The sequence below is a fragment of the Vicia villosa genome, unplaced genomic scaffold (genome assembly GCF_029867415.1).
Source record: "Vicia villosa cultivar HV-30 ecotype Madison, WI unplaced genomic scaffold, Vvil1.0 ctg.000058F_1_1, whole genome shotgun sequence".
Classification (NCBI taxonomy): Eukaryota; Viridiplantae; Streptophyta; class Magnoliopsida; order Fabales; family Fabaceae; genus Vicia; species Vicia villosa.
In genome coordinates, this window is record NW_026704987.1 from 452,394 (window position 1) to 524,482 (window position 72,089).

At 34.4% G+C, this 72,089-nt stretch overlaps 3 protein-coding genes across 4 annotated transcripts; 1 reads left to right on the plus strand and 2 right to left on the minus strand.

The window, feature by feature from the left end:
* Positions 1–10,239: 10,239 nt before the first annotated feature.
* Positions 10,240–12,582, plus strand: LOC131623222 (uncharacterized). The gene is made up of 2 exons (XM_058894219.1): positions 10,240–10,489; positions 11,480–12,582. Exons 1-2 carry the CDS (start codon positions 10,433–10,435, stop codon positions 12,194–12,196), a joined length of 774 nt encoding a protein of 257 aa, XP_058750202.1. The 5' UTR covers positions 10,240–10,432; the 3' UTR covers positions 12,197–12,582.
* A 9,183-nt stretch (positions 12,583–21,765) lies between these two features.
* Positions 21,766–29,066, minus strand: LOC131623223 (DNA ligase 1-like). 2 transcript variants are annotated; one of them, XR_009290170.1, is made up of 18 exons: positions 28,166–29,066; positions 27,968–28,084; positions 26,708–26,809; positions 26,516–26,632; positions 26,099–26,329; positions 25,920–26,014; positions 24,883–24,970; positions 24,536–24,667; positions 24,140–24,252; positions 23,785–23,886; positions 23,341–23,402; positions 23,084–23,155; positions 22,933–23,006; positions 22,790–22,846; positions 22,453–22,530; positions 22,233–22,310; positions 21,967–22,115; positions 21,766–21,882 (listed from the first exon to the last, which is right to left on the minus strand). XR_009290170.1 is itself a non-coding variant. In XM_058894220.1 (17 exons), exons 1-17 carry the CDS (start codon positions 28,946–28,948, stop codon positions 22,035–22,037), a joined length of 2,382 nt encoding a protein of 793 aa, XP_058750203.1. In that variant the 5' UTR covers positions 28,949–29,066; the 3' UTR covers positions 21,766–22,034. The 2 variants fall into 2 exon arrangements, 1 of the variants encoding a protein (XP_058750203.1); XM_058894220.1 differs by having other exon boundaries at positions 21,766–22,115.
* A 12,740-nt stretch (positions 29,067–41,806) lies between these two features.
* Positions 41,807–44,300, minus strand: LOC131623224 (elongation factor 1-alpha-like). Its single transcript, XM_058894221.1, has 3 exons — positions 44,160–44,300; positions 43,049–43,543; positions 41,807–42,957 (listed from the first exon to the last, which is right to left on the minus strand). Exons 2-3 carry the CDS (start codon positions 43,508–43,510, stop codon positions 42,085–42,087), a joined length of 1,335 nt encoding a protein of 444 aa, XP_058750204.1. The 5' UTR covers positions 43,511–43,543; positions 44,160–44,300; the 3' UTR covers positions 41,807–42,084.
* Between the last annotated feature and the right edge of the window lie 27,789 nt (positions 44,301–72,089).

Here is a 72,089-nt window from a genome sequence, read left to right on the forward strand (position 1 = left end):
CTTAGATTTGATATTAATAGAAATAAATAAATAGTCTTGAGGAGACGTCAATAGCAATGAGAACAGATGCATTAAATATTTTTCTCTTAAGCAATGATGTTTCGCAGGGAAGTCATGACGCATGTCCCTATGTCTGATGGTAACAATGTGCTTTCCGTCCAAGGATACCCAAGTACTATGAACAGCTTTATATGAGATCTTGATTGTTGGTGGTGACATTTGCACTTCCCAATGTGGTAGATCGCACGGTTCTATTGTGAAAATACATATAAGAAGTTCTTGGACTACTAATCTTCTTTTTTTTGTTACTTGTGGGTTTGAAAAATTCTTCTTCTTCGTTTACGATTTCATCCATTGTAGTCAACTTTCTTGTATAAGTCTTTACCTCTGACTAGTTTATGCCCCTTCATTCAACATGCAAGCTCCCAAATTTTTCTCTTTTAAGGTAATGCATGTCATTACCGCGAAAAAAAACAACAGAGTTGCCACTAAACTTTATTTATCTCAATAAAGGAAAGGAAATATCCAGCAAACCTCAAACATGGAAAGAACAAGGTCTCGCAACCAAGTTCGGGTTAAGGAGTCGATTACGCAAGGAGAAGGTATTACTACCCCTCACGTTCGTAGTACTCTATGGGATCCACTCTGGTTGTTCTAATAAAAAGAGTGTGTATATCTAAATACTTACTTGCTAAGGGGAATGCATGAACGAATTGATTGGTAAAGAGAAAAAGGTTTTCATTATTGAGCTTGCCAGGGTTTACAGAACCATGTGCTTACGTATCCTTAATATGCAATAGAGAAATTAGAGCTACATAGTTCCTCTTACAAAGGTTTGCTTGTTATTTGCTTTTTAATGGGCAATGTTAATATTCGCACTCTAGCATTAGGCACGGCCATCGATGCAGTAGAATGGAAATAACCGGCCCTTTAAGAAAAAGTTAAAGAGAAAAGCCAAGAGGCAAAATGATTTGAATGGGTTGAACTGTTTTTGTTGGGGAATACATCAAATGATCCATCAAAGATTGGGGATATTTGAGTATTTATCCCTTAATAATGAATTTATTTGAAATACGTACTATACTAAAGTCTATGACATGAGAGTGAGTATTTCATACGATTGAGACAAACGTCTCATGTACAAAACACTATAAGAAGAGGTAAGGAATAACTCATTCTCATCTTTTCTCATGTACTTAAGGTTCAAGATGTATTTGTACGCATTGTATTTATTACGTATTTTTGGATTTGATTAAGAAAATGATTTTTGTTTTAATAAGAAAAAGAAAAATGCTATGTAAAAGAAAATAACAAAGGGAAAGATCTATCCTAGTGTCATCATGCATCATGGACCTAAGGTTGGGATCAAGGGGACTAACCCTAATTGTTATCATGCTTGGATTCAGATCCTAGGGTCTAGTTAATTTAAAATAATCAAGACATTAGTATTGAATTAACAATCCTAAGGGAGAATATGAGAAAGCAAGCAATCAAATATATATCAATGCAATCAATCAAGCAAGGCATCACGAATAAATCATGAAGAATCAATCCACAAGTCAACACAAAAATCTACATAAGCACAAAGGGCGTTTTAGTCATTTTGAATTAAGGAAAATTAATCAAAAAATAAAATCTAAAACTCTAAAAATATTAAAGAAATATGACATGGAATTTCGATTTTTGATCATTAAGAAATTAATATCAAAATTAAACCTAAAATTAAAATCAACAAAATACTATTTATTTTTACCATTTTTTGAATTTTTAAAGGTTAAAACAATTAAAAATTAAAACCTACAATTAAAATGAAAACCTAAAATGTAAAAAATAAAACTCTAAAATATTATTGGCATTTAAAAATAATTTTTAACATTTTTTATGTATTTAAAATAATAAAAGAAAATCAAAACAAAACAAAAGCAATTAAAAAAAAAAAAGAACATAGAATTGATTTGGGCCAGGGGTGTAAATTGAAAATACATCTGTGAAAAGGAACTCCTGTGCAGCCCGTCCCATTCCCCATATTCGGATTTTAAAATAAATTAAAGAAAAGAAAAATAAAAGAAAACTTGAGATGGACCAATGAGGTACTGACACCTCAATTTTTAATTCAAACTCAATAAAATGGCGCCCTCTCCCTCCTTCTTTTTTAAGAACTCCGGCCACCGTCCTCCACCATGGACGGTGAAGATGTTTTCTAGAAATGCCAAACTCCACCATCATCCTCTTCATTTCTCCATGCTGATCATGAATTTGGAACTAATTTCTCCATATTCATCTTTAATTCTCCAAATCGAAGCAGACAAACTAAGAACCCTAACTCTTAAAACTAAAATTAAATGACTAATAATAAGAATCAATGCAAACAAAATTAAGTCTTTTACTCAGTGATCAATTCTACACAGGATAGAATCGAGTTTTGTGAGAAATAATGATGAATTCATGGAGTTCAAAGTATTAGAGAACTTACTAACTGAAGTACGTATGATGCGCCTTCTCAAGGTGATTCAAGTTATGGAAATGATCCATATAGCTTCAGAGATGTCTAATGATGAAGATTATGCAATTAATTTAGCCTGAACATGCTTTAATAGCTCCAACCTAGTTCAGTTGCATGATAAGAATTTGAAGATCGATTTGCTTGGTTTAGGAGTTCTAGAAGGAAATTGATGCTTGAAGTAACTTAGATGAGATGTATAGATTATTTTTGAAGCCTTAGATCATGGAAAACCTTGCTGAATTGGATAATTCACTTTTTCACCATTAATGAAGAACTTGAAGTTGCAGGTCACGAATTGATGGAGAATTTGCATGAACCGGTGTTACAGAAACTTGTTTAGATCACATTAATGATGATGAAGTGAATAGGAATGAAAGAAAGTTAAATAGAAGTGAGAATCAAAGAGAGAGAATTCTGGTGATTATGAGATTTTGGAGGGAAATACTGTTATATAGAGGATGAGAAACTTGTTGAGGAAGATTGGATTAGGTTTAGATCCATATCTTGAGGTTTCAGTTAGTTATGGAGTTAGTTAGATTCAAATTTGAATTTGGAAGGAGGTTGGTTGCTAGCTTTGGATCCAAGGAATTTAGGCATGGAATGAGGTTTGGGAGAGGTTGAGAAAGTTTGTTATGAAGTGTGGAAGTGATTTGACATGTGGAGAAGGATCTAGAACTTGTTTTGAGCATTTTGAATTTTCAAGTGGCAAAGTTGAATCAATGGCTTTGTTGTTTTTCAAGAATTTTCAAAGATGTTTTTGTTGTGGAAGGAATGAATTTTTGGGGTTGCAACATGAATGAATGTTGTAGAAGGAGTGAAAATGAAGAGAAATGTTTTTGATTACTTTTGCAAATTGGTAGGTTTCGTGGTCCAAAAGCTGGTCTGAACATAGGTTGGGTATAGACTTGTACATGATCAATTTCAACTAGCCAACTTCCAATCATCATAACTTCTCACTCAAAACGCCAAATGACCCAAACTTTACATCAAATTAAATCTCTTCTATCATACTACAATGTTGATGTTGAAAGTTTCTTGAAATAATGCCTTGGTAAAAAGTTGTCCTCTTTGGAAAATCACAAACATCAACTGCCTAACACTTAGAAAAATTTCTAAGTGTTTGGCCAATTTTAGCAACTTGAACCTCTAACTTTGACATGACTTTATAGCAAATTAAGAACTTCTTTTGAATTCAAATATTACACAAACTTTTAGTATTATACATCATCTTCAATTTTATCCCTTTGTTGCAATTTTTGGACTCTTGAGGAGAGAGGCATGATCATGGAAAGTCACTTGAATGGACATGTAAAATTTGTACTTAAAAAATTTGGAAAACCCTAATTTTACAACTTTCATAATTTTCTTGATTTCTCTTGATTTAACTTGATCAAACCTCATATTATCATGTATAATGACTTGAAATGTGCATATTTGACCAAAAACCTCAAAAGTCAACCCTTAAATTTGAGCCACTGTTGACTTTTTGCCAATTGAACCAATTTCTCTCCTTCTATCACTTGAAACCTCTTGAAAACCTTTGATAAGCTCAATGATGTACACATAGATGCTTTTAATCACATATTGATCAATGAAATCAAGTTTTGTTCAAAAAGTCAACCATAGGTTGACTTTGACCAAAACCCTAATCTTGTGCCAGTTGAAAAGAAACTTGTGATCACCCTTGAAGCAATGAAACCTTGAATTCTTGATGAGCCCTTTATCAGTCTTATGAACCCTTGTACTTTAAGTGAGTTTTAGAAATGAAGATGCTTGAACACCTTATTTCTTGATGACCTTGAATCAAAAGAAAACCCTAGTTTTATGGCCCTCGATCCCAATGCTAAGGTATGGAATAATGATGCATGACTTATTGTATGACCTGATGGAGGATATGAGGATAATGAAATATAAAATCCATGTGATTTGATAAAGGGTAGGACAAATTTGGGGTATAAAACGCCCAAATATCTCTTGCTTTCAATCTTGCCTTCTTTATTGTGGTTTCTAGAGATGAAGGCCACGAGGTTTGATAAAGGAAACAGTTGTTGATTAGGGAATATTAGGTTTTTGTACATATTTTAGCAGTAGCACCAAAATTATCTTTAAACATGCCTAATGTAACTATTTATGTTCATTTCTTTCATGTGTTAGTAGAATCCATTACAATGGAGGACATCCACCCTAAAGTTCATAAGATAACAAAAAAGACTACTCTTTAGTATGGGTTGAGAAAGAAAGACTAGATGATGCATTGGTCTTTGTTAATGAAGGAGGTTTAGACCATGCTTTCACAGTGGTAGGACCTCCTTAATATTGAGGATGATTTCCACTAAAGAAGACAAGGTGATATGTAACAAATACGATGAGTGTATTGTTTCTATTCATGAATATTTATTATCCTAGGAGGTAGGTGTGTTTAATAATTTATTAATTGCCCTTTCATAATTGCATCCAATGAGATGGGCCTACAACAAGGTCTTAAATTATTTGTGGAATTATTATGGCTAAATCACACACACACAAATAACTCTTGAGAAGTCTCTCGTACTTTATTTAAAACACCACAATTTTTTCAGCCTAAGGAGATTCATTTCCTTGTATAAGGAGATTCGCAGGAAAATAATTCTAAAAGTTCTCAAATTTAATGGATACTCTCAAGAATAATTCTTGAGGACAATAGTAGGTCAATCTTAGGTTGAACTTGTATAATTCTATGATGTTCTTCTTTTTCCCTTATCTCTTTTATTTTCCAATTATTTACTTTACTTTGATTTTCTATTGTTTTTTTACTCGATTTTTTGGAAATGTTTTTAAACTATGATTTTTCAAATGATTTTGTTTTCAACCAAAAATTTTCAAACCTCCACAATTTACTTGAAAAACGCAATTGGTATCTTTTTTTGAGGGTTTGGGCTATATTGATAATGTTGTCCCTTTTGATGAGGCATCGAGGAAACAAAGGAAACAGTACATAGAGACATGATTACTGGAAACAATACATAAAGACATTATCACAGTACATAGAGGGTAGGCAGAACATTATTGGTAAGTAACATGGAAGATCCTCTTTTTCTTGAATAGCCTTTTAGTGTTTTAATTTCTAACCTATTTATTATTGGCTCGCAAATAGAATGAAATGTTACAAGACAGTTCAAAAAATGGAAAAAAAAAACTCATTGGGTCATAGCTCTCATGGTGGGTGATACCAATGCTTCAACTACTAGGGATTCAGATAGTAGGACTCCCTGTTAAGTTGGTTACTCTTTCCTAACCTACCCCAATGCAAATGGAGATTACAGATTCTTCCAAATGGGTCGTAGTAGAAGATGTTTTGTGTTCATTGTCGTTTGTGGTCGGGGAAGTCCGACCATTAATCTCGAGTTCGAGACTCCTCATAAGGAAAGGTCACTCGTATGCCAATGCTGCAAGCTTGAACAAGGTTTGGGGAACCTGGCTTTATGAGAGGTACTTCTTTGACTCTAGGGGCCCTAACCCGCCTTGCTCCTTTCTAGATTTGGTCCATGAACGACTAGGGAGTTTCAAGATTTTATTTTTAAAGATGATTAGACATAATTCTCAAGTAAGGCTGAATTATTTTAGTAGAAGGAGTTAGAAGATTCGGCGTATCATACTCGTCTTGCGTTAACCAGCTCGATTTTTTATGCTTCCGGGAGAGGATAAGTTTTCCTGCTTGTTTGCCTTCAAAAGGAGAAGGAAGTTCCCCAAGAACGCATCAATGCTCTCACAATAGAGCGAGACTGGTTTCTAAAAAAGCTCCAAGGGGTGTTTGTCTTCCTTTTCATGGATATGGTCTGTTGTAGAACCTTTAATCTATCTAGGTACATTGGTCGAGAAAGTGTAGTTGATCGCATAAGCGGTTAAGAAGAAGGACGAAGTTTTGACTCTTGCACACGCAACATTGACCAAGGTTGAGGTTGCTCTCTCTAAGGACAATAAGGCGTTAAGCTATTCTCATAAGAGAATTGAGGAGTTTGAGGCCTCTCTAAAAGAAGCCCGAGAAGGTTGGAAGAAAATCGAGGATAATCTTCAAAAGATGTATCTTGAAATCTTTCCTTAGATAAGGAGTATGCGAAGGCGGTGAAAGACAGTTTCTCCGCCTTGCATATATCTTTTCACAATTGCATTTCCCCAGGTGGAACATTCTTATCCTTGAGTGTATATTTTACGAGATAAAGTTCGTCCTTATCCAGAAATGGTGGATGGGAAGTCGGTTCCTGTTAGTGATGAGACGTATGTGTATTCCCTTGTTGGATTTTTTTTATTATAGTGTATGGGGTGTTCGTACCCAGTGTAACTTCAATGAATAAGTAAACTTTATGGTTTCTGCTTGGAAACGTATATTTTAATTTATCGTTGTTTTTTATTTTTTATGGAATTGCTTTAAATCCCAAATTTGTTTCTTTAGAAGATAGTTCATTATTCGAGGTCATGCTCAAAGATTTGTTAGATGTCTTGGGGGATTATCCCCTTATAAGGGTTAATTCCCCTTCCCCACCCCCAGGTGAAAACCTGATTCAATATCGATTTGATGAGGACTCATCTCTCTCTAGAGTGATTAGTTACTAAGCGGAGTTTAACCATTAATCGCCAATTTTTGACCTGTTGTCTTTACCTCTACGCTTATATTGTAGAATTTTGATTGCTTTAGTTGTACGTTGGTGGAATTTATGACAATACATATCCTATGTGGTTATCCTTTATCCATATATTATTTCACTACTATCATGCTCCATTGGATTATCTTTGATTTAGATCTTCATGAAAATTCCATAACTTCCTTTAGAGGAGAAAAATAACTCGCATTAGCTTTAGAACTTTAATTCTTAATTGAATTTCTTGGCAAAACACTACAAATGAAATCTCGGTTGAATCCCTCTAACTTGAATAAAACTTACAAAGAAATCTTTGTAAAGTTTCTTAGAAGGTTTTAAGTGATAGAGAGTTGAGAGAAAAATGGACGTATATTTCAATTATTGAAAATAATGATATAGTACGTTTTATTCATACAAGTGTGATTATAGCACATAAAGTTATTGAAAATACATCAAAACCTTGTTAAATATTTGATTCAATAAAATCGTGATTTGATTCATTCTCACTAAATAAATTTTGGATTTTTAATAGTTTGAGTCGATTTGCATAAAATATTATTCGAATCACATAATGAATTATTCAATTCACATGAAGAAGTTCACAACTCATATGATTTTGATGAATATCATTTCATTTAAAATTTCCCATATCTGATTCACATGAATCAATGGAAGATTCAATTCGTTTAAACAATTTCATTTTCAACTTGGCCAACTTCAAACCTAGTCGGGAGTAAGAATTAATCATCTACACAGATGTTCAAGGAGAACAGTTTCTCCGCCCCGCCTCGCACTTGCTTACAGAAACTGTAATTTAAAAACAAAACATGTTTTTTCATAACAAAAAAATCAATGGTTAATTTGATGGGAAATTAACACACAATAACAAATCAATACGCAACAGATATAAAATTATCATACTTGTAAGAACCTTGAGGATCAACAACAAATATATGACAAGAAATTGAACAAATAAAGGCACAAGAGAACACCGATACTTTAACGTGGAAATCCCTCAATATGAGAGTAAAAACCACGAATCGCTTAGACCAAAGAAATAGCTCCACCAAATTTGCAACTTCAGTGCGAAGTAGATATGTCTCAACTTAAATTTTGTTTTATATATATTTATGTTTACTGGTTAGTTAGTTAGTTAATTAATAGCATTAATGGTTAGTATTAGCAAGACGGAATTGTACTAATATGTAGCTTATGTATAGTGGTGGGTGGAGGAAGAAAAAAACTTGATTTTGGGTTTAGCAAAGAAATATTAATGTCTTGATTGAGTGAATGTGAGGAGTGTAGCAATGCAAAGAAATATTAATGACCCTACTGAGTGAACGCGGGGAGTGTAACAGATTTTAATTAGTCACATTTTGATCAAATAATTATTGATATGCTGACTACGTGAATGTGAAAAAATATTAATGTCATGATTAAGTGAACGCAAGTAATATAATAGATTTCAATTAGTTAATAATATGTTGCGTGAGTGCGAGAAGTGTCACACAAGCGATTCAAAATCTATATGAGAAAGATTGATCTACTATAAGATCACATCAACAATTAAGAAGAATAGTTGGTTGGAAGAAGGTATGGCTAACAACCAAGGGGTGAAGTGAAGGCCTTGAGCTATATCCATGTTATTGGGTCCACAAATCAGAATCAGAATCTAGTGTTGGTGTGATGTATCATTATATATTAAGCTTTTCTTAGACAAGTTATCATTATTCAATTTCTAATTATTTTTTTAAACACCTTTCTTTTTCTTCTCTCTTGGCTTATAGCTAATGGCATATATGATATACCTCTAATTCATGTGTCATTTTTGTTGTTAGTAAAGATATTTAACAAAAGTCCTTTTGTTGGTACCAAACTATAACTACTTTTGTCTCAACTTGGCATCTTAGAAGATCTAAGACAATGGTGTCAACAAGCAAAAGATCACAGTTACATGCTAAAAATGTTTGTAGCCATGTTCTATAACAGTTATGCTTGTGGCTCAAAGGGGTAGAGTCAAGGACAGGCAAAGAGAGGTCACATGGATAGTCTTCTCCATAGGAGACAGCTAGGTGAGAAGAGTCCATGGCTTTCGTCAACAATAGTAGTGTATACCATGTATAGATATTTTCTAAATAATTTTGATCAAATTCAACTAATAATTGTTGTACAGTGAACGCACCGACGCATCTGAAAAAATGTGTATTTGTTTCAATGTCTGTGTTTAAAACAGACAGTGGTATTTTATATTAGTGGTGTCGATGTGTCAGTGTGTGTCGCTATTTTACGTTTGTGGAGAAAATTGGTTTGAATGTGGTTAATAGAAACAAAAAAGGGTTAGTATCATCCAGCTAGTTTAGGGTGTTAGTAATGTAAGATTAGATGAAATGAATTTAGTTTCAAATGACGGTAACAAGAAGTTCAAGAAAACACGCTAACGCACTTGTGAACGTTGAACACGGGCTGCGCAAATAACGCGTTTTATGCCTCACACTAGTAATATAACAAGACAAGATTATTTGGAATTTTAGTCAAATTCTAGGATAAAAAACAACACAATCTACACGACTTAATTAATCACACTAATTAATGCTCGATTAAACTAACTAAAACGCTTACAGGGTTGCTTAATATATCTTTATATTTCTCAAAATAATCGTATTAAAATTCAAAAATAATCCTTCGCCATAATATTTCACAAATATTTTAAATATTTAACATTTTTTTAGATATGTGTGCGATATTTTTTATAAATAAGGAGTTCAAAGTAGTTCGTGTATTCTGAAAATAAATCTAATACACCATAATTTTATGAAGAATTTTCTGTCAATTTTTTTGCAGATTTAACTTTGAAAATTTTTATAAATTTTTATTTCGTAACAATTTCTTACAAAAATCTCTGAAATTTACCATTTTATGCAAATATATTGTTTTTCCTACTCTTATATCATTAGTGTCTGTAAGATCTTATGTCTGAGAAAAGAAGTTTATAAAAATAAGAAAAAAAACATCTATAGTTCTACTTTTTCGCTACTCATATATCATTTTTATATTAAATTAAAATCATAACATGTAAATAGCATACATATATACTTTACAACCTTATAAATCAACTTCAATTCAACCATCCCCAAATCCTCCCAACTCTTTCTCTCTCTCTCTCTCTCACCCCTCTTCATCTTTCCCTCTCCACCTTTTCTCTACCCTCATTTTTCTTTCTCTCTCACACACAACCATTATAAAATCAAAAACAAAACAAAACAAAAAAAAAATTACATAATTTCCACAAATTGTTATCTTGAGACACAAGAACATGGATAATCAACAACATAGCCCTCTGCTAACTTGGGCTTACTTCTGCCAAGGAAAGGTACCTAATCCACCTTCTTTTCATTACAAATATTTATGGATCATTGTTACATACATTTCACAGTCATATAATTTTGTCACGTTAAGCTCAGTTGATAGCTGTGGTCAGGGCCGGCCCAATATATATTGAGGTCTGAGGCGGATCTTAAAATGAAGTCTTTAAATTAAATGTATTTTTTTTTAAAATTTTATTATTCTTCTTTAATTTTGTTATTCTTTTTGTCCTTGTTATTTACCAATGAGAGATGAAAGAGACAAACAAGACTAGTATATAATATGGATGGAAGTAGAGAAAGGAAAAGAACAATATGATTTTGAGAGAGAGAACTTCTTTTTATCTATTATTTATCGTACTATATATTGATTTTGAGAGAGAATTATAAATTAAGTTCAATGTTTCTTAAAAAAAAAAAAAAAAAGATACAATGGCATTGGTATTAATGAAAAAAATGATTACGCTAAAAAAGTTGGCGGTGCACATGTAAATTGCCATCAACTTCTTGCAATGTTACAGGTCATAAGAGTAGCAACCGTGCTTCTGCCCAACAACGTCCATACACTTGAATTGGGTAGAAATAAATACTAGTATTATATAATTAAATTTGAGATATGTTGTAGTGTTTAATGAGACCCATTTTAAAGTTTTTGATAAATTGTAGGGATATTAAAGAATTGTAAATGAGTTATTTAAATAATCAAAAAGTGTGAAATAACATAAAAAAATTAAACGGGTCCTATTTAAAGAACCTAAATGGGTATAATGGATATGGGTGCTCATTGTAGTATAGGTAAAAAATTATTTTTTGAGGCCCTAGGTAAAGACGTCACTTGCCTAGCCTAGCCTATGGGTCGGGCCTAGCTGTGGCAGAACATGTAAAAAAACGAGTTCAAATCCGCGACATTTTGTTTATTTACCTTTAATTTTAGCCAAAATACTTGTAATTTTACGAGTAGTACTAATTTCATAACTTGTTCCATTTTTGTGACACAGTCAATGGAGGAGCTAAAACAATCCTTAATATACACAACAATGGAGCTTGAACAAACAAGAGCAACAGTCCAAGAAGAATTAAGAAAAAGAGATGAACAGTTACTTAACCTAAAAGACATTCTTAACAAAGTCGTAAGAGAAAGAGACGAAGCACATGAAAAATGCCAAAGACTTTTCTTAGACAAATTACTTTTCCAGCAACAACAACAACAAGAACAGCAAAAACAAAAACAAGAACCTCTGTCTGGAATCTCAAGCGTCGAAGATGAACAACAGAAACGAGGAATCGAATCTTCTAACCACAATGGCTTGTCATCATCAGATTGCGAAGAAAGCATAGTATCCTCACCAGCAGCGACAGCAACAGAACAACAACCAATGATGATGATTGAGTTAATAGCGAAAGATAAACCTTTGCCGGAAAAAGGTAAACTTTTACAGGCAGTGATGAAAGCCGGTCCTTTGCTTCAGACCCTTTTGCTTGCAGGACCATTACCTCAATGGAGACACCCTCCACCACCATTAGAGACCTTTGAGATTCCACCTGTCACAATTCCATCACCAACACAGCAACAACAACAACAACAAATTCTTCACCAAGATTCTTCCTTTGTGAACACTAACTGTGGAAGATTCAGTAGTAGAAAAAGGGTTTTCGGTGAAGGTTCTGATTCTCCTTCTGCAGATAACAAGTACCAGAGGATTGTACTCCATTGACTTCTACCTAGTACCTACCACTACTGTTACTATTGACTCAGTTCGACAAGTACTATGATTTTATTGTTGTGAAATCTCAACCGTCTGATCTATATTTTTTTATCAACTAAGCTTTTTAATTTATATATATTTATGTTTACTGGTTAGTTAGTTAATTAATAGCATGGTTAGTATTAGCAGGATGAAATTGTACTAATATATAGCTTATATATAGTGGTGGGTGTGGGAAGAAAAAAAACTTGATTTTGGGTTTCTGGTAATGTTTAGGAGTGAAAGATTTGTGCTTGACTTTTTCCTCTTTTCACATTCTAGTTTTGTTTTTTTGTGAAAGGAAAAGGGTCATTGTAATATATTTGTAATGTAACTAAAATACTAAAGTTCAACAAGTGATTTGAGTGTGTGTATTGGATTTAGATCCTTATAAGTATGTATTTGTGTATTAAGATGATTATTAATATGTTGAACGAGTGATTTCATGGAGTGCGATAGATTTCAATCAAATAATTATTGATCGGTTGACTGTGTGAATGCAAAGAAATATTAATGTTTTGATTGAGTGAATGCGAGGAGTGTAGCAATGCAAAGAAATATTAATGACCCTATTCAGTGAACGCGGGGAGTGTAACAGATTTTGATTAGTCACATTTCGATCAAATAGTTATTGATATTTGATATGCTGACTACATGAATGTGAAAAAATATTAATGTCATGACTAAGTGAGCGCAAGCAATATAATAAATTTGTAAGGGAATAAATTTGGTCTATTTTATTGTGAATGACTAATTTGAGTTGTGCAATTTTTGTGAGGGGTCAAAATAGTCTTTACTTTTAATTTAAAATTAAAATAAATTATAAAAAATAAAAATGAGTTAATAATAAAATAATAAGGATAAAAAAATGATAAACTATAAACTTTAAAGTTAAACGCTATTTGAAATAGCGTCTAAAAAGTAAGCTATAAGTTAATGATAAAAAAACCATTGCCAAACAGGTTAAAATAATTATATAAACTTATTAGCTATAAGACATAAACTCAAAATTATGTCTTACCAAACATAACCTTAAAAAGTTGTTTAAAATACATGTATATTTGTCAAAAAAAATATTATGAAAATTTGAAACAATTTATTTGCCACAATATTTGACAGCAAATTTCGCACATATTACTAATATTTAACTTTTTTTGGATATATTTTACAGTATTTTATTTTACTTTTTTGTAAATAATAGTATAAGGAGTTCAAAAGGGTATATGTACGCCTAAAAATTAATTTCTGAACATCATAATTTCTGCAAAATTTACTGCTGATCTTTAAAAAAACATTACATTTTGCAGTAATTTTCACAACAACAAATAATTCAAAGTTTAACAATTTATAGATATACGCGTGGTTTTTTCTGCAAATAATAATATTTAGATTTTAACTTTCAAACAAAATCCCTTTAGTCATTTTCTGAATAAATCATATGAACAAGATGGTACAAAGTACGTTCAAAAGATAATTCTCAAACAAAATTATTTTCATATATTTTTTAAAAAATTCCAAGCGTATTTAGCAATTCCCAACTGTTATATACGGTACAAAATATGAAGTAGGATAATTTTATCCGACTTTATTATTTAACCGTTTTTTATTTATCTTTTTATTTCACATTTTCTTTACGGTCTATTTAACAATTTTTTTGTTTTTGTTGTAACATGAAAGGCCGATGCTAAAAATAGTGAACCACGCGTGGAAGATTTTTGATCTGTTTAAATCAGAGGCGCAGTAGTTTAATGATGTGGTGACTGCTTCCGGGCTTGGTGGGTTGTGCATGATCGGGTATACCACTATCAGCCACGGCATGCAGGGGCTTTCGTGGAGCGGTGGCATCGGGAGACATCTTCTTTCCACTTACCGGTTGGGGAGTTGACGATCACATTACACGATGTTCATTGTCTGCTCCACCTGCCGATCAGAGGGAGACTACTGCACCAATCCCGGATCCAGAGGGTCGAGGCGATCGAGTGGATGGTTGAATATATGGGTATGGACCCACACATAGCTGAGTTTGAGTGCAGGACGACGAGTGGGGCCCATATCCGGTTCTCTAGCTTGAGAGAGTTGTATGAGAACCACCTGGTGACGGCGACCGAGTCCGAGCAGGCGGAGAACGAGCTTTTTACGGAGAACGAGCCAGCAAATGAAGAGATCTTGGAGAACCAGCAGGCTGAGGATGACCATGCCACCGATTCCTTCCGATATGCCAACGGATAGAGATGCTTGGGCTGGACGGATTGGACCAGGTATCATCGCGCAGGGCGGTCCAGAGGCGGGACGCATTGGACTTTTTGTATTCGGTTTGTATTTCTTGACATTTACGTACATTTTCGCACACTATTAGTATTTTATTCGGCTTGTATATATAATATTAGTATTTTATTCTGATATGTCGCTTATTTTATTCGGGTTATATTTTATTTATATCAATCATTGTTTACTACAAGCGTTTTCGTTTAATTAAAAATATAGGATTAAATGTTGTTTTGAAAAACACAAAAAAAATAATTTGTGCATATTTCGGAGATGTATTTCCGAAACGATCCAAAAATGTGAAAAAGGTTTTTTTGGAAATGCATCTCCGAAAACACCCCCCATTTGATATTTTTGGAATTGCATTTTCGAATTCTAAAAAAATTGTAAAAAAAAATATTTCGGCAATATATTTTCGAAGTAGGAATATTTTTAATTTTTCGCGGGAAGTTCTCCGCGTAGGGGGTCTCCAAAGAAATTCTTGTCTCCAAAGAAATTCTTGTTATACTTATATTCTACAAAACGGAGGCTTAAAGATGATCACTATCTTGACTAGACTTAGATAGAAGTGGTTACTATACACACCCCAATAGTTCAAAAACATTAGGCAGATTTTTACCAAAGTGTCTCCTTCACGGCAATCATTGAATTGAACCTTTTTTTTTTCTCTATCAAGTTTCCAGAAGACTCGTTCACTACTCCATGATGGAAATAATATTCAATTAATCTTCCTAGTCAGGTTCATTGAAGCATTACTAATAGCTATTTCAAATAGTGACATCTACATAATGAAAACAAGCCCAATATAGCAATTTACTATTGAGACTTGAGAGACCAAAGATAATGACTACATGTTGTGTATGACTTAGGAAATTTTTTATTCTATAGATAACTTTGTTAATACAGCCGACTAAGCCATACATATATTTTTTTTTTTTTACCAAAGCCATACATATTTTAAATAGTGAAAGTTGGAAATCAAAGAGCATAAAATTAAAATAGTTAGAGATACAAAAAGGGGGAAAAGAAAACTATAAACTTATACCATTAGAAATTGTAAAGAGAAAAAATAGTCATGTAATAGACAAAAGAAAGTGTTAGCAAGATCCTAAAGTTTCGTATTGGTTGAAGAAAGAATATTAAAAAAAATTATATAACGTGACATTCATCATCTTATAAATCGGTTTTGTAAGGATTAATTAGATCAAACTCTAATAAAAAAATGTAATTATGACAGCTAACTTCAAAGAGCATGAACATGACTCTATTGTTTGTATTTTTGGATTGATTAAAGAAGGCTTTCCAAGTTGTCATGGTCTCTTTTTGAAAGTAATTTTTTGGATGCGTTTCTTTTAGAAGTAATCTTTTAGAGTATGTTTAAATAACAGATCAGAGTGTGTTTAAATCACACTGATTCCCGACTTTACCTTTCACATTTTCATTGTCTATTAGCAAAAAAAACTAAAATGCCCAAATTCCAAAAATCACATAATTTGTTTTTCTTTTTCAAATCAAGTGTTACGACATACAATGTTTTACAAATTATTAAAGTATAGGTATGTTAAGTTTTACAATATATTTGATATTTGAGTGGTTTCGTAGGAGATTGACCATGTTAGATCGTTGAATTGTGTTGATTGTTAACATTCGAAAGATAACTTATGGAAACACTTTTAAGATAATTACTTGTGGAACCATGACATAATTTTTTTTTATTCTAGTTTTGCATATATGTTTGGAACTTAATCAAGTGTATAGTTATGAGAAATATATGAACTCCCATGTTTCATTATCAATGTCAAGTGTTTAATTTCAATAAGGAATTTTCTTCACCCACCTCCTAACCTTCTTGCCAACCCCTGGTGAATTTACCACAATACCCCTTGTTTCGGAAGTTCATTTCCGAAACTGTACTTTTTTTCTTAAAAAAGGTGTTTTCGGAAATGAACTTCCGAATACGTGGTTTTTTTAATATAAAATATTGGTTTCGGAGATGCATCTCCGAAATAAAGTCACTTTTCAGAAAATGTGGTGTTTCGGAAGTTCATCTCCGAGCGCACCCCCCATGGAGGAATTCGGAAATGCACTTCCGAAAAAAGGTCTGGACAGAAGAAAATGAACAACAACAACAATTCGCTTTATTTAATCGGGTGAAGTTTACAACGACAATATTACATAAAATTAAAGAGTGGTGGGGAGAAAAAAAGGCTTCCAAATTTCAAAAGGTGTACTACTGTGAGTAACAAATGACGGATGAGGTGTAACCGGGGCCGGAACATATGACGGAGGAGGTGGATGTCCGGAGGAAGAAGAACCGGAGGTACGTCCACCGCGAGACAAAAGAGCCAATCAATGTAAGCTATAATTTATCATTATCATCAGGGGACGTCATTACAAAAAATCAAGAAAAAAATCTTATTATTTTTAATCTTGATCTTTAAGAAATGACGTCCCCAGATGATAATGATAAACTATAGCTTACAATGATTGGCTCCTTTGTCTCGCGGTGGACGTACCTCCGGTTCTTCTTCCTCCGAACATCCACCTCCTCCGTCATATGTTCCGGCTCCGGTTACACCTCCTCCGTCATTTGTTACTTACAGTAGTACGTATTTTTATTAACATGATAAATCCAATACAAAAACAGTGTGCGATACAATCCGAAATCCGAACAAAACAAAACAAAACACGTCAAACAAAACAAAAACATGTTATTCCGTCCAACGAGCGTTACAAAATACACATCAAACAAAATAAAAACACGTTATTCTTCTCGACGAGCGAACTCCTCCGAATGAAGATAATTATACCAATCTTCATCCCACTCAGTATCAGAACCATCAGCGTTGATCACGCCTGAAGGCTGAGCCTGCGCGTCTGAGCCATGGACTCCCAGGGGACAAGAAGCAGAACCAGTCAAAAGCTTCTTCTTCTCCTTCACCTCCTTCACCTCTTTCACCTCCTTCTTTGAAGAACCTTTTCTTCCCTTAGCGCCCTCTTTAGAAGACGCAGTCCTGCGTGCTTGTTGGTTGTCTGACATGTTCCTGTAAACAGTTGAAATCGATTAATATGCGAGACAAAATAAAAAATAAAAAAAATTGAACTTCTGATACAATTCGGAAGTTCATTTCCGAAAACTGGGAGGGAGGTGTTTTCGGAAATGAACTTCCGAAACACCCCTGCGATGGACTTTTCTGCAACTTCCATGGCAGACCCCTAAACCAAACTTCAAACCAAATCAAAATGCTTCTAAACAACCTAAATACTACTAACAACCTAACCATATATCATTTATGCAATTAAAACCCTAAATAACATGCATTTGAATAATAGATCTAAAAATTTCAAAACTTACAAAGTGTTAGGATTGAGGGCTTTTGAATGTTGTTTAGCAGTGTGATTGGAGCCTTGATGCAGCTTTGGAATTCTGTTTGCACAAATTTTCGCCTCTGCCACTTTTTGTTTTGATTTAGGGTAAATGATTGGGGGAGGGGGAGTGTTTTGATAAATCTGCAGAAATCGCAGTGTTTCGGAAGTTCACTTCCGAAATACTTGTTTCAGAAATGAACTTCCGAAGTAAGTCAATTTTTTTAAAAAAACACGCGTTCGAAAATGAACTTCCGAAGCAGGGGTAGTTTTGGTTTTTCGCAGGAGGTGACCACCCATAGGGAGGTGGGTAAAGAAATTTTCTTTCAATAATTATCTAACTAGTTGTTTATGAACCCATCGATTTTAACTTCAATTTAAGTTAGGCTAAGGTCACATAGTAATAAAATGTTGGCAAAATTACACCATAGGTAGGGGTGTGCAAAATAACCGGTACCCAAAAACCAAATTAGTATCCAAAATAAACCATATTTAAAAGTCCAATCCAAATTTATGTATACAAACCGGTGGCCCGTTAAGAAAAAACCGGTACCCATTAAAAAAAACCGGTAACCATTATTATAAACCGGTTCAAGTATGGTATACTCCAAAATAAACTCCAATTAATTATTACTAATTATTCCAGATTTTCAATTAATTCCTCATTAATCACAATTACTCAAATTAAAGCTCAAAATTAGGAGAAAAAGGGATTAAGTTTAGAAAATGTGACCATTGGATTTGAAAGTTCTTCTTCCTCTCCTTCACGATGGCGCCGCTCACCTTCCATCAACCAATCAACACCGCCGTACGCGGCCTCACCTTCCGCCTCACCTCTCTATCAATCCTCCCTTCATCTCTCTCATCCCTCCGATCTCTCTAATCTCTCCATTCGTTTCGTTTATGAATCGTTGTTGCATCGTGAAATAGACCGGCTTTCTGAGAGTTGCAGAATGTTGCGAGTTCGTCGCGAGGCATTGATGATGAAGGAGGAAACCATGTGATTGTTGAAGTACTGAAACCGTAACACAATATTCCATGGTTTTAAACTGGTTTAAAACTGGTTTTTTAGAAAACTGGTTTTTATAAAACTATTTTTTAAAAGAAAGTAAAAACTGGTTTTGAGAGAACCGGTTTAAAACCGGTTTTTTGTTAAAATTGGTTTTTGTGAAAAACCGGTTTAGAACCGAACCAAACCATATATTAACCGGTTTTAAAAAAATAAACCGGTTTTGACAAAATAGTTTTAAGAACCAAACCAAACCATATATATGGTTCAATTTGGTTTGGTTATTGATCCATGCACACCCCTAACTATAGGTCACTTAAGTTTTTTTTTTTTAACATGTAAGTCCTTTAAGTTTTTTTTTTAACAATTTGGTCCATTAGGGTGATTTCTACATTATTTTTCTCATATTTTGAATATTTAAAAATATTTGTCTGTTGTATTTTTGGTTGTACTTCATCATTTTTATATATTCAAAATAATTACACCATAATTAACACTTTCACTCTATTAACTACACCACAATTAACACTTTCACTCTATTTCGAAAGAAGCATGTGCGGCACCTACACAATGATTTAAAGTTATATTATTTGTTTCCGTTATTTTCTAAGTATTTTTTGCTGTCAATCGGATTTAATGGGCTTATTATAATAACTATTGTATTGACTTAATTATTACTACTACTTGCTAAAATGACTATTTTAAAAACAAAATCTACATTTATCATCTATTTTATTATTTCTATTGAAGCAAAATATTATATTTGTATAATTAACTATTTATTTATTAATATTTTGGTTCACCGCAGTTCAACTGATTAAATCGGTTAAACCTTGACTTCAAGTGATTTTTCCATTGATTACCGATTTAATTTGTAAAAATTTGCTTTGAAGATATGGCTACTTCCTATCAAAATTATAAACTTGCTATGGTAGAAAGAAAAGGCCAATAGAAGGCCACACAAAGGATTTTAAATATGCATGGTGATAACACGCATTTTTACCGTTTTATTTAACTCGATTTGTATTTGTTTTGATGTTTCCTAGTTATTTTTGCTTCGATAAGTTGGCTTTTTACTCTACAATACAAGCACAAAATGATCAACACCAAATACAAAAAAGAACAGAGAAAAAACAAGAAAAATGCAAAAAAAGATGTTGTGACGGGGACCATGAGGACCGTCATGCTCCAGGAGGGGCTGGTCGTCATTGTGCTTAATGGAAAGGAAGGAAAAAGCAAGTAAAGTCCATAATAGACACACTATTAGCCACGATGACGCACATCAAAGAACTAGGACACACTATTAGCCACGATGACGCACATCAAAGAACTAGGTCTCAGAGTCCCACCTTCAGAACGTCATGACGGGCAGGCCGTCATGCACCATAACCCTTGTCATAACACTCAGACCAAAAATTTCTACGTTTCAGTTCCATTTTCTCCATGTTCTGCCCACAATTTCTCATACTTTCTGAGTGTGAATTTGCATATAAATAGCCTTGTAATGATTGTAAAAGGGGGCAAGCTTACTAGCACTAGAATTACTCATTTTAAAGCATAAAAGTTCTGCATTGGAATTTTGTGCAAGTTTTATTTTCTGCATTCTTGGTGTTATTTTTCTGCATTGTTAGTTATTTTGATACTGCTTTTACAACCCGCTTTTCTGTACTTGGAATAAAGTATCCCTTCGGAGCAATTTATTACCAGATTCAGCTTTCATTTTATTTCTATGTTCTTTTTCTATACTGCTTTAATTTTGTATTAATTTTGTATTCACCAAATTTATGCCCTGTATGCTTAGTTATTATGTCAAAATAGCCCAAAATATGATCAGTATTTTACAGATTTATTTTATACAAGTTGTTTTGAAAGAAAAAAGATTTATTAAGAAAGTAGGGGTATAAGATACCATTTACATGCTGAAATGGCAAAAACAGTATCCAACCTCATTATTCAAACTTTTAATCTAAAGATAACAAGCATTTTAAACTATTTTAAACTTGTAAAAGAACTTTTAAACTTAATAAACTAGAGAAGCCACTATTTTGTAGGTTCAAAATCCAGTAACACGAAAACAGACATGACCACTAGTTAGTATTCTCTGGTGAATAACAAAAATTTCGTTATAATTAAATGCTACATTTTATATGAATAAAATTAATAAATACGAGTCTCGTTTCAGTCTCTTCTTTTATTATTGAAGTAAATAGTATTTCTATTTTTTTCGCACAAACAAGTTTCTCAAGTGGCCTTAGATAAACATAACAGTAGATAACGATACTTGATAATTGGTCTATGTAAACACGATATCTTTTATACTACATTGATACGGCCATTTACTTGCTGCCTATCACATGGTTAAGTTTTTCATTATATTTTTTCCTTCCTCAAGTTTTATGTTTATTTGACAAAATCCTTCAACATAGATAGAACCCAAATTTAGTACCAATACTAGCATTCTATTCACTTTTTAATAAACTGTAATCCGAAAATCCAGAATTTTGATATGGCAAGGAAATGGATGACATGATTAAGATTTTTGACCTGACTGAGACCAAATTTTACTCTGAAAAATACAAAGAAACAACTGCTAAATATTGTTAGAGTGCCGATAAGAGTATTAATTGTTTTTTTCTGGCCACGGTAAATCATTTTAAAAAATGAACTACAATATTGAGAAGCCATGAGCATGCGCTAAATGCAAGCTGTTTTCATGTCTAGCAGCTTTCGTGTAGTATATCATGAGAAAGGAACGAAACTCAGTTTGTTTAGAAAAGTGAGGAAACGTGGGACACTAACTCCAGGATTTGTAGCTTCAGTAACTCTTCGTTGAAACACTATTGGGATGCAAGAAAATAAAATGTGCATCCAAACACTATAATACCTACAGAAGCAGTAGTGCGCAAATTGGGTCCCTTCTGAAAAAATATCCTAATTCCAGTTATCATGCTTTGCATTGCAAATACCTACTGTTTGGACCTTCCATGAGCTTGCACCATACGGTTATGCCAAATTCCTAATCATGCGGAATAAGCAGTAATGTTCTCTGACCTATATATACGCTTGAAGGTAAAGAAATTGCATCTAAACATTTACTCACATGTGATTACCACAATAACGACGAGATTTCAAAGTTTAACAGCATGAGAAGCAAAGAAACTTTCTCTCTTAAACATCTTCATCATCATTCTGTCTGGCATCCTGAATATCGTTGTGATTGTGCTTCTGAGCTTTATACATTTCAGCAATCTGAAAGAAAGTGGTTAAAGAATGAAAAAGTAAATCAAATTCATTTCCCCATTACTCTTTCTCGATCTTCTATCATATACTGTTTAGTTGGATGATGAAAGATCGTATGTACTTTACCTGCTCAGAAGAGGAGGCCTGTTCCGGAGCTTTGTCAGGCCGAACTCGAAGTAGACGCGGAAATCGCAGAGACATTCCCTTTATTTAGAAGGAAAAAAAATGTAAAAGTACCACAAATAGAAGTTAAAAGCTATCATTACCATCTACACAACATTAACAGGTAAAACTCCAAAATTAATTGTGACACTTGAATCAATAATTCAATGTTTTCTTCAAATACCTTATTGGGATCTACTGTGCCCGCTGCAGCTCGGTAAATAGGGCTAATGGTCAGGTCTGCGGCTTTTACCTCCCACACCTAAATGAAATACGATAATATATAACTAATGCAGAAAAGTTTGCCTGTGAGCACAATACAATTTTATTGGATAAAAAATAAACTAAAGATAACAAGGCATTCGAAAAACTTCATGCAAACCCCAAATCTTGCACTTGTTTATAAATCACATTGCCGCAATTACTCAGTAGGGGGAAAATCACGTTGCAACAATAAGTTAGTAGGAGGAAAATCACATTGCCACAACATGATGAAACTGTTCAATCAAGAATGTTGTTACCTCACTAGCTTCAAACCAGACATCAGGTTTGACTGATTCTCCATATTGATAATATGCCTGAAATGAAAGGATTATGTATGAATTAGCTCATAAAATACTAAGCTCACTTAGAGAAGATTCAGAGAGAAACAGGAGCCAAGGACCTTTGGTTTGGGAATCACTTTAGAGCGAAGGCTAGTAGAACGTTCTTCAAGCACGTTTTCTGTGAATCCAGTTCCTGCCCACCATAACATGAATAAGTGAGAAAATTAAGTTTAATAAATAAAAGAACTCTATACATCATAAAGTGCTCACCTATCTTACAAAGACTTTGAAATTCTTCCCTATCAGGGTCATAGCATGCAAGGAGAAAAGCACCATACACTCCTACAAAACATCATGTAACTAATTCATTACAGACCACTTTGAGCTAAAGGTAGACGTTAAAAGCACATAAAATCTCCCAAGGCCTAGCTTTACTCAGATATAAGAGGTGAAATATCAGCTAAAATGATTAAAAAAAGTAACTAAAATAGGCGTCAGCATATTAAAGAGTTGTGTTTCATAATCACCTGTGCGTTTCCCTCGACCAGCAAAAGCACCAATAGGTACCAAATCTAATGAGTCCCCAATACTGCAAAGTTGAGTCAATATATAGTTGGAGCCACAATCCACATTGATACAAAAGTGAAATATGAACAAAAATGAGCAAATCGGCGTTCTAGTATGTAATTTTAAGGATCAGTCGAGTTAGCTCCTCAAATTTACGGGTAGCAATTTAGTCCCTTATAATGAACAACATCAATTAATTAAGTCCTGTTTCCAAATTTAGTACCATAATTTTAAAGGTTTTAAGTTTGTCTTGATGCACCAAGAAATATTTTGATACAAGGACTAAATTGATTGAGGTTCTTTAATTTAAAGGACCAGCCATCTCATAAAATTGAAGGACCAAATTGATTGACCCTTACAATTTTGATGATTTAATCTGAGAAAAATTGATATCATGCCCTTACTTATCCATATAATCTTTCTTCAGTTTCAGCCAGTTGAGTGACCGCTTGGAGGGCTCATATGTGGCGTCTTCATGTAATGTTTTAATAATTAATCCCTCACAACTAAAATCAAGAGATAAAGTAAATGATAAATGATCAAAATTCTAGCTGAATTATTTGCAATAGAAACCAAATTCGGAAGAACTGGAGTAAGATATACAATGCCAATGAAATGTTTCTGATAATAGTGCAATCACATGAAGAATACTGGGGTGTAAAAAATTAGGGAGAAATATTGCCATATAATTTCAACTGAAATCGTGAAATTTCTATCCATTCCACGTGAATTTAAATTAACTAGAAGAATTTTAAAAACCTTGCATCAATAGCTTCGTCAAGAAATTTTTGTATCTCCTCGACATCATTTGATGTAGTTGATGTCGCAAACTGAAAGAATCCAGTCTCTTCCTCAAAAGAGCCGTAGAGATGCTGAAGAGAGAGAAATTTAGGCCCTCATCAACATATAGTTCTTATATTAAAATATGAGAATCAACTCATTTCAGACACATGATATACAATCAAGAATTATTTTGTAACACTATTCAATCATGATATAGTTCTTATATTAAATCTGTATGGTCCCAATCTCATGTTTCCCAACTAGAAATTATTGCATTTCCACTTTTCAGCCAACTCTACCATAAATTCAACTGCTTAATAAAGAAAAATAGTATAATAAAACTATTGGCAATGTAAAAATAAAAGATGTTACCTCTCTACGGATTTTCAAGTTTTCTTGAAGAAGTGCTTGGCCATTGAGGTACAACAAATCAAAAGCAAATATGCAAACTTCAACCTTTATGTCACTCACGCTGACATTTTTGCGGGCCCGAGTACTAAGCACCTGGCAAAATATAAAAGGTTAATATAACATTATCTATTCACAACTCGCACAATATCATAAAATGGAAAGCTGTATCTCCAATATAGGTAAAAGTTAAACAACCCATACATCAATTATAAAAGGATTTTATTTTGATCACATGACAATATAGAAGTTTTCAGGCTAATTAAATGATGCATTACACCCATAAAAAAAAGGATTGGCAATGAGATTACCTGGAAAGGAAGGATTCTCTGTTTTGCACGATCATATGCAACAAGTTCACAATCAAGGATAAAGGACGACACTGTTGTTTTCTTTAACCTGTTTGCAGACAGCAAATATCAGAAACCATGATGTTGAAAAAATTGCATTGGAAAGCAACTGGTACATTTGTTTCAATATAATCAACAGTTACTAAGTTTGCTTCTGTAAGAATATTTTAAAAATACCTCAACATATCCTAATTTGTTCTTGAACTTCCTTATATATCATGGTCTGTTACCTTATTATTAGGATTCAAAGTCAAATATGTCAACATGACAGCTAACATAAAATTCACATCATATCAATTTTAACTTTATTGTCCCGAGTGTTTATTTCCTCCCTTTAAATCTAAATGATTAAACCCTATCGTATCATTATTGTACCATTCTATATCATCTGCCCTTGCAACAACACCACTGTTTAGTTTCTCCAAACTCTGAAAATCTAATAACACAATGACTTTATCTATATGTTTATTTTCTTTTACCAGATTGTCCAGACAGGCATGAATTCCAGTCACCCTTAATATAAATTTATACCAAATACAATTTTGTGGAGTCCAAATACATTTTTCTTTAGCCCGAATTGACTTTCAATCATGTATTGTGGAGTCCAATACATTTTTTTATAGCTTAGTGAGCTGCTTTACTTTAAGGAGGACTCTGAGAACTAATTTAAAAATATCTCAGCGCGACAATATTCTATCATAGTAAAATTAAAACATGTTAGAGTATCTTAAATTACATCTTACGATGGGTTTCTATATTTCCTTATATATCATAATTTGTCAAAACATCCGATGTATCATACTATCATTCACACACCATATTAATATACTTTTATTAGTACTCTGAATATCATTTTATCTCCTTTTATGATTAAACCCTAAAACTTCAACATTTTAATTAAATGCAGCTTCAACCTGTTCGGAAAATGCTCATAATTAACACAAAGATGCTACCAGAACTTGAACATAATATTCACAACTCAGTTTGATAACTTTTACCTTGAAACTGCTGCAACAACATCAGGAAACTTCCCAGTGTTCCGTTCAGCATTTCTACTGTAAATCTCTACTGAGCCATTCTCCAAGTAATGTATCTGTCTTAATACAACTAATGTTATTGCATATAATAAGCATCATAAGCAGTGTATCTGATGGAATATTTGACCACGAAGCATCACCTGAGCACGCTCTCCATCGTATTTGTATTCACATGTAAACTCTACATCCTGAAACTTATTTAGAATTTCAGCTACACCTTTGGTTGCTTTTGACAGCATAGGCCCAACAGGAACACCAGGAGTAAAATCACATTTCGTTGGAAGCTCCCATACACCATGCGAAAGCAGTGCAGACACAATTTTGTCATAGTCGGGAAGAACGGAATAGACTTTTTTAACAATTTTAGCAGCCTGATGAAAGAGTAAATCAGAAGTCAAAAACATATAGGTAAAAGGAAAGTTGATATCATCATCATAATGCATTGACACCTCTTAGCAGCAGCTACTAATCTCAAACTTTTTGCGTTGATGCACCCGTCAAGGTTTTAAACCAAAGCACATATCGCCATTCACACTACTTCATTAAAATGAACTCACCTCTTCAAAAGGAGACTGAACTTCAGAAGGCGGTTTAGAATGTTCTTCAGAGTACACTGCAGCATGGCCTAATGCAGCTAAGAGAGTTTGCTCGGCATATCCAATTCGCAATTTTGACTGGAAAACAAACCCAAGTAATTGACATAGTGAAGTAAACCCACCAGATTATTTGAATAACAAAAGAATAGCAACCTGTAGCAAACGGATAATATATAGAGGTTCACAGTCAATTGCAGCAACAAGAAGTGACTTTATGTGATTCTTTTTCTTCTCTTGACTGTCTTTTCCAGATTCCTGTAAACATTTATAACTAAGAAAATCAGCAGCAAAACCTAAGTTTCAACTTAAAATGGTTCCAAATTCCAATAAACTCACCTTTCTTTATCGTATAGGATACAGACCATGCATTTAAACTTTAACATAAACACAAACAGAGAACAATTTAAACAACAAAAAACTAACAAGCAGTGAAAAAATTGTTTAGCCTTAGCCTTTAGCAAAAGACACATGTCAGCAAGACAGAAAAACTATAACAAATAAAACTCTCTCAAACACACTATTTTGGTGCATGCAATATAAAAACCAAATAAACTTCTAATTATGATTGATTATCAACGAAGCGAGCTGAAAATGGTTGTTGTGTTTTAATGACAAATATCAAAAGCAGAACAGACAAACAGTTTGAGTCTTCCATGTCAGACTATCTGAAATTCATATTTGTGAATTGTGTTTTGACCATATTAGAGAGTACAACTAAGTACCAAAAAATGGTCCATTCTCCAATTGGTTTCTTCCAATAATTGTCAAAATTGCAGTGTCACCCAGTGATTAAAATATATCCTACACAATGAAACACCAACTTCCATTGCTTACTGTACAATACTAAAACGAATTATATATAACAAACCCAAACATTTTATGAAGATTAAACTCTAATAGAACCAGAATACAAGAATTAGGAAGAAATAGCTAATATGAATGATGTAAACCACAGAAGAGAAACCTTCTGGAACTATATTAATTGATGCAGTACAACGGATGGAGAAGACTCTCCTTGCAATTGTGGAAAAGTAGATGCTAACTGAATGATACTTTCACTGAGAATATCCCCTACTGAGTTGAGAATGGCTCTCACTCCTCAGTCCCTATTTCCACTTCAAAACCAACCCCCCTTCCCTTATGACTAAATTCTGTTCTCCCCAACTCTTTCAATCCCAACCACTCCTAGGCTTCCACCTTTCAAGTTGGTTGCATTCCCTCTTAAAACATCATTCTTTTCTTCATTTCCTGCCACATGATCCCCTTGCACGTCTACACCTTTCTTACTTTTCCTTTTTTACCCTTCTTTCTATAAACATATTTTGGAGGCCTATCAAACTCCTATCAGCACTAAACATTGATATCTCAAACAACAAACTCATAACTTACACTCAAAAACTAGCAGTAAAATACCTTTGCAATAAGATGAAATGTGTTGAACACCTTTGTAATAGTCAAAGGTTCGGGCTTCCGCATCATAGACTGAGACGATCGGCTAGCTTTCGCAACTAAGCCCAAGTCACCTTTTTCCTGTCAATAACCAAAATAAACAATTAACATCTTAAATAACATAGCAAACACACTAATCTAAAAACTATAACAACAAAAGACCTTATACTGATTCTTGATCTGCTTCTCCGTCCTTCCATACGCCTCAGCAAGCGCCTTAATAATAGAGGCATCACCAATTCCCAATTCCAACCCTACATGAGCCGGCGCGATTCTGTTTGCAGATAAATAAACAACCGAAACAAGATCATCGGGAGAAGCATGTATAACAGTCCTCAACAGATTACACACAATGTCAGTCATCACAATCCTCCCACTCTCAGCGGCAATCATGTCAAACGCCAAACAGAGTAACAAAAACGGCACAGGCTTATCTTTCTCCCAGCAAGCAACCTCACTCGGATCGAAACTCGACGGCTTCTTCTTCAGCTGCGGAACTCGTTCCTTCAATTCAGCGATTACGTCTTTATGAGAAGGTAAAGTGTTACGGATCTTGTTCGGTGGTTCTTCGGGAACTGTTTCATTAGGTTGTTGAACAGTTTCTTGAGGTTGTTGAACTGATTCAACTGTTTCTAGGGTTTTGACGTTGGTATTAGGGTTTTGAGCGGAGAGTGTGGATTGAGGAGGCTTAGGGGAAGGCGGAGGAGATTTTCGTTTCTTGGGAGACGAGGATGAGGAAGGGGGAGGGGGTTTCTTCTTGGCGGCGGCGGCGCGTGCGCCGGACATGAGGGCGTCGAAGGCGGAGGGTCGGGGTTTTGACATGGCGCGGCGAGGGGTTGAAGAGAGAGGGAATGGGAAATTGAAAGGGATTATAGAAGAAGAGTTAACGGAAATGCGGGTAGAAAACGGAAGAGAGAAACACGGTTTGAAAAGCGATGATAGCATGAAATGAAAAAGAGGGAATGGTGTTGACGGAAAAGGTTAGATAAATGGCGGGAAAATAGATTTGGGATTCTGAACTCTGAAGAACCAGACCTCTGTGTGTGCGCTACTCCATTTTATTTTATTTTATGGATTTTATGGATAATTTTATTTTATTTTATGGATAAAGCTAACCTATGTCATCTTTTTAATATATTAAAACTGGATACATGTTTAGGCGCCAATTTTAGACCAAAATCCCGCCTAAACACGTGCATCGCACGGGGGTAACGTACTAGTTGTCCAACGGTACATGTTAAGAAACCTAAATATAGTAAATTTGTATTGGAAAACGTAATAAACACATTAATTATAAACTTTTTACGAAAACAATGTACTATTTATAAATAAAAATTTCTACATTTAGCTCTTAACATGTGCCCTTAGGGCACATGTTAGCATGACTCTTATTTTATTTAGGAAAGAAATTAGTAGAAAGACCCGTGCGCAAACGCGCAAATAATTTCATTCATATCTTAAATCATTTGATATGTTTTATTTGTTGTTGATATATAATTGTTATTATAAAATCACTGATATTAATAAGTGTGAATATTAAAAAACAAATATGTAGCAAATTATCAAGATGATAAATCTAATATGACTAATAATTATAAATATTTATAAATATCACTAATAACTATGAATATTTACAAAAAAAAATTGTTGATTAAATACAAAAAAAAAAAATATATTACGGTGATAGTGACTTGTTAGTAGTAAACTTTATAAATATCACTCTAGTTGTTTTCTTAGAATACAATAATAAGTTGATAGTTTTAGTTCACATGAGTTGTATTACAAATTACAAAATAAAAACTATAAATTGTTATTTGAAAAAAAAATGCATCAGTCTATTAACTCATAGGATTTTGAAACACCACTCTCTTCCTCTCGCTTCATATTTTCATCACTTTAAGAATAAAGACACAGTATCAACAATATATGACAAATTAAGTTTACTTTTAGTTTTCACTAAAATATTTGCAACAAAATCTACAAACACTGTCATATACATCAACTCTAATATCTAAGAATTAGCTACAAAACTTAAAACTCTAACATCCTTTATTGAGTTAAAAGATAAAAAATGTATTGTGGTAATGTGACCCATTAAAAATAGTGAATTTTAGTAATAATATTTATAGGAGTTGATAAACAAATTGAGTCAAAAAAAATCAAATATTTATTCAAAAATTTAAGAGATTAAATATATAAATAATTTTATTTATAAATTTTTTTCACTCTTATAAAAAATATATTTGATCTGTCACGGGCTATAAATAGGAAGTAAAGAACTTTGAAACATCATCTCATAAATCAATACAAGCATAAAAAAAGAGAAACGAGATATATTTTACTTTAAAAATTAGACCTGCTCTTTCTTTTTTTTGTTTCCCCGTTAGTTTTTACTACTATTAATACTTTCTTAAGTAGCCCCTCTTTGTAGACTTAAAAAAAAAAGTGTATGAGATATAATCTTATTTAGTTACTTAAATATAAAGTATATTTGAAAGCCCAGATCTAATCAATTAAAAATAGAAATTTTGGTTTGATTTGACGTGTATAAGTGTAATTTCCTTGTTGGTATACCTATTATTAATGAATGATTATTTTATAAAATAATTCATATTTTTTATTTTTCATATAAAATTAATTTATAATTTTATAAACAAAATATAAACAATTAATTTATGAAATTTGAAGTGTCTAATAAAAATTATTATTTTGGTATCAACATATTTATCTATTTTATTTTAAAATTCATTACAATATATTTTTTTTACTTAAAGAAATTAATTAAGTTAGAAGAGCAAAAACCAATTGATGGAAAACATCATGTAGCGGTTGGGTGAGATGTATGTCCTACCATGACATCCCTTTACTTAAATTTCATGAATAATCGGATTGAACTATTGATCTATGGTCCCTATTATTAACAAATAAATACAATCACAATATTTGAGTAAGGATCCACTCCATTACTATAGTTTTTTTATATATTACACGTATTTCTAAAACATGTGATATATATTTATTATTTATTTAACTTTATGCACAAAAAACTATAGTAATGAAAAAGAAATGGAGGATAAGAAATGGAGTGGATCCTTACTCGGAATGTTTTATTTTCATTTGAAAATTACAGCAAATAAGCAATGGTGTGTATTCTACTTGACCCACCCTTTTTGTAATTGGTAACTATTTGAATAGTTTAAAGACCACGTATAAAAAAAGGAAGTAAAACTAATAAAATGACCATATCTATGAAGAACTAACTTAGGATAATGGAAAATAAATCATTCTATCAAGAACTTTGTATAATTATATTTATAAAACAATTTAATGCTAGACTATTCTTATACATGATATTATATAGAGCAGTGACAATCAGACAGTACTCTTCATCAGCATGCTTCTTATACAAGATATCATATAGAGCAGTGACAATCAGATAATACTCTCCATCAGCATGCAATTTTGTATTGTTTGGGACAAAATTACTTTGCAACGTGGTTTCCAAAACCTAGTAGGAAAGACTTATAATAATGAGCTTTTCAATGCCAAGTAGTGAGAAAATTGAATCGACTTAGTCAACGTAGTTTGAAAGGGTTATGCTAATATCATATTAACTTGTAAAAACCACTTCAAGTATTTCTCCAACCATTAAGCAGAATTGTTTTGTTTCTCAAGTCATTTCCCTTAGCCTTATGAGATTGTAAAGATATGACAACGCTCTGCAGTAATAAAAATGACATGCACTAAATACACAAATGATGATATGCATTTGCATTACGCGGCTCAAATACATTTAAGTAAACATCAATGTGAATTACACACAAAATTTCAAACCATGAAATTCATACCGGATGTTTACCATAACAAAATTGTATATGAAGAGGCTCATCATCATCTACAAAACCAGGGAGGAGGACATAACCCTGTCAGACTCAATAAAGAATTGTGTTACAAAATGCGACAAATGATAGTAGGCATTAAAAAAACCTTTAAGAACAACAAACCTTATTTCTTGAAAGAGTGGCGACTGGCGAGTGAATGCAGACAATCTAAAGCAGCTAGGGCTTGAACATAAGCTTGGAACTCAGCATAATGTTTACTGAAGTCCCTCAGAAAGTTGTTTCTACTCATGTGTATTTTGCGAGAAGACTGAAACAACAAAACAAAAATAAAGTTATACAGGTTTGTTGAGAAAATAATAACCAACAATTGTGAAGTAGAAAGAAAGCATTGTGAAGAAATCGACTTGCCAATGAAAACTAATATTTCCTTCACCTCTTAAATGTTCCCTTTGTAAACCACATCTCGAAATAGTCTGATTGACTGAAAAGAAAGTGCATCATGCTATACTACAACCTCATATATAATTTCTTGGAAATTACTTGGAAATGGATTTTTATACAATATTAAACTGAAAGCAACATGTGGATTTGATGAGAAAGATATGGATGAAGAAAGACTCGCCTAAAGTGTTCTTCTGACTAGCTTCTTATAGACTTTAAGGCACGTTGTACTGACCAAGTTTATAAATGGCAAAATACCCTTTTTGGTCCCTTAAGTATACCCCAAGGTACATTCTGGTCCCTTATCTTTAAAAAGATCCATGTTAGTCCTCTCCGTCCAATTTCTTATAACGGCTTCAACTTTTACTTGGGTGGCATCTGACGTGGTACTATTCGTCCAATTGGTCATACGCGTGGCATGCGAGGTCATTAATTGTTTCAACCAGGAGTTGAACTTTGGGCATCTTGTTTGCTAGACTAGATATTTAACCACTAGATCACTTTACTTTTTTGAATTTAATTTACAAATTATATATTTATATATATATATTGAAATCTTGATTATTAGTAAAAAGAAAATATTCAACCCAACTAATACTAAACCCATAAATGCTTCCATCTTCATGCTTCCATCTTCTTCCAAACCCCAACAAACAACAACAACAACAACTATCTCAACCTCATAAACCCTTATCCCCATTCAAATCCCCAAACCTCCAAGACACTAAAACCCTTTTCAATTTCATCATTAACAACACTTATGCCCATAACGATTTTTGCTTCCATCTCTGCGAATTGGGAATAGGGTTTATCTTAATGTCCCTACTGTTGTTGTGTTTTTCGAATTTGATTTCGCACAAAATCTAATGCTTCCAATTTTACTGGGAGTCAACCACCAAGGATACGTACTCCTCTAAATTGTAAAGTCCAATTCGTAGAGTTATCACAAACAGAGATCTTCAATTTGGGTGCCACGAAAAACAGAGTCAGTGTTAGCATCATTAGAGTTATCACAAATGGATTTTATATGATGCTTGCTTTCAATGAAAACAATGTCATGAATATAAAACATTCATTGTACGTTGCATTCAAATTGAAATATAGTTCCATTGTTATAAAATATCCATTATTGCATTCAAATTGAAATATAAAACATCCATTGTTCCATTGTTACCAAAATTAACGGTGAGTTTCTTTTTCAATTTCATACCTTAAATCCTCCCTTTTATTTCATTGATTTTAATTCCCATCATCCTTATGTTGTGTTCTTATGTTGGTTGTTTTTATGCTTGCGGTTTTCACTTCATTCAACAACTTCGTTCTGTTGTAGATGATGTTGAAAGATGGTTGCAGACCGGATGTTGTTCTAATGAAGATGAATGGTTTTTTTAATGTTTTTTCAGAAATAATAAACTTGATAATAAATGTGAATGAAAAATTTAACATCAGTTGTAAAGTGGTGTGGTGGTAAGTTGAGATACCTTGCAAATAAGGTGGCCCGAGTTTGATTCCATACTTAATCAAAAAATTTGGAATGTTTTTTCAGTCTTTTAATGACCTTGAAGATCAATATGTGCCAAGTCACCTGCCACACGTATGACCAAGTGTCATGTCAGATGCCACACAAGCAAAAGTTGACGCCGTTAGTAAAAATTGAACGGAAAGGACTAACATGTACCTTTCTGAATAATTAAGGGACCACTCTGACAATTTTTAAAGATAAGGGACCAGAATGTACCTTGGGGTATAGTTAAAGGACCAAAAAGAGTATTTTGCCTTTATAAATTGACCTGTTAAATTATATTGCAGGAGATGACATAATTAAACATATTTTATTGAATAACTTCATCAAACAACTTAATAACATTTTCCGATTCTACAATTCATATTACATATTGTATCAACATAAAATAAAAATATTCATGATTCTGCATAATCAAACAAAATCACTTACATGATTCTATAAAAAAAAAAACACCTTTAAAATTAGGGGTGGCAAAGCGGGTGGCCTGCCCCGCCATATGTCCGCCAAAAAAAGAGCGGGGCGAGCATGCCCGCCAAGTTAGAATGGGCATAAAAACCTAACCCGCTCCACCAAGGTGGCGGATTGGCGAACGGCGGACTTGCCCGCCAATTTATTTATTTATATTTTTTTCAATAGATTATTATACTTTTTTACATTTTAATTAGATTTTTCACATAGTTTTAGAACAATTTTTTATAAAGTATCTTTTAAACAAATTTTACTTACAAAATATTACATATATTCACAAATAAATGTATAAAATAAAATTATCAAGAATTAGAAATACTAGAGTTAACCAAAAAAATAGCGGATTTTGATGGAGCGGCGGGCTTTGGCTGGTGGCGGTCTTTGGCGGGGCGGGCGACGGGTTTTGGTGGGGCGGGCTTAGGCGGGCGAAGGGCCTAAAATCTCAACCCAACCCCGCTATTTTTTAGCGGGTGCGCGGGTCGGTCCGGCGGACCACGACCCATGTTGCCACCCCTATTCAAAATCACTTACTTCCAGGTGAAAAAAAACCTCCTTTGACATGTAAAACTAACTTTCAGATGGTCTAAACCTAAATTTAGAAATCATAAACAACTTCATACTTAGGTAAAAAAACGATAAATCAGGAAAAGGGGGTTAAATAAAAAAAGTTTGTAAATCAAAGAAGATACCTTCACTTTGTAATGGCCGGAGATGAAAGCAACTACTCAAATAGAAAATACAACCATGTAAAATAAGATAATGTAAGCAAACATGGAAAATAATCGTAACGTAATACATAACTTTATACAAACACTTGGTGTTCAAAATAAGGATTATATCAAACATAGAGTGCAAAAGCAAACATCATCTTATACTCTTGCAAAGTAGACAAGAAAGCAGCGTGAGGACCTCAGATGAATCCATTGCTAAAGTAGCTTTATGGACATTCTTCGGAAACCAGAATCAGAGAAGAAGGCAAATCATACATGAAAACAAAGAAGGCATGGGGGCTTGTTAGGATCCTTAGAAGCCTTTTTTTCAATTGTTTTATTCCTGCTCCAGCGCCTTAACGTTTCAATCTATAAAACAAAAGAATAATACAAAACAAAAAATCTAACAGGTTCATTAGAAAGCCTGTGAGATGTGGAACACGTATATGGAATTGGTTTTTTATTGGAGATGGTGGTGGCCATAGATATGATGGAGAAAGAGGGTGAAGAAGGTGTTAGGGTTTGAGGGTGGAAAGAGATGGAAGAAAGAGAACGGGAGAGAGAGTGAGAGAGAGAGAGAGAGAGAGAGAGAGAGAGTTGGGGAAAGTGTGGAGAGAGTGGGTAAATGAAATTTGAATAAAATGAATGAAAGAAATTGTTTATCTGGTTAAAAGACAAAATTGTAAAATCCAATGGATATTAAGAAGCACCCAATAGAAATATGAAAATGGAGTGCCACTTGGACGAATGGATAAATACGATTGGTTGGTCTAAAGCTTTGATTTAGCAAATTACAAAAAGGGCATTGTTAAGGGCAATTTTATTTTGCATTAAGGGTATTTTAGAGTGTTTAGTGACATGTCTTATTATTAGTTAGGTAGTTAATGTTCCATTAATTATTACATTACTAGAATTTTTTTTAAAATAATCAGGTATTAAAAAAAATTACGCAAATGACCACGTTTTGGAGAAAATTATGCAAATAATCATGTTTTAGAAATGGATAACACTAAGGTGTCATCGGAAATGGCTTCCTTTGTTTTATTTTGCTTAGGCGCTATCTGACATGGCTCCTGCTGTACAACTAAGTCATGTGGGATGGCGCCTCCACTATATTTTTAGACAAAGGAGGATCCATCTCATATGGCTCCTCCTTGCATATGTTTTAGATAAATATTACCCCATTTCTCCATCATTCTTCACACTTTCTCACTACACCTAGACATTTCCTCCCAATTTTTACCATAATGGGCTCTGAGATTTTCATAAGAGATGACTATGTATTTTTCTCGCCCCTGAAACCGGCGATAAAAATGAAATTTTGGCACATCCATTCCATGGAGCATCTTAAGAGAGAGTTGAAACGATGGTTAGACGGGACATCCCAAAGGGCGAAGAAATTAGAAGAATCCAGAGAAGAAGAACCGCCACCTCACTTGCAACTGGAATGTCTCGCACTTGGTTGGAGGAAGTTGAAAGAGACAGAGACATAATAATGATGACGATGATGCATGGTTCTGATGACATTTTTTCAGTGCTTGTAATTTCTTAGATATTTTGTCGTGTTGTTGACTTTTTTGTATTCGCTGTATGTGTTATTTTTTTAGTCGTTATGTCATTTTATTTTTAGCAAGCGTATGTGTTGTAACAAATGTTCTTAATGAAAAAAACCATGTTTAGATCTTAAAAGAAGTGTGCATACAAATTTTAATTGGTTGAGCCACTAGCACGAGTGGGCCAATTATTTTTACTGTGTCCGACTTGACGGCATAAACCACACTTTCTTTCCAGCTTGTCAAGCTCGTCCATTTCCGATGTGATACGCTTGCTTTTGGCATGACCCTTTTTACTTCCTCGCATTGGCCGTTGTGCCAAACAATTTCCCCCTCGTACGCAGGCTAATAATCCTCTTTTCCTACCACTACGAAGCCATTGTGGTATACGTGGAGCGAGGTCTTGGACTTGTAAATGGGATGTTAATGCATCTATGTGATAATGCGCACATGCTGCAATGACATGGGAACAAGGCATATGAAATGCTTGAAACTTTCTGCAATCGCACCAACATTCTTCTAGTAGAACCCTATACTTTTGTCATGGTAGCCCCTCGCTATGGTCGGTTGTCTCTCTGACCATGAAATTATGGTTATGTCAGTCAAACATTGTAACCATATGTGTGTTGGCCTTCGTACTTTCTGCCTTGATAAATCTTATGCAACATTCATTCCACAATTGTCCTGATCGTAACACCGCGTCCCACATTTCACCTCTTTGTGCAAACAACAAAGCCACCTTTCACCAAAGCGGTTACAAAGAGGTTTTGTATGTCTTTGAAGACACCTTCCATTGATTCAATAAGATTTGTTGTTGTAACAGCCCGAATTTAATTAACTGACTAATTAAATTAAATAAGGATTTATTTACTTAATTTGGACGAAGTTTGATAATTAATTGAATCGTCAGTGTTATTGAGAAACATGTTCGGATTATTAAGTGAAGTTGGAATTTATTCGGTTAATCGAAGAATTAATAAAGTGGAATATATAGAGAAATAATATTAGAAATAATATTATTATTGGATTTTTATTTAATTGAGATAAAATCGGATTTAATTGAATTAATTGGAAAATAATATTAAGGGTAATAATATTATTTGTTGGAGAATAATTATTTATTTGAACTACTCTATTTCATCAATTGGGCCTAATTAGTTAAGAAGTGGAATTATATGGGTTAAGCCCAATATGAATAATATAGTAAGGGTTGGAAGAGTAGAGGTATCATAACTTTGTTCATTTGCAAAAGAGAGGAGAAAGGAGAAAAAGCTAGGAGAAGAACAACAAGGGAAAAAGCTAGGGTTTGAAGCACATTGAAGAGGTAAGGGGGAGAATCCTTGTTATTATGAGTTAGTATGATTGGGTCAATGAATAGATTAACATGATTTAGGGATTTTGTTCTTCTAATTTAGGTTTTTGACATGTTAGGTTTTGTTGAGAATTCATGAAATTGTTGTTAGAAACATGTTTTAATGATAGTAATTGATACATTGATGGAAATTGAGAGATGATTGATAATCACCTATTAACATATACGTATACTATAGCCTGAGATTTATGTTTAGAAATCAATAGAGGGATACTCTAAGTGAGGGGCATATATGTTTAGAAATCAATACTGGTTATCACTTTCTCATCGCTATATATATATATGCTAATCGTTAATGTATTATGCTGTATCACTAGCATATGTTTCGGAACCAAACAAACTAAGCCAATTGCTAGAATCACGTTTTTATGGGATTGGTAAATCTAGCTACACGTTTCAAATTATAACATGTATGTACCTGATATATGATAATATGAACAATAATGTCCATATCTTATAATCTTACATTTTGTAGCATATTGTAGATATAAGCTTTAAACTAATATACTAGTATAGGTAGGAAAATAAATTGTGAGTAGTATCAACTATAGAACAAAATGTAATTTAAAACAGTCCTGTTTGACCGAAATAGATGAATTAAACGGTATAATTAGTTGTTCGAATTTTAATGAAAATTTACGTGGTAGCTAAGTTTAATTAGTATATTAACGTGGTAGTGTTATTTTGTTGAAAATGTGATATTTACGGATCGACCAAAATAGTTTGAATTTGAATATCTTTTATATTAAATATTGGTTTTGGAATAGAAAATGAATTAGAAACTTGGAACTAATGTAGTGTAATTATTAATTGGTTAATTTAATAAATAGTTGAATTAATTTCAATGAGTCTAATTGATTGAATATATATACTTGGAATTGAATCAATTATTCGGTTTATCGGTAAATTACGGTATCTTGAGAATTTAACCGTAATTGTATTTTTGGCCAAATACTAATGAATTAATACTTGGTTTGGAAGTATATTCTTATATTTTGTTGGCAATATGAATTAACATGAGATAGTATGGTTTACTAGTGTTAATTGTGTTTTGTGAATCATAATTGAATATTGTTTCTATTATGTAGATTGATATCAATGCGTTGTGAATGTTGTGTACAATTTGATATATAATTCATAGAGTTGAAGTATTATTGGTATGCGGTAAGTTTAGATTGATGAGATAATCTTAATTGCAAAGTTGGTTGGTAATTGTACATTCAGTCATGGCATAGTCGGCTTTATTGTGGAAGCGGTGAAACTGTGGGTTCACATGGTGGGTGGTTTTGATCTTGTCCGGATCGGAAGCGTGGCTTGGATTCTAGATATTGAATAGGAAAGAGGTGAAACATTGGGTTCACATTGCGGTACCACATGCATAGTGTCACATATCTTACATTGAGTCACATTAGAATTATGCGATAATTGAATATGCGAAGTTGAAATAGTTGTGATATGTGTATGAGCTTGATAATCGAAAAGAGTGATGTTTGAATACATATTTGATTAAATATGTGAATATGTGATAATTATGGTTGTGTGCATAATTGAGAATATAATATTGGAATTGAAATATTATACTCTTTATACTTGTTGTATACTTGATAACATGTGAAATATAGACCGATTATTATCTACATGGTTATACCTAGTGTGATTAATTACTTGAATTGTTGATTTAACCATTGTATCTTATTATACTTTCTTCATAATGATTCGTATTCTCACCCTTATGTTTTAATGTTGTCCTCGTTTGGCGACATGCAGGTTCTAGAGTTCAGTAGCTCGTGCGCGATCTAGCCGGAGTTTTCTTCCGTGTTTGTTGGAGATTAGGTAGTGAGTAGATGCTCTGGTCATGTAACACTGGGTAGACTAGTCGTGTTGGACTCATGTTTCTATTTGGCTATGTATTATGTTTATGACTTGAGAACTTATTATTTGGCTACTTGTTGTTTGAGAGACTTTCAAGACAAATATTCTGATTATGATTTATTTTATGTTGAGATGATTATTCCGATATGATCATGGTATGGGACATGATTCATTTTATGAAATGCATGAGTATTTTAGTATTCTCCGATGTGAATGCATATTCTGTGTGAGTTGTAATTAAATGTTTAGGTGTTATTTGAAATGACCAGGTGTATCGTATATTGTAGATAAATGTTGTCGGTTTTTAAAAGCTTTTAGTTTTTGAAAACGTCGATGTGACGCCCTTTTGAATTATATGCATGCTTATTCTCTGATTATATGCTTATTTATTTTGGGGTATAAAAGGGGTGTTACATTAGTGGTATCAGAGCATGGTCGACCAGTTGGTCAATAGTTGTTAATGTTATCTAATCATGTTGTATTTGATTTGCGTATCTGACACGATCGATACTGTTTTGTTTGTTTGGTTGTTGGATGTCTTAGGACAATGGGTGCAGGAAGGAATGGTAATATTAATGTTGAGGCAGTGATGAGGTTGACTGGTGCGATTGGACAAGCGCCACACGAGAGTGCCGATTATGGAGGAAAGGATGAGTTTCGTGCTTTTGGGGATTTTCGAAGGTGCAATCCGCCGATCTTTGAAGGAAAGTATGGACCGGACAAAGCACATGCATGGATGAGAGAAATGGAGAAGATCTTTCAAGTCATGAGTTGTACTGATGTACAAAAGGTACGGTTTGGTACTCACATGCTGACGGAAGGAGCTGAGGATTGGTGGAGTAATATTGTGCGGAGGTTTGATAAGGAAGGTATTGAAGTTACTTGGAATCTTTTCCGTGATGCATTTTTGGAAAACTATTTTCCAAAAGATGTGCGTGGAAAGAAAGAAGTGAGAGTTATGGAATTGAAGCGAGGAAGAGAACAATTCCGTGGGAAACCGTATGATGACGTGAGGAAACAATCTGGTTTTAGCAAGAAGCCAAGTGGGGGAGGGGATTCTACTTCGATTAAGTGCTACAAGTGTGACGATACGGGTCACAAAACTGTTGATTGTGGAGTTGGTTCGAGTAGGATTTGCTACAGTTGTAGTGAGCAAGGACACAATTGTGCCATGTGTGACAAGCCAAAGAAGGAGCGAGCAGAAGGGAAAGTGATTGTGTTGTCTGGTGCTGAGACCATTGCTAAGGATGAGCTAATCCGAGGTACGTGCTTTATTATTGATAATGATGCGATGCATTCTTTCATTTCTTTGGATTATGCTACGAGTTTGGATCTTGCTTTATCTGTATACGTAGAGGTATGGTTATTGATACACTTGCTATGAGTTTTGTCCTACTTCTTTGTATGTTGAATTATCCGTTGAGCATCTTTGGTAGAGATTTTGGAATTGATTTAGTACAAGTTGGGATGACCTATTGCACCACTCAAGTTTTACATTGTTGTCATGGATGAGTCAATTCACACGTACACCATTTTTTTAAAACGTGATTTTGCATCAATAACAACTTCAACTATTGGCACTACAAGTGAGAAACAAGTAAAATACCAAATTATTCAATTTTAATGAGTTTTAGTTGAATCTAACATTTTCACGATCCTCATAACCTAAATAGACTTCAAAAAAAATTGAATATTGAAAGTTTCAAATGAATTGAGTTCAAAGGAGAACACTAAGATAACTTTCTGTTTTATTTTAAACTGTGTAGTGTATGTATATTTTATTTTGTTCTATTATTTAAGGTAATCAAAATCAACTGGAATTTACCACTTCAACTATTTAGACCAAAATCCAGTGCCAATGCAAGTGACTTCCAACCTTATTCAATATGAACATGATTATATTAGAACAGATACAAACATAACATTTGCATCTGGCAAAGATAATTAATATGCAATGTAACAACATAATCATGAAGCATTTCCATAAAACATTCACACATTCTCCTGCAAGAAAATAACACCAAGAAACAAACATATAAATTCCAAAACAAAATTAGCAGGTACGGAAATTAGCTGCTTACAAATTCCAATTGTTCACACAAGAGACGTAATGAAATGAAAGCAAAAACACAAGAAATAGCCCTGCCACCGGCGATCTAGAACCCAGTTCTGAGAACAACAGCTGCGAGATGACGGTGCAGACTTCACACTTAATCTAGAAAGCAAATTAACAAGACAGAAACTAAAAAAAGTACTAAGGATAGACCATTTATAATCATGACAGTAAAACACCCCAGTTCATTTCTTCTTTATCTTATTAGCTGCTCCGGTGGGTTCCTTCTTCTCCACAGCCTTGATGACCCCAACAGCCACAGTTTGGCGCATGTCTCTGACAGCAAAACGGCCAAGTGGTGGATATTGAGAGAAAGTCTCAACCACCATGGGCTTGGTTGGAACCATCTTAATAATACCAGCATCACCATTCTTTAAGAACTTGGGCTCCTTCTCAATCTCTTTGCCAGAACGTCTGTCAATCTTGGTAACCAGCTCAGCAAACTTGACAGCAATGTGGGAGGTGTGGCAGTCAAGAACAGGGGCATAGCCATTTCCAATCTGACCAGGGTGATTCATGATGATCACTTGAGATGTAAAATTGGCGGCCTCCTTAGCTGGGTCATCCTTGGAGTTTGAGGCAACGTACCCACGCTTGAGATCCTTGACAGCAACATTCTTAACATTAAATCCGACATTGTCACCGGGAAGGGCTTCTGCGAGAGCTTCATGGTGCATCTCCACAGACTTGACTTCAGTTTGCAGTCCAGTTGGCCCAAAAGTGACCACCATTCCAGGTTTTATAGTACCGGTTTCAACACGTCCCACGGGCACAGTTCCAATTCCTCCAATCTTGTAGACATCCTGAAGTGGCAATCGAAGGGGCTTGTCTGATGGCCTCTTAGGCTCGTTGACATTGTCAAGTGCCTCGAGAAGGGTTGGACCCTTGTACCAGTCAAGATTTGTAGAACGCTCAATCATGTTATCTCCCTCAAAACCAGAGATGGGAACAAATGGGATCTTGTCGGGGTTGTAGCCAACCTTCTTCAAATAGGATGCAACTTCCTTGACAATTTCATCATACCTACCCTTGGAGTACTTGGGTGTAGTGGCATCCATCTGTTCAAAGATAGCAACATGAGCACTACTCACATAAAATAATTATAAAATTATAAAAATAATACCATATGGACCTTCAAAAGGCAAATACCTTATTGCAGCAACAAATCATTTGCTTGACACCAAGAGTGAAAGCAAGGAGAGCGTGCTCACGGGTCTGTCCATCCTTTGAAATACCAGCCTCAAAACCACCAGTAGTGGAATCAATGATGAGAACAGCACAATCAGCTTGAGATGTCCCGGTGATCATATTCTTAATGAAATCCCTATGGCCGGGAGCATCAATGACAGTGCAGTAGTACTTAGTAGTCTCAAACTTCCACAAAGCAATATCAATAGTGATACCTCTTTCCCTTTCAGCCTTGAGCTTGTCAAGCACCCAAGCATACTTGAATGAACGCTTGTTCATCTCAGCAGCTTCTTTCTCAAACCTCTCAATCACACGCTTGTCAATTCCACCAAGCTTGTAGATCAAGTGACCGGTGGTAGTTGACTTCCCAGAGTCGACATGGCCAATGACAACAATGTTAATATGAACTTTTTCTTTTCCCATTTGTCCTTCAAAGCTTAAAACCAACAAAAAGATCTGCCAATTCAACAAAGAAAACAATAAGTATGATCCCAGGAAACAGTACTTTTAACTACACAATGACCAAACAGTATAGGATTAACAAAGAAAACAATACAAAACCCTAGATGAAAACTAGTTATTCACAAATTCTAGCTACATTGAAATAGAATAAGAAATCACCAGAAACAAAAACAAAGCAACATCTAATGATCATATCATATGCAACCACATGTCTAACACAGTAAACTACGAATGGACGAGATAGGTATGACAATACAAAACCCTAGATGAAAACTAGTTATTCACAAATAGTAACACCTAGATTGAAATAGAATAACAAATCAGAAAACAATACATAAGTATGACCCCAATACAAAACCCTAGATGAAAACTAGTTATTCACAAATTCCCAATTCAAGAAAGAAAACAATACATAAGTATGATCCCAATACAAAACCCTAAATAAAAACTAGGTATTCATAAATTAGAGATAGATTTCAATAGAATAACAAATCAGCAGTAACAAAAACAAATCAGCAGTAATTATCATATGCAATGAATCACATGTGTAACACGCAATGAATAAACAATGAATCGACGAGAGATAAGAAACGAAAGAGAAGAAGGTTACCGAATGAAGAGAATGCTACGCAATGCAAGGAAGAGGAGAATGAGAGCAGAGAGGAGCGTTAGGGTTTTAGAAAAAAGGGTTTGAGGGTTTATAAACTACTCAAATTGTAACGAATCAAGGGTTCAAATCAAATCGAATCAAGGGTGGGTTCAAATCAAATCGAATTTTTTAACGACCAAAAAACGGCTAAATATATTTAATTTCATAAATTTATGATTTTTTAAATTATTAATAGTGATTTTTAACCGACTATTTGATTTTTTTTTTAAGTTAGATTGACAATTATCATTAATAATGTTATAGACGTTAATTGATTTTTTTTTCAACTTTGTTTATTATAATATTGGATTGTCAATATTAACCTACAATAAAAAAATCATGATTTTTATTATGAATAATGGGATAATTGTTTTATAATAATTTTAATCCTTATTTATAACAATTTGTATTGACTATATTGTTTGGATATTGTCCTATAAATATGATCAATCTCATTATAAAATTATATCGATAAAATAATAGAGAATCATTTTATCTTTCTCTCTTCTCTTTATTTTATAAAATTAAAAACATATTGACTTTTTTTATACAATATTAAAATATTAAAAACATACTACTCCCTCTGTTTTTTATTATAAATCGTTTTGAAAAAAAATTGTATTTAAATATAAGTCGCTTTACCATTCCAATGAATAATTAATGTTATTTTTTCTATTATATCCTTAAATATTTATTATTCTCTCTCCTTTCAATTATATTAATTTATCTTCCACATATCATTAATGAAAGATAATTTTATAAAAACCTTCATAATTTCTCATTTTTATACAACAATTAATTTTTTTAAGAGAGTATATTTTGAGCCATCAATCTAACCTCATTCATATAATTAATATTGTATTTTAAATTCAAATGATTATGTTCTACATCATATATTTAAGCACAAAATGATAATATGTCTATTTTAAAATAGAATATATAAATATTTTTATTTTTAAGGTGTGTTTGGATGAAATAATTAAAAAATTTAAAAAATTTAAAATTTTAAATAATTCAAATAATTTAGTTGGAACTAATTTATTTTCAAATTCTTTTGTTTCAATATGAAATTTTTTTCTTGTTAAATTTGTTGGACCATTTTTATAAAATTTAATATTTTTTTGACCAAATTTAAAATTTGAAAAATAGATATTGATTTGCATTTCTTGAAATTTTAAAGGAGCAGTTTGTTAATTTTGATTTTTTTTTAATAATCAAGAAATATATATAATTAAGAACCAATAGTTCTTACAAACATTACAAAAGGTGATTAAAGCCCGGGTCGGAGGAGAATAAACACCAAATACACTTAAGAAAGATACAACAAAGGATTTTTGTTGAACTCATAAAAGTTGTATTTGGTTCGATTAATATTCCCGATGAAAGACCAACGCCAAACAAGAATCTTAATGCTCCAAACCATGTCTAGGATATTCCATTCCTCTCTTCTAAAAATGATACTATTCCTAACATTCCATATGGACCAACAAATAGCCAACCACACCATGCCTTCTCTACCTTTTTTCACCCCCTTGAATTTACAAAAAACAAACCATTTCATAAAGCTCTCAAGGAAAGAAACCTCCCCACAATCAACATAACCAATCCAAGCGGCAATATCCCTCCAAACTAACTTGGATGCCTGACAAGATAGAAGGATATGAAACAGAGATTCATGCACATTCTCGCAAAAAATGCACAAAGTAGAATTAGGGAAAGAAATACCTCTAGATGCAAGGAGATCCATGGTAGGCAACCTATTGATGAAACATCTTCAACCAAAACATTTTATTTTTTGAGGAACCAAAACTTTCCAAAGAAAAGAAAAAGCTTCCGAAAACTCCAAAAAAGGACCGAATGGGATATGGAAATTATTATACAAACTATAACAGCTCCGGACCGAAAAAAACCCCTCCGCCTCACCGGCCCACCTCACGGTGTCCCTCTCCCCTTGCTGCCCCTGCTGCAGCCGCTCAGCCGACAACAGAATGTGCAGCCGCTACACTTCTGTCTCCACCCCCGGATCTCCATTACTCCTAATCCTGAAATCGTCCCACTTCCAATCATTATTAACCCACCTGCCCATACAAGCAATTGATATAAGTTTCATCTCTGATAAAGAATAAGCCACCGGAAAATCATCCTTTAAAATGAAGTCTTTTATCCAACAAGAATGCCAAAAAGAAATGTGAAAACCATCTCTAACCTTGAACTTACAATTTTTAACAAACACACTCTCTTTGTAATCTTGATCCAACGACAAAATATCCCTCCACCAAAAAGATTTCATAACCTTGTTATGATCAAAATCGGTCGCTCCCACAACTAGAAGATTTATGTCTCCGTATCTCGCTTTCAAAACTTCATACCAAAGCGCTTCCGAACCTCCAAGAATCCTCCATCTCCATTTTTGAAGGAGAGCTAAATTGAAATCCCTAATTCTTCTTAAACCGAGACCTCCTCTATCGGTTGGAAAGCAACTATTCCTCCAACTAACCCAATGAATTTTCTTCCTTTCTTCTCCTCCTCCCCAAAGAAAGTTACTTTGCACCTTCGTTATTTCCTTTACGATTTTCTTAGGCGCCTTGTAAAACGACAACATAAAGATGGCTAGACTACTAAGGACGGACTTGAGAAGAGTTATTCTTCCTCCAAAGGATAAAAACCAAGCCTTCCAATCAAAAATCCTCGACTGGATTTTGCCAAGGATGGTATTCCACGACGAAATACTTCTAGGATTGATACCTATAGGAATTCCAAGAAAAACAAAAGAGCTATCTTCCCTCCTACAAGACAAAAAATGAGAAGCACAATCCAAGAAATGGTTTTCAATATTAATACCAATTAGCTTTCTTTTATGATAATTAATCCCAAGCCCGGAAACTAATTCAAAACCTCTTAATAAAGCCTTGATAGTCCAAACTTGTTTCCAACTCCCTTCCCCAAAAAGTAAAGTATCATCGGCAAATTGAAGGATATCCACCGAGCAAGACCTCCTCATTTTAAAACCAACATAGTCTCCCATCTCCACTGCCTTAGCCACCAAACGCCTCAAACCCTCCGCTACAATGACAAAAAGGAAAGGAGATAGCGGGTCGCCTTGCCTTAATCCTTTTTCAACCTCGAACTCCTCCGTAGGACTACCATTCACAAGAACCGACATCTTACTAGAGAAAATCAACGCCTCCATCCACTTCATCCAAGTAATCCCAAAACCCATTCTCTTCAACAAGTATCTAAGAAAATTCCAAGACACCTTATCGTAAGCCTTTTCAAAATCCACCTTAAAAGAAGACACCCAATCCCTTCTCTTTTCGCCAAATCCACCACCTCATTAGCCACCAAAACACCGTTAAGAAGTTGCCTTCCCGGAACAAAGGCATTTTGACACTTCGACACAATGGACCCCAACACCTTCTTCAACCTTGAAGCCAACAATTTGGAAATGGCTTTGTAAACGCACCCCACCAAACATATCGGTCTATAATCGTCTAAACCCAAAGGATTAGAAGATTTCGGAATCAAGGTTAATTTTGAAAATTAATAAGGGTTAATTTGCAAATTTTAAAAAAATAGGATTGATTTTTTTATAAATATAAGGACCAATTAGAAAATTTTGAAATATAATAATTACCAATTTGACATTCACATGTTTTGGAGTATGAGAGGAATTTCAATTTTTTTAAACAAAAAGACCCAATTTATTATTCAAAATGGCAATCCTGGCTGGGCTTTGGCCCACTATTTAAACAAAACTTTTTTTCTAATGGCTTTTTTTGCCAACATATGGTATTCGCTATTATAGGTCTCAGGATATGGTTAATGTTCCAATACTTGAAGCCTCTTAGGGTTTCCCAAATTTTCTTCAATCGAACTTCATGTGTGTTCTATCTTTTTCCATTTTCTTTTTATGCGACGCAATGTTCCTCTCTCTGTCTATCTCACTCTGCATGTTAGTTGCAACCTCATTATCTCCCCAATCTTTTGTTCCACCTTTTGAACCCATTTCTCTTCTGACTCGCAATGATACTTCCCTTTATCGGTGCTTTCCATAAGACTTTTGCCATCCGAGTTGATAGTGATATGAATTGCTGTCATACCCCAAAATTTGCCCATACTATTTCTCTTGTTCAAATTCAAATCAAGGTACAATATTCAAAGACACCCTCTCCTAAACAAGGTTCAAAGAACTAGGGTTTTGTTGTTATGAGAAGAAATCAATGGGTAAAAAGCTCCAAGGAATCCCATATGGTCTATGATACTCCACACTACCTCCATGACAAATTTCAGGTCTCAATTCAAAAGATTGATCACTCAATTGCCCAGAAAATCAACAGTCGACTAAGTTGACCTAAAAGTCAACTTGGGTCAAAGTATAGTCAAAACTCCTGATTTTTTTTCCAAAATCCTTATTATGAAGTATCATTCACCATTTGATCAAGAATTGATCATGGTTCATCAAGGGAAGATCAGAAATCAACAATTCCAAAAGTTTCTAAATTAGGCTTTTCATAGGAGAAAGTCAACTGAATTTTGACCAGCCATAACTCCTACATGGAACATCAGAAATTTTCCATCCAAAGCTCATTTTGAAGTAAATTGGATTCTCTACAATTTTGTCTCTCACATGCCAAGTCTAAAAATGCTTCATTTGAGAGATATGGATCAAAACATTATAGGTCCTTTTCAAAAGTCAACCAAAAGTCATCTTTTTCAAAAGGGCACACAAGGAGCATGGAAAAATATTTTGATATGGGACCAAAAACATTGGTTATAGGACTCTTTAAGGTTTCTAAAAAATCCAATAACTTGAAAAAATGTTGAAGTATGAGGAAATGGCAAGGTGTACAAGTTCACCTATTTCCAAGGACATGTGTGAAAAGAAAAGGGTCCAAAACTTCAAAAACTTCCAAATGGGCCTATATTCCCTTTATCATACCTTCATATTGAGCCCATGCACGCCCCAAGACAAGTCCCCTCTTATTTTATTGTTTTATTATTTATTTTTATGGTTTTTATCATTAAATTAATTATATAAAACAATAAAATTAAGGGTTTAATATACTTCACCCCCCTGCCAATATAGCGAGTTTCGGTTTGGCCCCCTTGAATGTTTTTTTTAGCAAACGCCCCTTATAAAACCCAAAACCTGGATTTACCAAACCCTTTTACCACATTTGCTGACTAGGCTTTGACTTTGGATGATGTGGCAAAATGTTGTATAAATAATTAATTGAATTATATTAAACCACTAATATAAAATAGTTTCCACCACCACCACCACCACCTTCACCATAACCAACACCAACACCGCCACCACCACCACCTTGACCATAACCACCACCACCACCACCTTCACCATAACCAACACCATCACCTTCACCATAACGGCACACCGGTTCCAATGTCCAAGATTTTGTTCCACCATTTCTGTACCAATTTAATTTATCATATATCTCTGATTTTTTACAGAAGAGAATTTTTGCATGCCATTGATCAAAGTTTCAATATAGATACTAGTAACTCCCATGGTTATTGGTGATGGGATTTTCACTCCAACTATGACTGGTTAACAATTAACCTCCACTTTCACTTTCTTATGTTCATTTCTATTGTCTGTATAAAATTTTAATCTTGACCGCAAGGAATAGTTTCAAGTTTCATTGATTTTTTTTTCAATTGCATGTTCAGATATTTCATACTGAGGATTTAAAAAAATTGGTTAATGATTTGAACCCGAATAAATACCATGCATACATTATGTTGTTATGTTCCTATCCATCCAAACAATTCTAGTTGATATGAAAGAGAGTTGATATGTTCCTATACAGATTTTTAGTAACATCTTATTTGTCTTTCAGCTCTATAATTTACTTTTTTATTTGGATAAATGTTTGTGATACATAGGATAACTGATATCTATAATTTACTTTTATAGGCTGGAAAAATTTGTCTCCTTCCTTTCTCCCTTTGTTTTTTTTGAACCTGGAACAAGGATGTTAAATTCACTCCGTTGTCTATTTAGTGATCATGATGATTGTTTTTTTTCTGCTTACAGCCCAGGTAGAAGCTTTAATCCCTTAAACCACTCTAACAATTAGACAATTATTGCAGCCAAAAACTCTTACACACTCGCACAGTAAACAAAGAAAAGAGAACAATTTTTTACATATATGGGTGGGAATGGGGAACCTTGCCTTTTTCTTGCTGTAAATAAACTGTTATCTCAAGAGACTGTGAAGTCATGAAAGTATTATACCATACAGTCGGGTCCTATATCTGTTTTAACTTATAAGCCAAAATAATGAAACTTTTAATTTTCAAGCTCATGTCTTTTAGTCTTTTCTAGTTTTGTGATGAATGTATTCGCGGCTTACTGATTCAACATTTTTTTCTTGCATTCCTTAGTTGAAAGACATGGCTGAGAGGCAATAATAAATGTGGAGATTTTACTTGTTAATAGCACTCAAGTACCATGGATAAACTATGGAGATTTGACTTCTATCAATAATAAATGTGCTTCTGGTATAGCAAAATCAATTTATCTAGTTGATATCTCGAGGTCCAAACACATTGATTCAATGCGGGATGAGAATTATGAATATATTGAAGATAAACAGCATGAAAAGCCAAGAAACTGAACTTTCTGGTATGTAGCTTAGTCCCACATCGTTTGTTATAAAACCATAATTAGTCTTTATATACCAATTAAATATGTTAATATATGAGTTAAAAATAACTTGAGGGAAATGGGAAGCTAGCAACTATTGAGGCTCAAACTTAATATTTTGTTAAAAATAATTTATTAAAATGTACAAAAAAGAAAAAAATTAAATAAATTTCATGTCATCAAGTAGCTTTTGCCACATCATCAATTAAGTCAAAGCCCAGTCAGCAAATAAGGGGTTAAACCAGAACTCGCTATATTGGCAGGGGGGTGAAGTATATTAAACCCTAAAATTAATAGGAGATTTTTATTTGCTTTGATTCCAATCAAATATGATCTCATAAATGTCAAATATTTAGTGCAAAATCAGTGACAAAAGAATTGGATTGAGAGAGATTGAAATTGGTCTAAAATAGAAACATTTATGAATCAATTTTCTCAAATTTACAAATCAATGATTGGATTGGATCTTGTCTAATTTAGTTGACCTAAAACCTTCCAATATATATACACAACTATTCCAAACCCCTAGAGGAGAGGATTACAGTCCAGAAGCGTTTGCACAAAAGCTCAAAAGTTCAAAGAATTTTGGAATTCGGTTTTGGAATTTGGAGGAGATTCAAAGACTTTTTAGGATTCTAATACATTCTTGGAGTCTTTCTGGAGCTGTACCGATCATCACCAGGCCTTGAACCTCTCAGATTTGTCCTCAATAAGTCACGGTTTGTACAATCCCAAAACTCTTCGATTGCTTTAATTCACAATGCATAAGCATTTTTCAATGGCATAATCTTGTTTATTGTGGTGTGTAGAGTGTTTCTGGTTGTTTAATTGTTCGTTTTCATGCACCTATCGTGAATTGCCATTATTGGATGTTAGGTCTCTTTTTTAGGGTTTTTTGTTACAGGTGGAATTAGGTTAAGATAAGGCCATGGTTGAGTTCACAATAACAAACTGAATCGAACCATGGTCTCCTTGGCAATTTTTATGCGTGTTTGGTGGTTTTTAGCAATTAACAGGTGTGGAAAGTCCGAGCTTTTAAAGCGCTTCTGTGAGAAGCGTTGTAAAAAAGCGTTCCATGTTTCTCAAGGAAGAAGACGATGACGCGTCTTCCTCCCATTGGGCCATTCGCGCGCGGTTTGGAATTTTAAACCCAGGTGGCTTCGCTGCTTCTCACGTGCACGCGTATGATGCATCCTTTGCTTCCCAGCCGTCTGATCCTCTGCCAATCAGATCTGATGTCTCTGGATTCGCCGGCGCATGGTGGACCCTCAGCGCCAGCCACACCAGATCATAAGTTAAAAGTTTTGCAAATTTTTTATTTTTAATTATATAACCTAGTATTTATCTTATTATATATATATATATATATATATATATATATATATATATATATATATATATATGTTTATATTTTTTTATTTCTTTTCCCATAATAATTTTTCTAATAAACTTGTTTTTTTCACTAAATTCTTTTTTTTTTCAAAAAAATAAAATCTTTATTTTAATTAATTTACTTATTGATTTTATTTATTCAAATAATTTTATAAATCCTAATTAATTCCTTTTAATTAATAAAAATTATGGTAAGGTCATACATTTAATCAAAATCTATTTTTTCCATCGATTTAATTAATTAGGTTGAAAAACCAATAATTAATTAAATTGATTATTTATTCTGTTAATTTTATTTAATTCGTACCCTAATTAGGGTTTACGAAGATCACACCTACACTAAGAAAAATATTTCTTTGTGCGTTTTTCAGGTTTAGCAATAGGGTTTCTCCCGACTGTGCGCCACGCCTATTACGAAGCTAAGTCCCGATTTAACCCTTATTTAATATTTTTTATTTTATTTAAAATTAGGATTTGCCTTCAAATATAATGAACTCCGCCTACACTCACTTCTTTTTTTCTGTCTGCCTTTGCTTTGTCAATTTTTCAAGGTTAACCCCGAGGCTACCCCCGACTACGAACCATATCAGATCAAAAGCTAAGTCTTATTTCATATTTGTTTTTAATTTTCTTTTTCCTTTTTTAAATTAGGGTTAGCTTTAACTGTCGATGAATTAGCCATACACTCACTACTTTCTGTTTATTTCTCCCTTTTCCAATTTTAAGGGTTTGCCAACCACCAAAGCTCGATAGTCGGTAACCCTAAAACCTATCTGATTTACTTTCTTTAAATTATTATTTATGTCAAACCTCTTGCACTGCTGGTCCGCTGGTTTCTTTTTCCCCTTCCCCTTGTATTTTTGTAACTGCTTCGAGGCTGTATTGTTTGGCCTTGAAGGCACTTAATATTGTTCATATTATTGCATGGTTAGTAATTTAGGGAGTGGTAACCCTGAATTGAATTAGAATCGCTTACTTACAAGATAAATTATTTTGAATTAATCACATGATTGTTGCACCCACGCACCTTTTATTGTACCCCTCTTGTTGCATGTTGCCTGTTGCCTTGTGTTTTTTGCAGAATAGCCTTGTCCCTCGAATACGAGGATACCTCAGCAATGTTGCCCTCGGTTCATTCAAAGGTCATAAGTCCCTAATGATGCTTCCTTCGATTCGTCAAATATGACCTCGTCCCTCGAAGTTGCCTAAGAAGTGCTGAGGTATCCTCTGGTTGCCTAACGAAGATGGCTATTCTGATCCTTCCCTTAGACTACCTGCCCCTCTATGGCATGGGACAGTCTTATGGCGAACGATAACTCGACGACCCTTCAACCTCCAAATCAAAGGACTTCCTTATCCTCTTATGGTAGGGATAACCCTGAAAGGCTAAAGAACATTTTTCATCTAACCAGGTAATTTGCCCTTAATTGCATGCTCTGGTTTAAAATCTTTTTCTACCCTTTTCTCAAAAATCTTTCAAAAGGCTACGCTTATTTACAAGCTAAAGTCTTATTTCTTTTCTACATTTTTTCTTTCAAAAGAGCAAAGCAATTAAGAGCCCATGGATAACCATGGATGCAAAGGGTGCCTAACACCTTCCCTTTGCATAAATTACCCCCCGGACTCAGTTTTTATTTAAAAGGTTTTTCTTTTTCTTTTAGCCTTTCTGATATTTGGATAAAATAAAAGTCGGTGGCGACTCTTGCTTAACCGCGACACTTCGGATAAAAATCAGTTCACCGTATTACAATTGCCTAAATCTTCCAAAAGATACAAATTGCATCGAGGATGGCTTAGCACTCTGCTGTGAGAGCATCCATGAATCCTTTTTGGTTTCATGTTGTCGCACCTAGAGTCTTTCCTTTGTTTTTTTGGAACCAAACACTCGTGTTACACTTGCACGGGATCCCCTTATTGCATTCATGTTGATGATGATATGGGTTCTAGGTAATCTCTTCCATAAAATCTCTATTACTCTTTGATTTAGGTTTTTTATCTGCATCTTCTCTTTGCTAACTTCCTCACACGCGTGTGTTTATGCAATAGTTGATGTCTTTGAAGGCTTTTAATTTCCAAAAAAATTCAATTGAGCTTTCAAGTTCATCATGGAGTCACCATTTATAAGGTCTTTTTCACATTCCTTCATATTCTGATACTTACTATTTCTTGTGTTGTTTTTAGAAAGGCATAATTACATCAGGGGATCTTTAAATTATTTTATTGTAACAGGATAGTCCTTTAAGTTTTTTTTTTTTGTAACAACTTGATCTTTTAAGTTTTTTTATTGATTTATATTTTTGGATGCTACTTAATGTGTATAGGATGCTAATATATGCATTTTGTTGCAACTTTATGTATTTTGGTTGATTGGTTTAATCAAAGTTTGAAGAAAAAAAGGATAAGAACGATAACTATGCACACATTTGTTAACTTACCGGACCAAGATTTTACAAAAAAAAAACTTAAGGGACCAACTTGTTACAATAAAATAACTTAAAGGATCACAAGTATAATTATGCCTTTTAGAAACATTTTGTCGTTGATCATCTGGAGTATGGTCTTTCAAGTTCCTCATGTTGCAATTATTAACACCTTTAAAGATAATCTCATCCTCGTTCTCTTTTTCCAGATGTCTACAGAAAAATTTATTCATATTGTTCGCCTTCTTTGACCTTTGATTCTTAATCTGATTCCCCTTTCCTTTTTTACTGTGTATGCTATTGTATGAGCTCTCCTCTTGATGCTAATGAGGGTTATTTCTCATTTTCCTTATCAACTTCATCTCCCACATCCTCTGGTTGACATTTTCCGGTTACTCGCAATGCCTATGATGCTTAAAGTTGTAACATCCCGAAAATTCTTATTTAATTAATTTAATTAAGTTTTAAATTAATTATTGGAAATTAGCATTTTATCGAATTACGTGGAGAAATTATAAAATGTTAAGTTATTGGGCCATGTGATGGAATTAGTAAGGTAGGGGTGCAATTGTGAAGGAGCTCATTTCTAATTTTGTATTTTTCATAAAATAAGGAAAACAAGAGGAGAAAGAAATTAGAACGTGAAAACAAGAAGTTGTGAGAAGAAGGAGAGCTGAAGAACGTGAAGGAGAACCAAAGAGGAAGAAGACCCATTTAAGAAATTGGCTAAGGTAAGGGGTAGGGGTGGCAAAACGGCCCGCCCTCCGCCCGCCCCGCCTCAAGCCCGCTAAAAAACGAGCGGGGCGGGCATGCCCGCCAAGTGAAATGGGCATAAAAATCATGCCCGCCCCGCCAAGATGGCGGGTTGGTGGGCGGCGGGCTTACCCGCCTATTTTTATTTATATTTTTTTTTATTTTTTAATAGATTAATAAATCATTTTTACCTTTTAATTAAATTTTTCACTTATTTTTTAAAACAATTTTTTATAAAAGCAACTTTTTAACAAATTTTACTTAAAAAAAATTAAATATATTTACAAATAAATATATAAAATAAACCATCAAGAATTGAAATTATAAAAATTAACTAAAAAAGAGAGAATTTTGGAGAATGGGCGGGCTTTGGCGGGCGGCGGGCATTGGCTGGGCGGGCTATGGCGGGCGGCGGGTTTTGGCGGGGCGGGCGGTGGCGAGCCTAAAATCCCAACCCTACCCGCCATTTTTTGGCGGGCGAGCGGGCGGCCTGGCGGGCCACGGCCCGTTTTTCCACCCCTAGTAAGGGGGGACTTATCTGATTAACATCTATTATCGGGTTAGGGGTTGATAATACTGAATAGATGTAGAATTCAGGTCGATTGAGTCATATGATAGATTTAGGGATTGAGTCAAATTGTATGGTGTTTGATTTCCTATGTTTGAATCCATGATGTTTGTGTTGTTATGGTCTCAATTGATGCGTAATTGGTGTATTATGATGTGTATTTCGTGCTGTATGTGCATTCAATTTCCTTAAGTCCGTACTGGTATGAATTGAGCGAGTTTGGAATGTGTAGAATGCATTTTTCTGCGATTGGGGGTTTCTGAAAATCTCTAGTTCGCGCCGCGTCCCAGGGTTGGCGCCGCGAACTGCTTGGCAGAAGTGGCAGGGAGGATTGATGTACTCAGTACGCGTCGCGAGCACGTGTTTGCGCCGCGAAGGCGTACTCCCTTTCTCGTTTCGTGCCGCGAGCACATGTTTGCGCCGCGAAGTGCTTGGAAGAGGTCCATGGATTTTTGAGACGCTCAGTTCGCGCCGCGAACCTACGTTGGCGCCGCGTGCTGTTAGTGACAGACCATTTTTGAAAAGTTTAAAGATGCATAACTTTTGAACCGTTAGTCCGTTTGGTGTGCCGTTCTGAGCTAAACGAACCTTATAAAATAATCTATTTGATGATTAATGATGTGATTATGATTGAATGATGCATATATATATATATATATATATATGTAAACATGCTTGGTGATGATGATGATGATTATGATGAAATGAGTATTTGATGATGTTACTCATTAGACTTGACGATGGTATAAGTATGTTCACGTATGTTTGCATTCATTCATATTCATTGATGATGTTGTATCCATGATGATGTGTTGGATCAGTAAAGGGCATGATTCCCATTGTGTGGAATCTGTGCTGGCAGGGCCGTATCTTGATGATGTTGGATCGGTCATGGGTTATTCCCATTTGATGATGTTGGTACCACATGCATAGTGTCAGTTCATACATATGCCCACTTTTATAACATGATTGGATGTATTCCAGTGTTATAATTATTAATGATGTGTTAGTTGATTGTTTTGTGATGATAAAACTTGTATGAACGTCTGCGTATGAAACAATTGGGTGAACGATGCATTTATGTTGTGTTATTGCTTTATAGCCTTATAAAATTTGTTAATTATGATGAGACTCACCCTTACATGTTATCATTTTCAGATTGAGGATAGCGGCTGTTCGACTCGGCGAGGATTAGCTCATGAGTCAGTTATTTAGTTAGCGTCAGGTGTCATGCTCTGATATTGTAACAATCGGGACGCGATGTTTAGAGTTTATGGTTTATAACTCTTGTTATGTTTTGATGTTTTGAAGGATAAGTTTTATAGATGTTAAACTTAAGCCGTATGATTTGATTTCCGCTGTGTTAACATGAAATATTTTTAATTGATGATGAATGCCTCAGTGAATGCATGACATAACTGAACGATATTTATTTTATTATGAATTTTGGCACCCTTATTTTCATGTACTCGGAATAAACTTATTAATTACCGTGGGGTTTAGAAAGGGGTGTTACAAAAGTAACCATTTTCCTTTAATGATGTCCTTAATATTCTTACCTTTATCCTCTATGTTAATTTGTTTTATATCTTTGTTCCAAATATAATCTCGGATAAGAATACCTTGGTTGTGACTCCGCGTATGAACGTCTGTGTATGAAACAATTGGGTGAACGATGCATCTATGTTGTGTTATTGCTTTATAGCCTTATAAAATTTGTTAATTATGATGAGACTCACCCTTACATGTTGTCATTTTCAGATTGAGGATAGCGGCTGTTCGACTCGGCGAGGATTAGCTCATGAGTCAGTTATTTAGTTAGCGTCAGGTGTCATGCTCTGATATTGTAACAATCGGGACGCGATGTTTAGAGTTTATGGTTTATAACTCTGGTTATGTTTTGATGTTTTGAAGGATAAGTTTTATAGATGTTAAACTTAATCCGTATGATTTGATTTCCGCTGTGTTAACATGAAATATTTTTAATTGATGATGAATGCCTCAGTGAATGCATGACATAACTGAACGATATTTATTTTATTATGAATTTTGGCACCCTTATTTTCATGTACTCGGAATAAACTTATTAATTACCGCGGGGTTTAGAAAGGGGTGTTACAAAAGTAACCATTTTCCTTTAATGATGTCCTTAATATTCTTACCTTTATCCTCTATGTTAATTTGTTTTATATCTTTGTTCCAAATATAATCTCGGATAAGAATACCTTGGTTGTGACTCCTGCTAATGCATATATCCTTACAACATGTATTATGTGTATATCTCCTATTATACTTGCTTTGAGGCTTAAAGGTTTTACAACTAACCCTCTTCTAATTTCTGCCCTCCATTTGTAGAGGTTGCAATGACTAATATTATCTTCTTTAGTATTGTTGCCCTTGGTGTAGAGGTTTCTAATATGCAACTTGGTATTATCCTGGTACGTCTCTTTCTCCTAGTAGTTATCCTTCTGAGTACGTAGTCTGATGTGCATTGTTGTTCTGCTTGTGAATGTCTTGAATGGTATCTTAATTAGCCATGATTTGTTGATCTTAGTCCTTTTGAATATACTCGATTTTGTTGTTGTTCTGAGTGGGGTTAGTATACATTTTATTAGTGTTTGTATATTTAGGCTCTTGGATATTCCCAGGGTCTGTCCCGACTTTTTAGAGGCCCAAGGCAAACAAAAAAATAGACCTTTAACAAAAAAAAAGATTTTTTACTCGCCTCCAAAATGAAAAAGAATTTAGAAGACAAGATCAAAAATATGAAGTCTTAGTTGTTTTTAACAACAAAACTAATTTAAATGCAGATAAGAAGTCATTTGCAAATCTGTAAAGAATTCAAAATCACAATATGATTAACTGAATTAAAAATGTGAATCTTTTAAGGGCCTTAATTGCTTCAATTTCTAGACAACAAACATCATCTCAAAGAAATGAAAGTGGTGTTTTCTTTTACTTCAGTTACGAAAAACCCAATCATACGACTAAGAAATGTAAGAGTAAGCCTAATCATGTCTAGGTCCTAATACGCAGGTTTACCTGACTGGTAAGAAATTTATTTCTATATTAAAAAAATGATAAATCAAAGCACATATGATAATGAATTTGATTTCATCCAAAAAAATTGATAATAAATGAGATATGGGAAATGGTAAGTAAAATATGAGAGGAGCAGAGTTTCAAACTGAAGTCATCCTTCCACCTTACCTTAAACTAAAGCCACCCTGTCACAGCCTAGCCTATGTAATTACTTGGCACTAGCAGCCAGCCAGCCTCCTTACCTCAAAAAATGGTAAGTAAAAATATGGGAAATGGCAAGTAAAATATGGGAGGAACAGAGTTTCAAACTGAAGACAATAAGCTTCCAACGCATCATCTTAAGCTTTAGGCTGGAAACAACGAATTGTTAATTAATTTCACTAAAAATATATATTTTATTATTGTAGTATTATAATTTCTTAATTATACTCCCAAAATTGAGGCCCCATTTTTTAGGCTCTGGGTTGTAGGCCTGCTTGCTCGGGCCCAGGGACGGCCCTGGATATTCCTAATGATGGCGGGAATATTGTTGTTGTTTTGATTATGGTTTATACCTCTTTGATTAGTGTTAGTATTTTCATACTTTTAGGTCACCCTATTGTTGTTGGCCCGGTAGTCAGAGTATGTTAAGGCTTCTCCAATAGATATCTTTTGTTCTTTGAATATGACATTGCTATAGACCATCAAATGTTGTAAAGAATATGCAACACTTGCTTGACAATATCTTTATCTTTCCCTCTCGTAGTCTCCCAAAGCCAAGAGTTTATGGTATCCTTGTTACTATTAGCCAAATTGATATTCAATATGATGCCAAACCAGACTTCTCTAGTCCAAGAGCAGTCCATGAAGATATGATCAAATGTCTCCTATATTTCAAGGAAAATTGGGCAGATTGAACTCCTCTTTTCAAGAGTTCACTTTTGACTGGGAGGATTTGGTTAAGAATTTTCCAAGTTAGGGTTAGGATTCTAGGATGACATGTTATGCTCCATAACTTCTTCCAAACTTTCTTTGCTTCTAATAATTAGAAACATACGAGGTACACTGATTATCATGGTCTATAATCCAATGGTATTCATTTTTCATTGAATATGTACCTTTCTTAATAGCCTTACACATAATAATGTTCTCCTCCCTTTCTTTAAATGGGAATCGAAGAATCCTCTCTGTATCATAGAGAGTTGAAGATTTTTTCAATAAGTGAGGATGTTCGTTTTTTTAGTTCCCTTATTCAATGAGGTCCCTAACCAAAACACATTGGAATCTAATGGTTTCCAAGTTAGTAATTTAAGTCATCCTTGGTAGGGGATCTATGGATCCGCCCAGCCTTAATAAACCGTTGCCTTTGAGCAGATTTCCTTTTGTTTGGATGATGCTTTTCCAAACATAGTTACCCTTTTGGATACATCTGAAATCTAAAATAGTACTACCTTCAGTCCTTTTTATAAGAGACACTTAACATTTCTAAATTCATTAAAAAATTAATGTAGTTAGTCAGTATTATAGACCAAATACATTAATTATTCAATAAACCTAAAATGGTGAAGTGTCTCTTGTAAAAATGACCGGAGGGAGTATTATTAGGAAAATATTTTGCTTTTAGACACTTGTGGATTAAAGAATCCTCATTAATTCTTCACAATTGCTTGGTAAGAAGAGTTTCATTGAACAGATCCATATTGCAAAACATTGTAGTGTGATGTAAAAGTCATATTGTTGAAAAGTAAATATTACCGATATTTTAAATCTATGAAACATTAAAACATGTATACAAGGTCTAACTATTCATAAATCAAATATAACTTAGAGTTGCATGAGGGATAATCATTACCTTTGAGTGTTTCTCATTGTAACAACAATACTCTAAGAGACTTTATGATCTGATTGCACGAACAAAACCCAAGAATTGCACTGCGGACATAAGGATGCCATTAGTGATTTCGTGCTGGCATGAGGTTTTATTTTTGTGTTACTCTCAAAAAGTTTACTCTCGTGTAAGTTGAAGAAAATTATGTTTTTTTTCTTTTTTGTTTATGTGACATGAGGTTGGTTATTATCTAAACTTAGGAAGGTGTATGAGTTGTATAAAGAGAGGAGAAAATTATGGATCAAACGGCGTGGATATGTATCTCTTAAGCATTCAAAAGCCAAATACATGTTTTGGTTTTTATACGCATCTTATTTTTATTTATTTGCTAAATTAATTAATACGCATCTTATTTGTGAATTATTTGATAATTATGGGATTATTTGGTATTATGTTATTTTATTAGGTAATTAGTAGTAATGACATGATGAGATTATTAGTATTGGGCATAAATTAGATTTAGTAGTAGTAGCAATTGAAAGGTGTTAATTTAAGCCCATTAGTAATGTTAAGAAGTTAGTAAGAATAACCAAAACAAGCGGAATTAGGGAAAGGAAAGTTAGAGGTGTCATTTGGTGAAAGAAAGAAGAGAAGAGGAGAAGAAGCTAGGGCATACCCATTGAAGATTTAGAGTTGTCTTCAATCCAAAACAAGGTAAGAGTGGGATTCTTTCATTATAAGGGTTTGTATGATGATAGGTTATAGCGGGGATTTGATTCTATGCTTTAATAATTATGTTTGTGTGAGAATTGAAATCTTGATATTGTTGATGAATGTTGAAATTGATGAGTAATTTGTTGAGTGTTTGATGAAATTGATATGTGTTTTTGATTTGCTATGGAATGCCAATGTTAGACCTGGAAAATCATGACTTAAAGTGAGGTTTTGATGTTTGAGAATGGGGTTGTCATACTCAAAAATTTGCCCTCATATATTTACGAATGCCATTTTATTTCGAATAAATGAATTGACATAGTTGGTAAGAATTTGAGCGCAAAAGGCACAAGAGCGAGAGGTCTCTCCCACTTCTACTTTTTTCTCCATTTTATTTGTTTCTAATTTCAATTCTAATTTTATTTTCATTTAGTCAACAAAAATCATAAAAAAATATGTTGTTTTAGTATTTAAATTTAATTTTCGTTTTCTAATTTTAGGCATATTTAAATAATAATTTTTAATTTGTTTCATGCACTTTTATAAATAGAGTAAAAAATGTCCATAAAAATCAAATCTTTTCCTTTCTTGTCGTCATTGTTTCTCACTGGTTCATCAGTGTCATAATTAGCCTTTGATTAGTCCAAATAGTGTCAACTTGATCACCAAGTAAAACATGATATTATTTAATTAATTTTGTGATTAATATTAATTTTTTTCCTTATTTGTTAACCTAAATTTTTTATATATAAATAGACTAACGATTAACCCTTATACTGCCCTCTCATACACAATAATACACGTACACCACCTTTTATCATTAATCCCACCAACCCTTATTTTCTAATTCTCAAACCTCTGCAACCTTCTTCTTCACCACAATCCTACTTACTCATCACGTGAAAAAACCAAATACACACTTTTTGTACAAATAAATTCATTACCACCAATACTAAACTCTACTACTTTTTACACCACCTTTGCCATCCTCACATACAAATATTACACAATATATTTCATACCATTAACATGCTTTCTCATCATTAACAACAATAACCTGTACAAAATCATCACCAAATAATCTCCATGTCAATACCATAACATCACAAACTCACAATAATCTGTAACAAAATAATATAGCATTTTGTGTTTGTTTTTTTTCTTTTCTTTTATCAGGACAACCATCCCGTTGAGGAATCCGAAAGCGAACATTTACGACGCCGACATCGACACCAACAGCAACACGCAGGTGACGGAGACAACTGCAAATCCACCACTTCCACGCACAACCGTGAGCACCGACAACCGCACACCCCTCCGATTCGGGCAGCGCCTCCGTATGCGACTGTCGGTGAATCACGGACCACACCTTTAAAAGGTGCTCTGCACTGCGTTTGAACCGAGTCAGTTCTTTTCGTTTTGTGCTTCGATTCTGACTTGTATTATGACTTTTGTTTGGGAACTTAATTGAGAAGAAAATGAATAGAGAAGCAGATGGGTTTTATTGATTTGTTTTTTTACTATACTGATATCGTGTATGTATACATATATGTGGTGTTATGGTTCATTTGTTTCTTTAATCTTTAGTCATTAAAACAGCCACGTGGCCATGCATGATTAGTTACCTTTTGAAATTAGAAAAAAAGAAGTCAAAACAAATTGCTGTTTCCATCGAATGAAAATGATGCTTCTTCTGAGTTTACTAAATCCCTGCTTTTATTTTTGTTTGTTAAGTTAACATGATTTGTTAAGCTTCAAGCTTTCTCTATAGAGAGGAGTACAAAGAAGAAGAAGAGAGATAGAAGATAGAATAGATTGTTTATTACTCATCATCATGAACTCTACAAACTGAGTTTACATTCTATATATACAACACTATGCCATAACTGAATGTAACCACCTAACTAACAAAAAAACTGAAAAGCAGTTAGGTGGATTGTATGCATGGAGTAGTATCGTAACTATCACGTGGTTCCTCTATCTTAACAGCCCCCCTCAAGCTGGAGTGAATGTCAATCATTCCAAGCTTGGACTGCAGATTGATGAAGGGACCCGGATGCAAAGATTTAGTGAGAATATCAGCTACTTGTTCTTTTGAAGATATTGGCATGAGGTGAACTGTTCCCGCAAGAACCTTGTCACGCACGACATGGCAATCAATCTCAATATGTTTTGTCCTTTCATGGAACACTGGATTAGCGGCGATATGCATAGCTGACTTGTTGTCACAATAAAGGGTGAAAGGAAGTTGATATGTAATATTGAAGTCAGCAAGGAGAGAAACGAGCCAAATGCCTTCGCAAGTGGCTTGAGCTAGGGCACGATACTCAGCCTCTGAGGAGGATCGAGACACCACCAATTGCTTCTTACTCTTCCAACTAATGAGAGATTTTCCCAGGAAGAAGCAGAATCCTGTAGTCGATCTTCTTGAATCCGGGCAAGCTCCCCAGTCAGAGTCAGAAAAACCTATGAGACATAGAGTGCTAGAGGCACTGAAGAATAAACCTTGACCAGGGTTATTTTTGAGGAAACGTAGAATATGTAATCCTGCTAGCATATGTTGGTCAGTAGGAGCATTCAGGAATTGGCTGAGTTTGCTTACTGCATAAGCAATATCGGGCCTAAAATGAGTGAGGTATAGGAGTCGGCCTATGAGTCTTCTGTATGCAGTAGGATTAGAAATAGGTACTCCCAATGTTGAGTGAAGTTGCAAGTGAGGCTGCATAGGGGTATTGCAAGGTTTGGCACCAAGTAATCCTGCATCATTAATTAAATCTAGGGTATATTTCCTCTGGCATAGAGAGATGCCTTGAACAGTTCTGGCAACCTCAAAGCCTAAAAAATATTTGAGGTCTCCTAGATCATTGATGCTAAATTTCTTGTGCAGCAAGTTTTTGAGTTGTGTGATTTCTGCAAGGTCAGTGCCACCAAGTACTAAATCATCTACATACACTAAGACCACAGTGAAACCAAATGGTGAAATCTTGGTGAAGAGTGAATAGTCAGCTTTGGATTGAATGAATTTGCTTGCAAGTAGAGTATCAGTAAGCTTAGTGTTCCATTGGCGACTGGCTTGCTTTAAACCATATAAAGATCTTTGAAGTTTGCATACCAAATCAGGAGAAGGGATGGAAAGACCTGGGGGAGGCTTCATATAAACCTCTTCATTGAGATCACCATGGAGGAATGCTGTATTGACATCTAGTTGAAACAAGGGCCAGTTGTTAATAGCAGCAATAGCCATGAGCATTCTTATGGTAGTCATCTTTACCACAGGGCTAAAAGTGTCCATGTAATCCAGGCCTTCAGTTTGTGTGAAGCCCTTTGCCACTAAACGGGCTTTGTACCTCTCAACTGTGCCATTTGCATGTAGTTTGAGCTTGAAAATCCACTTGCAACCAATAGATTTCTTGTGAGGTGGTAAGGGTACAAGAGTCCAAGTATTGGTTGAAGATAAAGCATGCAGCTCAGTTTCAATTGCCTCTTTCCAATTAGGGTCAGTGATGGCAGATTCATAAGAGTTAGGCTCAGTGATGGCAGATAAAAGAACAGCATAATTTTTGTGTGTCAATGATAGATCAGCATATGATAAGACTGAAGAAAGAGGATACTTACATTGCTTAGGAGAATTGGCAGCAGTACCTTCAGAAGTGGGGATTGTACTTAGGAGATGGCAGTGATAATCCTGGAGATAAGAGGGAGGTTTTGGTTGTCTTTTGGCTTGTTTAGGTAGTAAAGAATCTGAGCTGGGATGAGCAAGGGTTGTGGATTTGGGTAAAGAGGTAGAGTCAGCATTATGGGAGGTGTTTGGATCAGGGATATTTGAGGGTGGTAGGCTTTGACTTGAAGAAGAAGGTTGATCAAACAATTTGTTGAAGTCATCAATGCATGTGGAATATGATGCAGATTGATAGGGAAATATGTGTTCAAAGAAAGCAACATCTCTGGACACAAATATTTCTTTGTTTTGTAGATCAAATAGGGTATGACCCTTAATTCCAGATCTGTACCCTAAATAGAGGCATTTCCTAGACCTAGGATCCAGTTTCTTTCTATTGGCAGATAGAGTAGATGCAAAACACAAAGAACCAAATACTTTGAGTGTGGTAAAATCAGGTAAAGAGTCATACAGCAATTGGTAGGGTGACTTGTGATGTAAGTAAGCAGAAGGTAGCCGATTTATGATATGAACTGCATGACCAACAGCATGTGCCCAAAATATGTGATCTAGCTGGGACTGAAATAAGAGGGCACGAGTTATGCCAAGGATGTGTTGGTGTTTCCTCTCAACAATGCCATTTTGTTGAGGGGTACCAACACATGAAGTCTGATGCAATATGCCTGTTTGTTTGTAAAAATCATGCAAAAGAAATTCACAGCCATTATCAGATCTAATGCATTTTATGGATGAATTAAACTGTGTTTTGATCATTGATACAAAGGATTTTACAAGAGAGGAAGCTTCAGACTTAAGCTTCATAAGAAACAGCCAAGTAAACCTACTTCTATCATCAACTATAGTGAGAAAGTATCTATAACCCATCATTGATGGTGTGGACAGTGGTCCCCAAATGTCCATATGGACTAAATCAAAATTGGACTCTGAACTGTGAGAGCTATGAGTGAAGGGCAGTCTTCTTTGTTTGGCAAAGAAACATACATCACAAGGGATAGATTTGTGGATAGGTTGTATAAAAGGGAATGACTTGTTAAGATGCATCAGTGTAATGTTGGAGGGATGACCAAGTCTTAAATGCCAAAGTTGAGAGTCTTTGTCTTGATTTCTATGCTGTATTGAATTGATAGAGGGGATGGATGGTGTTTTATGTAAAGAGACTGTGGGGGACTCCAAGATGTACAATCCACCACTCATGCTAGCTGTGCCAATCCTCCTCTTGGAAAGTATATCCTGTATCAAGCAGTCATTATCATTAAACATCAATTGACAATGAGAGAATTTTGTAAGTTTTGGTACTGATATCAAGTTGAATGAAAAATCAGGCATGTAAAGAACATCAATGAGCTGAAGAAATTGATCAAATACAATAGTGCCAGAATAAGATGTTGTAACTAAGGCTCCATTAGGCAGTTTGACTGTAATTGGCTCTATTCTTTTGAGGCATTGGAAAAACTCTCTATTATGGCAAACATGATCTGTAGCCCCTGTATCAAGAATGAATAAGTCAGGACTAAGAATGTTTCCAGTGATACCTGCACTGATGGATGACTCAGTTGTCAAGTGATTGACTTGAGGCATGGATGCTCCTTGTAATAAAGCCAGCAAAGCTTTGTGTTGAGCAGGGGTGAAGGATAAACTAGTCTGAGTTGAATCTTTGTCTCCATGAGGCTCAAGCTGACTTGTATCATGAGGTTCAGACTGTGCCATATTGATGGAGCTCTCTTGTTTCCAATGAGGTGGGTAACCATGCTTTTTGAAGCATGTATCAACTGTGTGGTTAGTCATGCCACAGTGAGTGCAAATTCTGGATCCTCTTCCTCTACCACCATAAGATCTACCACCTCTACCTCTGCCTCTAGAACTGGTGCTGGTAGATGAATGTTGGTGTGTGTTGTTAGCAGTGGAATTGGCATTAGGGTAAGCAAGGAGTTTGGACTCATCAATGGAGATGGCAGCCTGTCTTTCTTGCTGAACAAGTAACGAGTAAACTCTGCATAAGTTTGGAAGAGGCTCCATGAGCATAATCTGAGATCTAACAGCTGAGTATTGTTCATTTAAACCCTTAAGAAACCGAATTACTTGGTCACCATCATGGTAAGCTCGAATCTTGGTAATGGCTAGGCAAGTGGAATCACACAAACACTCCGGAATTGGACGAAAATTGTCCAATTCTTGCCATAGTTTCTTGAGCTTAGTAAAATAAGAGGAGATGGAAGCATCACCTTGCTTCAAATTGTAGATCTCTTCTTGAATGTCAGAAATGCGAAATACATCGCCTTGATAAAATCGTGCTTTGAGTTCATTCCATATCTCTTCTGCAGTTTCCATCCATAAGATACTCTGTGCAATTTCAGATTCAACTGAATTATGAAGCCAAGACATGATCATTGTGTTGCATCTATCCCATGCAAGAGAGTTGACATCTTCATCCATTGGCCGGGGCAAAACACCATTGATAAAATGAAGCTTGTTCTTGGAACGCAAAGCCATGGTCATGGATCTTGACCAAGAATGATAATTGTTGGGTGATAACAATGGAGTGACTAGGATTAAGGCAGGATTTTCGTTCGGATGCATGAAATAGGGGTTAAGGGTATCAGTTTGATAACCTTTATTCGTAGCTTTGGATGAAGCAGTTCCGTGAATGTGAACGCCATGGATTCTAGGAGTAGAATCTGCAGAGCTTGCTTCAGACATGTCGCAGTAATGGAGAAAAAAGAATGAAGAAAAAGAAGAAGAGCACAATGATGAGATGAGTAAACAGAAGCAGCGGAATCAAGAAAATGTCGATGATACCATGTTAAGCTTCAAGCTTTCTCTATAGAGAGGAGTACAAAGAAGAAGAAGAGAGATAGAAGATAGAATAGATTGTTTATTACTCATCATCATGAACTCTACAAACTGAGTTTACATTCTATATATACAACACTATGCCATAACTGAATGTAACCACCTAACTAACAGAAAAACTGAAAAGCAGTTAGGTGGATTGTATGCATGGAGTAGTATCGTAACTATAATGTGGTTCCTCTATCTTAACATGATTCTTTCCAATAACTTTGTTTTTATTTATTAATTTAATAATCAAGACATGATGTATATATTCAAATTGATTTAGAATTCATTTAGTTGAACTTGATTATTGATTTAGTCACTTAAGTTTTGTTAATACAAATATAAAATATATAAAAAAAAACACGTGACTTGTCTTATTCTTCTTGTATAATTTTAATTTTTTTTCTTATTGTTATTTTTATCGTTAGTTTTTTATATTTAAGACAAAAACACAAAAAATATATAATACTTTATTTTAATTCACTAGTTTTTCTATGTATATTTTAGAATTAAAATTTTATTTTTTTCTATAAAAAATACTAAAAAATAGATAATAATTTGTTTAATTTAATTTCTCTTTTAGCGTTTAATATGGCTATTTTAATTTCTCTTTTAATCAATAATTGTTTGTATTTTTTTATTATCATTTTATACACGTATACTAACACTTTTTATTTTTATTTTTGTGAGGTACTACCATTTCGAGCATTGGACTATTTGGTGGACACTTACAATTTCATTTTGTATATATTATTTCCGTTTTAATTTTCATTTTTAGGTTTGTAATATTTTTTTATTCCCGTTTGGCAATTTGTAATCCCTCATCCCAAAGCCTTGTAATAGCGTAGGATATTTTATTTTCTGCACCTTATAACTGCTATTATTAACTGTTAGATGTATGTTAATAGGATTGCATGGAAAGATTAATAACTAAACGTAGCTCACTAACTTCAAGATAAATATCTGAATACAACCCACTTGCACGCACTCACCCCTAAGGTACGCCCCTCATGGTTGCCTTCGAATATAAGGTCGTGTCCCTCGAATATAGAGGTACCCATTAGCAAAAGCCCCGATGATTAAAAATCATCGCAAAAGATCATAAGTCCCTCGATGACCCTCAATGTTGCCTACAAATATATGATTTAGTCCCTCGAATGGTTGCTTACGAAACGATGATTGTCCCTTCAAATTTGCTAAAGGTACCTTTACTTGTTGCCTTCAACGACCTCCGATGACCCTTGGATTGTCCTGCACGTCCAATAAAAAGGAACTACCTACCCATAAATGGTATGGTTAGTCCTAGGAAATTTAAAAAGCATAGAAAAGACAAAGTATAGGGTAGTGCTCCTAGTTTGCTTACTCAAAACAAAGAAATTTTCACATCTCTTTCAAAAACAAAGGCTACGCTTTTAAGCTAAAGTCCTTTTCTCTTCAAAAATCTCTTTTCAAAACAAACATGAGCTAAGCAAACTAAGAACCCACAGAGAACTGTGGATGAAAAGGGTGCTTACACCTTCCCTTTTCATAACTTACCCCCGAGCCCGTTTCTTCTAAAAAAGGTCTTTTTCTGTTCTTTTTACCTTTCCTGAAATTGGACAAAATAAAAGTCGGTGGCGACTCTTGCTCACCGCAACGTTGTTTGCGAAATAATAAAGTCAGTTCTCCCACCGTATAACAGAACTGGAGACTCTGCTGGGGATAAATAAAAAGAAGGGTTACCTTAGAGTTTAGTTCACTCTTACTTTCTTGTAAATTGTTTGATTTAATGCTTTAATTTTAAAGGTTGTCTTGGGTGTTACTTGTGTGAAAGATCCTATACCCGGATCTAGTGTACCCTAGGTATATGGCAAGAGACTAAGGAGACTGTACGGCGTATACCGCTATGGTTGATATGGTAGCCATCGTTAGTGTGACACTTTGGTTGATATGGTAGCCATCGTTAGTGTGACACTTTGGTTTGTCCTTATGTTCCTCGGGATCTGGCCTGGGAAAACATTTGGCTTCCGCGTGGTGTCATTAAGCACTAATTTTCCCCTAGAACCCTAGTTAAACTAAACTTTGGCCAATAGGAAGTAGCGAGATGGCTGGCTTTGGTTCTGATCGAAGTTGGTTGATACTCGAAGCTACACTCATATGGACTGGACTTTCAGGATGTTTTCGGTCGGTGATTCGATTGCTGAACTGAAATAGTGCCTTCGAGAAAGGTCAATGATATGAGCTCCCTAGAACCCAATCTTTATCTAAGACAGGTTGAGCCGACTAAACTTCGGTGGGGAGGGTACTTACCTATGAACTTCATGCATGCCTTTAAACCTAAGGCTACTTGTGTGACTTGTTCGTATTCATTATCTAACCGTTTGGTTACCTTGCAGGATTTGCTTATACCCTAACCGTTTGGTTTCCTCGCAGGATTTGTTTATACCCTAACCGTTTGGCTTCCTTGCAGGATTTGTGTGTACGCTAACAGCTTGAATTACTTGTAGGATTTGTGTGTACGCTAACAACTTGAACTCTTTATAGGACTACTCGTCCTCATCACCTAACTAAGCTTTTTCAAGGATCTCAAGTTGTCATACCCCAAAATTTGCCTTCCACATTTCATTCTCAATGATTCAAAGTTCAAAAGTTTCACCAAGACATTCTCCTAAGCAGGAATCTCCTAAAGCTAGGGTTTGGTACCTTCTTGAGGAAAATAACAAAATAGGGTCTTCAATGAAGTTCCTCATGGTCCATTATGTTTCAAGACACCCCTATGTCAAAAGCCAAAGCCCAATTCCAAAGTTTACTCATTCAATGGCTCAGATGATCCACAGTCGACCAGATTGACCTAAAAGTCAACCATGGTCAAAATTCAGTCAAAGCTCCTGACTTTTGGTCAACATAAAGTATGGGAGATTATATCCATCATTTGATCAAGGGTTGATCATGATCCATCAATAAAAACTCAGAAATGAACAAATTCAAATGGTTCAAATTAGGGTTTTTTATAGGAGAAAGTCAACTCAACTTTGACTGGCCATAACTTTCACATGGAACATCAGAAATTCCTCACTCAAAGCCTATTTGGAAGGAAATTGGATTCTCTACAACTTTGTGTCTCACAAGCCAAGGCCAGAAATGCTTCATTTGGGAGATATGGTGCAAAAGATTATAGGTCCTTTTCAAAAGTCAACCAAAGACAGTTTTTTGTCAAAGGGCATATCATCAAGATAAAATCCCCAAATGAAAAATATGTTCCAAAGTGGCTTATAGAGAACCTCTTGAGGTTTCCAAAAAGTCCTAGAACTCCTTCATAGCTTAAAAATTGAGAGAGATATGCCTTATCAAAGTTGAGTAATTTTGGAGGTAAAATGTGAAATAAAAGAGGTTCAAATTGGAATTTTTTGCAAATGGACCCATATTTTTAAGACTTAATCTTGGTCCACAAGCTACCTATGTTATCCAAACCATGTGCCACGAATTTTAGCCTTTTATTGGATTTTATATGATTTTTATTTCATTTAAAAAATGATTTAAAGTGACATATTTGAAAGAAAAATAAAAGATTGGATTAAGGAAATTATATTGACCAATTCCAATCCCATTTATGACAAAATTGCAATGTAATTTCGTGGTATATTGATTGGGAAAAGATTGGTATAAAATTTGACAAAAATAGAAGGTTTATATTCAAGTTCTAAATCAATTTTCCAAAATTTAGCAAGATTGGATTTAAGAGATATTTGGACTATTGTTTTAACCTAAATCATGCCTCTATAAGTAGAGAGCATAGGCCAACGCATTAGGGGTTGAACATTCTGCAGAGGCACATATTCAAGAACTCAAAATTTCACCAAGAACTTGAATTTGGTTTTGGAGAATTCATGACTCTGAAGAGGTTTTAAGGATTGCAAAAGCTTCCTCAAAGTATTCTGAAGCTACCTGGATATCTGCTCTGCAACAACACCCCCAGAACGACCTCCAATAAGCCAAGGTAGGTCGCTCTGAATCTTGAGTCGATTAGCATGA

Bases quoted from the DNA above. Each gene is read 5' to 3' on its own strand.
- LOC131623222 (XM_058894219.1), top strand. From the start codon at position 10,433: ATGGATAATCAACAACATAGCCCTCTGCTAACTTGGGCTTACTTCTGC. The intron at 10,490-11,479 runs GTACCTAATCCA...TTTGTGACACAG, and splicing joins CTTACTTCTGCCAAGGAAAG to TCAATGGAGGAGCTAAAACA.
- LOC131623223 (XM_058894220.1), bottom strand. From the start codon at position 28,948: ATGCTATCATCGCTTTTCAAACCGTGTTTCTCTCTTCCGTTTTCTACC. The intron at 28,085-28,165 runs GTCTTTTGTTGT...GGTTATTGACAG, and splicing joins AGATCAAGAATCAGTATAAG to GAAAAAGGTGACTTGGGCTT. The intron at 24,668-24,882 runs GTAATCTCATTG...ATATTTTGCCAG, and splicing joins AGAGAATCCTTCCTTTCCAG to GTGCTTAGTACTCGGGCCCG.
- LOC131623224 (XM_058894221.1), bottom strand. From the start codon at position 43,510: ATGGGAAAAGAAAAAGTTCATATTAACATTGTTGTCATTGGCCATGTC. The intron at 42,958-43,048 runs GTATTTGCCTTT...ATCTTTGAACAG, and splicing joins TGATTTGTTGCTGCAATAAG to ATGGATGCCACTACACCCAA.